Genomic DNA, 60,948 nt, shown 5'->3' with positions numbered 1-60,948 from the left:
TAACCCAAGTGTTCGAGTTCATATCCTCGAGCCCTTGGGATGGCTGTGTGGTGCCTGATTATACGATAATTTGCCGTGTGTGCCATGACGAGAACAGCACTGCTGTTGCAATTGTTTGTGGATTTCTCACGTCCCTGCATATCTTGGGAGAGCTCTTGTCCCTTGTCTCTGACCCAGTGGTAGTCTTATATCTTCTCTGGTTTCTGTGAAACTGCGGCAGGCTACCTTGTTACTTGCAAGTAGAGGAAAAGTAGTTTTGGAAAAGCTGAGGCAAAAACAAAATTGAAAAAGAGAAAAGGAGGGCCTCCCTGCTGGCGCAAGGGGTTAAGTCTCAGCACAATGAAGGTATCAGCAGCCACTGCAACATGGGTTTGATCCCTGGCCAGGGAGCTAATCCACATGGTGCAGCAGACTTTTCCTGTCTCACCCTCTGCTCCCCTCAGCAGTGGATCTGCCTGTTCCACTCCCTGCTCTGTGCTCTGTTTCTGGTGAATCCTCTATCACACACCCTCCCCCCTCCACACACACACACCTCTGGCCTATACCCCAGTTCTTGGGTGCATAAATAAAATAAATATTAAAAAAAAAGAAAAGGAAAGAAAAAAGCAAGATGTTTTCCTGTCAGATCCTTTAATGAACTAAAGAGCCTGGAGTGGGGTGGAGTGTGCTAAATTCCAAGAGGTATTTGCATTGAAAACCTTTTCCCACCCCTTCCTCCTGTGTAATACCTATTGGAAAGAATAATAAAATGAGTAGAAAACCCTTTGGAAAGCCGGAGTAAGATGTAGCATGAATCGGGATGGAAATGCAGTTGAGAGGGATCGTGTCATATTCTGTGAAAACTAGAATGAGGGTATGCTGAGAGGTATGCCAACATCACCTACAAGGTCCTCTGAAGACGAGCCGAAAGCAAGTTACAGGGTCAGGCTTTAGAGCCAGCAGGTTGCTTAGAGACAATGCTAACCCATTTTACCAATGGCGCTCTGAGTCCAGCAAGAGGAAAGCACTAAGGGCCAGCCTATTTTTTGGCCACATATAATGGGAATAAAATCTAAGCATTCTCAGTCAGTCCTTAGTGTTCCTCACACAGTCTTTGTTCTTCATGTTATAGTATTGTTTTGTTTATAAGTCAATCTTAAGGTCTGTGAAGGCAAATACCACTTTGTTCCATTTGAAAGCTCCTACTTAGCTGTAACTACCTATTGCATAGGTGTGTTAATATTCGCTACAGTCACTGTTCAAGCACTGCCCAACACAACTTTCAGCCTTGATGGAAATCCTCTATGTTCACATTGACCAATGTATGCCATGAATATGTATGGCTACTTTGGCTACTGAGCACTTTATAGTGGCTGCTGTGTCTGAGGTACTGATTTCTTAATTCAGTTTAATTTTTATGAATTAGTATTTGCATTGAAACAGCCATATTTGGGCCTCCCCTGGTGGCACAGGTGGTTGAGATTTGTGCTGTGCAGCTGCCCGCAGTCTCTGCAGCACTGGTTCGATCCCTGGCCGCCGGGGTTGGTTCCACATGGTGCAGAAGCCCTCTCCTCTCTTGCGTGCTGCTCCCCTCAGCAGTGCATTTCAGTCAGTTTGCCTGTTGTGCTCCCCACTGTGTGTCTGGTGAATCCTCTCACCCTCACATCTCTGGCCTACACCCCAGTTCTTCTATGCATAAAAAAATAAATAAATCTTTTTTTACAAAAGAAAGAAATAGCCTTATTTGTGTAGTGGCTAGTGGAATGAGCACACAGAGGAGTCATTTCCGTCCTTATTCATACTACATTTTACTCTGTGGCTAAAGAGAGTGTCATAGGTGTGGATCTGAGCAGGAATTAGCACCTCAGGCGGAGATGGAAATCATGCGAGGCCTTCTGGTAGGAGGTGGCCCCATTCTCAAGCTCCTTTCACTCATCCAAAGACATGTAACCACCACTAGAAAGGCCAGGCCAGGCGTGGGGGGATTGGGGGGGGGGGGCGCAGGACACGCAGGTTACTGTTAGAAGAGGGCGGGGCCAGCACCAGCTGTCACGTGCCACTGAGGCCACTTCCGACAGCTTCGCCGCCCGGAGGCTTCTGGGATACTGCGCCAACGGACGTTGTGGCCGCGCGTCAGTGAGGAGGGAAGCTAGGGCCATGCCTTCTGAGGCAAGGCCTGTGCGGGGGAGAACCCGGCAGTTAGCCAGGGTGTTGCGGGGTGCGCGATCTAGGCAGATAAATAATGAGATGAGGAGCAAAGCGGAAAATCCGGCCATCGGTTCGCACCCAGGAGGCGGCCTCCGCGGGCGCCAGATCTTAATAGCTGCCATGCCTCTGCCTTACTGGCAGGCGTCGATGCGCGGCCACCAGGCTGAGAGGAAGAACTATCTGGCGACAATATGGGCCCACAAGCGCTTCATGCTGCTCGTGGGCCTCATCTGGGTCCTTCTACTGCTTTGCAGCTTCCTGATTGTTGGTGAGTGCCACCTCAGGGTCTCCGGGAGAGCAGGCCGTGGGAGGGCAGGCCGCGGGAGGGGAGGTCTCCAGGCGGGCAGCAGATCGCTGGGAGAGAGGCCTCAGGGAGGGGAGGGGAGGTCTGGGGGAGGCGAGACCACAGGGAGGCCGTGGCAGGGGAAGTCTGAGGGAGGGCAAACCAAATGGGGGTTGAGAGAAGGGCAGGTCTTGGGGACAGGCGGTGGGGGGTGGGCACAGGGAGACCAGGCCGCAGGGAGGCCACAAAGCCCTCAGGACGGTAGCAGGTTGTGGGGAAGGCAGGCCACCTCCGGGAGGTGTGGTGAGAGGGCAGGGTTAGTTGCTGGGAAGGCAGGTCTCGGGGAGGGAAGCAGCGGCCCGAGGATTGGGCCGAGCGTCCTTGGACCCATTTTTTACTAGACTGGGTTCTTTATACCGTCTGCATATACGATTTGTAAATATTCTCTCTCATTCCCTAAGTTGTCTTTTTACTCTCTTGATAACATTTTATGATGGATAATTTTTTTTTTTTAGTTTTCAGGAAGTCCAGTTTATTTGTTTGGTTTTTCTTGTCTCACTTCTGCCTCTGGTGTCATATCTAAGAATCCCTTTACAAATTTAAAGTCATGATGATTTATTTCGTTGTTTGCTTTTAAGAGTTTTATAATTTCAGTCCTTATATTTACATTGATCCATTTTAACTGAAGTTTTGCACATGGCTGTGTTCGCGATCCAACTTCATTCTCCGCCATCTGTATGTCCCACCTCTCCCTCCCAAATGTTTTTATAGTTTACTTTTTATGAAAAACTTTTTGTTTGTTCTTTATTATTTATTTACCAACATTTTTGAAATTTATTTTACTTTAATTTTTTGTTTTATTTTCCTTTTTATCTTTTATTTTTGTTTTCTTTTATTTAGTTATTTATTTTTAATTGTTCAATTTATACTTTGTCTGCTTTCTCTTTTTATTGATATTCCCCCCCAAAAAAAATGTTTTGCTATTTTTACGTTATCCCATTTGAGACTCAAAAGGGCGAAAGAGTCTAAAATGCATCTGAATAATTTCTGCTTGGTGGGATTTACTTGCCACTGAAAAATTCTAATCATTCAACATTTAACACCTACTTTACTCCTGGCACTATATGATGAGTTGGATTTACATATATCAAGATATGGTTCTGTCTTTAAAAATAAATGTAATGCAGATATAAGCACAAAGTAAATACATTGCAAAATAATTGGCCTAACTGCCAGCTAATGAAAATATTCAAAATAAAATAACGTAGAATAATGTCCAGGAAGTGAAAGTCAGCCTTGGTTTAACTAAGTATATTTTTGTAAACAGTCTTTGCAAAGTCAAGTGTGAGTGGAAGTTTTGTGCAGTGGAAACAGAAACTGGGGTCCTAGGTTCTACTTAGGACTGTTTCACAAAGATACCACTGAGCTGTCTTTAAGGATCACATTTGCTTGGCATATTAGTGAGAGGCATTTTGGTCAGGAGAACAATGTTTAAAGCAGGAAGGAGACCGTGTTTTAAGGAAGAACAAGGCATGTTCAGTGATCTACTACTTGTTTCGTTGCAGTTTAACAATGTGATATGTTCTGAGAAGTGCGAATGTCATCACATGTGTTTACACAAATCTAGAAGGCATAGCCTACTGCCTATGTGGACAGTCACGGAGATCACTTTTGTATGTGTGGGCCATTGTTGCTGAGATGCCATGTGGCGCATGACTGTATTGTTTTTCAATCAATGAACCTGGGTTATCTTTCCATTTGTTTATATCTTCATTTTAGCAATGTTTTATAGTTTTCAGGGTGCGAGTCTTTTGTTTCCTTGGTTAATTTGTTCCTAGTTTATTCTTTTGGATGCGATAGTAAATGAAATTGTTCTATGAATTTTGTCTTAAGCCCCAATCTAAAAGACTGGGTGGATCATTTGCCCTCTAGGGAAAGAATTCACCAGAGAGCGTTAGGTGTAGTTGAACCAGGTAAAGCTTTATTAGAGACTTACGCATGTGGGAACCAGTGCTGGAAAGGAGAATTCAGCCTAGTTCCCTGAAGGGAATTAGAAGGAGATACTAAAAATGTTAGGTCTGAAAGGTGGGGTGGAAGAAAGCAGCATGTTAGCTTTTTGTAAGTTGGGCTATGCCCAGGCATGTGCTGGCAGGTTATACTCTGACTACACATGTAGACTCTTGACCTTCTCCCTCCAGGAGATTGTGACACAATCACTAATCAGGATCTAATGCTTATGGTAATGCATGGTCCCTCATGGGCAGTGTGGTGGGTCAGGTTGTTTGGACAGGGCTCTCCAGCCCATCATGTAGTCTACCTGTTCAAACAGGGCTTGAGGCAACTCATTGTACCAGCTAGCAATTTCTTGTACCTAGGCGGTCTCAATTTTAGTTTTGGATTGTTCATTGCTGATGTTTTTATATATTGATCTTACAATTTTGCTAAATTTGTTTATTAGCTCTAGTAGCTTTGCTTGTGGATTTTTTTTTGGGTGGGGGAATATAATATGTATAGAATCATGCTGTCTTTGAAAAGAGATAGTCTTCCTTCTTCCTTTCCAAGTTGAATCCCTTTTATTTTGTTTTATGGCCCAATTGTTCTGGCTAGAGCTTCCGGTACAATCTTGTTGAATAGCAGTGGTAAAAGTGGACATCCTTGTCAACTTCCTGATCTTAGGAGGAAAGCTTTTCATTTTTCACTTTTCATTTTTCACTATGATTTTAGCTGTTGGTTTTTCATAAATGCTCTTTATCATGTTGAGGGAAATCCTTTCTATTCATAGCTTACTGCATGTCTTTATCATGAAAGCTTTGAATTTTGTCAACTGCTTTTTCTGCATCAAGTTTCCCTCTCCCCCCCTTTCATTTTATTGATGTGGTGTTTTACATTGATTTTTTTTTTTTTTATGTTGAACCACCGTTGTATTCCTGGAATAAACCCCACTTGGTCATTGCATATACTCCATTTAATATGCTGTTGCATTTCAACCGCCAGTATTTTGTTGAGACATTTTGCATCTGGGTTCATATGTGATGTTGGCCTGATGTTTTCTTTTCTTGTGGTGTCTTTGGCTTTGGTATCAGGTTAATACTGGCCTCATAGAATGAGTTAAGAAGTGTTCCCTCTTCTACTTTTACAGGAGTTTGCGAAGTACTGATGTAAATTCTAATGTAAATTAAATTACTAATGCAAATTCTGCAAATAGTTGGTAGAAATCACCAATGAAGCCATCTGCTCCTGAACTTGTCTATGTTGGGAAGTTTTTGATTAATGTTTTAGTCTCTTTAGTTGTTATAGGTCTTTTCTGAAAGGCCGTCCTTCCCTCACCTTCTTTCACAAAATACTAAATACCCTCATTCTCTCTACTCGCATGTTTTCCTTCCGTTGCCTCCCAAAGGTACTCTCTCCTTCTTCTCCCAGGTTTCTTTTCCTCTTTCTACTCCATGGTCTTACTGTCTCACTTTGCTTACTCAGTCTTTTCTGCCTCCTACTCCAAATCATTCTTATCCCCCACTCAAATACTTTTCCTTTCCCCACAGCCTTTTCTCCTTAGTTCCATGATGGTCTTTTGGAAAGGGTCTTCTAGAGACCCTTCTAGAGAAGACCCTTACCTCTCATGGCTTACTCTTCCCCCCAACCACTGGTCTTCTGTCTTTTCTTTGGCACAAAAGTCTCCCATTTCTGTAGTCTTCCCCCTCCCTTAAGCACCAGCCTTGAGCCTAAATACCTTCCACCACGCCTACCTCTAATCTCAATGACTTCTGTCTTCCTGCCCTTTCCATGGGCCTTCCATGCCCACGACCAAGATCCTCCCACAATCAAGGAGGGAAGAGACAAAGATTGGGCAGAGGTATTGTGAGTAAAAGTAATAGAGCCCTCCAGATGCTATCTCAAAACTGAATAGATTTATAACTTTTTGTGAAGGACAGAATGCAAAGTTAATATACTGTACATTCTTTATATTAATTAATTTAAATGAATTAGAAAAATGTGATTTCTTTTTTTTAAAGATTTATTTGTTTGTTTGTTTGTTTGTTTGTTTATTTATTTATTTATATAAGCACTGGGTACAGTCAGAAGTGGGGGAGCGTGAGAGAATTCACCAGAGCCAGAGCGAGCAGGGAACAAAACAGGTAGAATGACAAAGAAATACACTGCTGAGGGAAGCAGCAGGCGCGGCAGGAGAGGTCTGTCGCACCATGTGGGACCCTCACCAGCGGCCGGGATCGAACCAGTGCTGCAGAGGCTGCAGGCAGCTTCGCAGCCCAGCACTTAACCACTGCACCACCAGGGGAGGCCCTAGAAAAATGTGATTTCTGCTGCTTGAAAAATATTAAGACAAATGTGAGTGATCATTTACAAATCATATTACTCCAAGTTATTCATATTTGCTTTCCCTGCTATTCATTTAAAATACCAAAATAGTTCTGAATTACTTTTACTGTATTTGTAAACATTGGTTACAAATACAACTGAGAACCTTACAAACTGAGAGCTTTTTCATTCTCTGAAAAAGCAAGTTATAAAACAAAACTATAAATTGTACAGTATTATTTCTTAGTCTGTGAGTTCTTCATTTTCTATTTCTATTTTGAGTAGAGATCTTACAAAAAAGAATACTGTTATTCAGTGTGATTTCTTTATTTCCATGAGGACTTTTTCCAATATAGGTTTAACATGTTTTCTCCTAAAATAATCTATGATTCATTCTTTATATTGTCAGATTTCCCAGATTCTCAGGAGATAATATGTGACTGGATGAATTAAATATCATTTTGCATTTTAAATGAGTTTACTTAATTAGTGTAACTAAATGCACTGTGCCGTGGGTTGAACTGTGTCTTCCCCTCCCAAAAAAGTTGGAATTTTAATTAATCCCAGTGCCTCAGGATGTGATATTATTTGGAGATTTGGTCTTTATAGAGATAGTAGGTATAATGAAGTCTTCTAGAGTGGGTCCTAACCCAAGGCGACTGGTGTCCTTATAGAAAGGGGAAATTTGGACAGAGAGAGAGAGAGACATGCAAAGAGGAAAGACTACTTATGATAACCATCTACAAACCAAAAGGTCTTCCCTCACAATCCTCCAAAGGAACCAACCCTGATTATATCTTGATTTTTAACTTTTAGCCCCCATAACCATGAGACAATGACTTCCTGTTGTTTTAAGTCATACAGTTTATGATGCTTTGGTACAATGACTCTAGCAAACTAATACATACTGAGAGACAAAATACTTTGGCCATGGCCCTGGAGTATTATGGTAAAAGCAGGTCCTTGGTGCTTGAGCTAAAATTCTTCTTCTCCTTCCTGCACAGACACTTTTGGGTTCTCTTGGCCTTAACGCCACTCAGGGAATTTGAGGTTGCGGGACCTGGGATAACTCTGGGATACCTCTAATTTGTATTGACATTTGGATCCCCAACCCACCTTGATTTTCAGGTTATTTTTATGTAGAAGGCATATGGACTAGTGGCATAAAAATGAGGAGACTGGCAGATTGGGGACTGGGAATTCGATCCCATTTCCTCCACCAGTTCTCTGTAAACTGTTGGGTCTGTCCTTAATACACATCCTTTTCAAGGGAGATAAAAAAAAAATGACAAAGATTGAGTAATGGGTAATATTTTCAGAATGCTTTAGCTTCATGAACAAAACCACACGACTAGTTTCTGTATCATTAGGATGTTTCCTTCATCTGCCATCCTTGGGGAGTGAATGAGGCAGTGCACATAGATAGGTCTGGCTGCCCGCCAGGTACCTCATTAAGCACTGAGCTCGTGCTTGCTTTAACCATTTGTGCATGTAGTATGGTTGGGGAGCCCTGAACTAGGAGCTAGAAGGTCCGCGTTATCTTGAGTCTACCACCAATTTGCTATGTGACCTTTGAGGAGTCACTTTACCTCTTTTTTTTTTTTTTAAGATTTATTATTTATACAAGCTCTGTGGTACAGGACAGAGGCGCAGGAGGGTGAGAAAATTCATCAGAGTCAGAGCTGGGAGCAGAACAGGCAGAAGGCACAAAGTACACTGCTGAGGGGAGCAGCGGGCAAGACAGGAGAGATCTGCCTCGCCATGTGGGACTCTCCCTGGCCGGCCGGGAATCAAACCGGCGCTGCAGAGGCTGCAGACAGCTTCACAGAGCTGCACTCAACCTGCTGCACCACCAGGGAGGCCCTACTTTACCTCTTTAAGCTAATCTAAACAATGAGTTTTCCCTAGACGGGTGTTTCTCTTGCCACAGTCATTTTGTATGACACCTTCACAACTTTCAGTTATCTTAATGCTACCAGTTTTTCGTTTTTTCCTTTCAAGTGTCTCACTTTTTTATGGAAATATATTTACTTCGAAAGGAAACTGTAGTGTAGCACAGTTACACATGGAAAACTGGTCCTATTTGCTATTAAAAATTATTTATAGGGGCCTCCCTGGTGGCGCAGGCGGTTGAGCGTGGCTCTGTGAAGATGTCCGCAGCCTCTGCAGTGCTGGTTCCATCCCTGCTGGCCTTGGAACAACCCACATGGCGGGCGGACCTCTTCTGTCTCGCCCGCTGCTCCCCTCAGCAGTGTGTTTCGTCAGTCTGCCTGTTCTGTTCCCCGCTCTGTCTCTGGTGGATCCTCATACCCTCCCGTGCCTCTGGCCTTACCCCAGCTCTTGTATAAATAAGATAAATCTTTAAAAAAAATTAAAAAATTTTTTTTATATAAATAAGTATACTACAAACCAAGTAATGCTATTAAAATTTACGAACGGTAAAAATGAACAATGAAAGAGACAATACAAAATATTTACTCATTTCACATTGTACTAAACATTTCAAATATGACTTCATTTAATCATCCCAATCCTTTAAAATGACTTCCCCAATTTGTAGATGAGGAAACTGAGGCAGAGAAGTTTATTGACTTGCCCAGGTTCACTGAGTAGTACGTGGCAGAGCCAGGATGCAAAATCAGGTCTACTTGAGGCCGTGGCCCAGGAACACCGCAGCTCGGGTAAGCCTCTTCCCAAGGCCTGGTCATTCTTTGCAGATGGATACCACTCGCCACTGCTCCCATTCCATCTCCTCAATCCTATTTCCACTTCCTCACACGAGAGACGTAGCTGCAGAGCAAGAGTGGCCACATAATTTGCAAAATGAAAATGCAGGGTCCCTTGAGCAGAAATTATTACGAATTTCAAGATGATAACAGAACTTTAAACCAAATATGGGGCCCTCTAAAAGCTGGACTCTGTACGATTGTACAGATCACGGGCCCATGAACCCCTCTGCTTTGAGTCTCATTTTTTTCCTTTTCAAAATGTATTTAGATTTTCAGTCTGTTTTTTTTGTAACAGGGAAATTAAAAATTCTTTGTGACAGGGAAACATAATTGGTTCTTTACTATTTCTTGATGCCATTTAAGGAAGCTGGCTCCTAATCTTTTGTTTGCTGAGCATATTAATGAGTGTACAGATGCAAATTAGAGGCCTAGAGGATGGAATTATTCTGCATATGAAATGTGATGGGGGAGGGGAAAGAGGCCAGAGCCTACCCTGGCTTAGAGGAAGATCAGGGAAGACCTGGGTACAGCCCAGGGGAGCCCAGGTATAGGGAGAGAGGACTTAGGGGCCAGTTTTCCCAGGGAGGAAGGAACAGGGATGACTAGAGGAAGCTTATGAAGCTTTCCCATAAGGTGAGTGATATTAACCGTGTTTGGTGTCATGGTGGTTTTGATATGTTAGTCATATATATTTTTCTACACTTTTCAAAAAAAGATAAAATGGCAAAGATAAAAGATACCCATAATATTCAATGATGGTCCACTTAAATTTAACTCGGTAATGCTGATGATACTCACACCGAACTTTGGGAAACACTGCTCAAGTTAATTTATAAGCAGTATCTTCCAGAGGAGGGCAGAGGCAGTGGTGGAGGCCAGGGAACTGAGGCTGCCACAGATGGCGCCAATCCGAGTAAATGCGAGATCGCCTCCTCCATCTCCAATGCCCACTGAAGTCACCAAAAGATCTATAACGGGTGAAAACCTGGCGAGCCAAGTAGGAGGCCACCTGCCACTCATCTGCTGGAAATTTCTGAAAGGTAGAAGGAAGCCAGGGCAGACGCTGCTGAGAGAAGTAGCAGCAACCCATGTCTCACCTCAGGCCAAGGCCAAGACTGTCTGCGAGGGCGTGCATACTCAGAGTTGGGGATCAGGCTCTGTCCTGGAAGGACTCCAGAGAGCACCCCACCTGTACAGAACCTGGTGGGGCCATTGAGACTGCAGCATGCCACCGCCAGTCAGCACTGCCTTCGAGGGTTTGCTCACTCCAGTGGCCGCCAGGACAGTCAGGTGGGGCGGAGGCGGGGCCCTGGGCGAGCAATGGTAGTGGAGAGGCTAGTGCTTGCACCTTCTCTCCTGTCTCTGTGGTGCAGCAGGCTTGCTGCCCACTGCTCAGGTGTGCCTGGCAGTATTCATCTCATGGAGTGCCCATGTGCTGGGAGCTCTCTTCCGTGGCTGGCTTCTTCCAATCGCCTTTTTTTGGTTGTTGTTGCTGTTGTTTTTTTTATTTGTATTTATTTATTTATTTTAAAGATTTATTTATTTATACAAGAACTGGGGTACAGGTCAGAGGTGCTGGAGGGTGGGAGAATTCACCAGAGAGAGCAGGGAGCAGAACAGGTGTAGCTTAAATGTCCTATCATCTCAGAGTCCACCTAATGTAGGGCAGGTCCCCGGCCTTATACTGAACTGGTTTCCCCTTTCTTCAGAACTCTCGTTACAATTTATAATTACTTGATTTGTGAGTTTACTTCTTTCTTATCCGTCTTCTCTGCTGTATTGTGAGCTCCATAAGAACAGGGGTTTTATCTGATCTGTTCACTGATATATTCCCCAAAGCTAGAATACAGTAGACATTATTTATTTATTGAGTGAGTAGGAATTAGGAGAAAACAACAGGACAATGTTTTTTAAAAATATTGTCAAGATATCTAACATACAGTAAAGATAAAACTGCCGTGAATGAACATTTATTCATACAGTTGAAATATATAAAACAACTGGTTTTAGAAAAACCACAATCATGGTGTGAGACTGTAACACATAGCTTTCAGTCCTTCCTTGACAGAAAAAATAAAGATATTGCACATTTGAATCATATAACTCAGCATGATTTAACTTCCTGAATTGTACCCTGCAGGCTGAGAATACACACCTTCCATATGTATGGAAGTTGGTCTCGTTAAAATGAGAAACATGATGTTATTATTGATACAAAGGAAATTTAAAAGTGTTAAGTGAGTACCCTTATGATTATATCCTAATTGTTATTTTGTGAATGTTTTCCTAGAAAATAAAAATGATCAAAATGACCAGGAAGAAGTAGAAAGTTGTTAAGGAATTAACTCTTCCACAAAAAGACAAACTCAGACTACTTGTAAATGAGTTTTCCCAAACTTTTAATAATCAGATATTTCTTATGCTGCTTAAACTGCTTCAAGATAGAAAAAAAGATGTGATGCTTCCCAGATTATTGTATGAAACAGATAAAATACTCGTGCCCAAACCTAGAGTGTTACCACATAAGAAAACTACAGGCACACTTCACTTAGGACTATTTCTCCACGAATCACTTAAAGCATTAGCACTTCTGGTCTTTTAGGAATGCAAGAATATTTAATATTTCAAAATATATTAATTTTTAACAATGGATAGGCAGGGAGAGCAAATCATCGCAATAAATACAAAACCATTTGATTAAATCCCACTTCCCTTCTTGATTAAAAACGAGACAAAATAACAACAGAAAATTTGTAGTTAATTGGACTAGAGGAATACATCCTTAATTTAATAAAAGTAAAAAAAAAATCTCATCTTAAACCAGAAGCTAATGTTACATGTAATGATATAAGTGCATTCCTGTTAAAGTCAGAATCGACTCTAGAATGCCCATTATCATAGCTAATATCCAATATAGGTCCAGAAATTCTAGGCAATGCAATGAGAGAAGAAAAAGAAGCAGCCTGTTAAGATTGGGGACAAAGGAAACAAAACCATCTATGTTTACTGACAATATGATTATCTAGATTTGAAATGAAAGGGAAGAACAATGAGAGTTAAGGAGACAACTAAGGTTGTAAGTTAGAAAATACTTGAAGCAGAATCTAACAGCTTTCTTATACACCAGCAATGTTCAGCTAGAAAATGTGGTATATATGCTATACCATAGACACACACACACACACACACACACACACACACACGGTAATAAGCATAAGAAAGGTGCACGACCTATCTGAACGCAGCTACAAACCTTACTCATGGGCATGAAAAGAGAAGTAAATGAGTGGAGAAACAAACCCAATGTTGAATGAGAAGATTTTGTACAGTTATCAGTTCTCTTCAAATGAGTCTACATTTAACTGAATTCAGGCCCAGCATATGAAGCACGCAATTCCTGTTTTTTTTGAATGAATGTAAAATAAGTGAACATGATTACCATAAAAATATTATTAGGATTTTCTTTTTACTTGACAGAATGAGTCTAATGTTCATTTTCAAGTTCTTCAGAGTTGAGAATGAAGTTTTGATAGTGAAGACTAATGAAGAATTATCACATCAGTTATAATATATAACATGCAACAATAGAAGATAGCTGTAGCAGTGGCATTGGTGCAATAATAGACAGATTAGTGGAATAGAATAGAAAGTCCAGAAACAGACCTAGGATTATCTGAGGACTTAGAATATGATGATGATGTCACAAGTGGGAAAGACTGGACTGAATAAATGGGATTAGGACATTGAAAAAAATCTGTTTCTACTTCATAACATATTACAAAATATGTTTCAGGTGATTAAAGAGTTACACTTAAAAAGTGGCACTCTAAGAGTATTAGAAGGAAATGCTACAGTGTAGAATCATTAGCAAAAATCAGTAACTGAAAGGCAGAAATAGTAAATAAACTAATAGGTTTTGTTACATAAAACATTTTTAACTTTGGAACTCCCAAAACATCATACAAACTTAAAGGTAGCTGACAACCTTGAAAAATACTTGCAAATTATATGACAGATTAAAGTCTAAGTTTTCTATTATGCAGCAAGTATATGAAAGATATAAGCTTGCTGATCACTAGAAGTACAAATGCAAGCCAAAGAGATACCATTACTTTGGCCATCAAATTGGCAAACAACAACAAAAATGTGAGGATGCAAGAAAACTGGCACTTCCCTGCACTGCTGGTAGACGTGTACCTGGGTACAGCCTTTCTGGAGGATAACATGGCCATGGCCAAGAGCCATTCCTTAAGAATTTATCCTCAAAATTTCTTCATGATTATCTGCAAAAATGTAGCTCCAATGATAATCATTACAGCGTTCTTTATATTATCAATAAATTATGAACAACCCAAATATCTTTGTATGGGGTAATAGTTAACTCAGTTGCTACAGAGCTGTATCATGGTGTGCTGGGAAGTTGTTAAGGATAGTGTTGGAAAATATTCAATAGTGTGGATGAACCCATGCTCCGGGGAGAGCCTCATACAAATAAATTTAAAAACAAGTTGTTTGAAGTAGTGAAGAAGAAGGGTCAAGAAGGTTTTATTGTGTCTAAGGCCTTGATTTTTATCGGTAAATAAAGAAGCCAACATACTTGCCAAGAGTTTCTGATTTAGTTGGAATCCATATTGTTTCCAAGTTGATAATAGATTGGGCTTTTGAATGTCGATGCTGTTTTTCAGGGGCAAGTTAACTACTGTAAATCAGTTTACAGCACAACAGAGGGATGTGTCGGCCTCTAGCTTAAGAATTTTTAAATTTTAGACTCAGTCTTTCAGTTTCACAGCAGAATTACATTCTGATTATTAATAGTACCAAAGCTGTTATGAGATGAAAGTACAATGTCTGTTAGCTCTTAGATTTTTCCATAATTAACTTAAGCAAAGAAAATTACAATTAAGGAGTCACAGAAAATGATAAATACTTTATATGTTGAATTATTTTACTTTCTCTTAAGGTTTTCCATATTCTTTGGCCCCAAGTGAGTATCTTCTCTGGAGCAACGAAAATGCTGATGGACAATCTCTGGAACAAGACTCTACCTGGGAAACTATGCTACCTTTTTTCTTCCCAACCAGTAAGTTGATTTTTTTCCTCCAGATAATCCTCTTTTTGAAAACAGTATTTAAATGTTGAAGAGGCAGTGTGGTCTATTAGCACTGGGGTGGGACAGACCTGATTTTTCATCGTGACTCTGCCCTTCCCTTAAGCAAGACAACCTCTCTGAACTTAAGTGTCTGCATCTTTAAAATGAAGAGACTGACCACAAAGAATTGTAAGGATGAGCTGCTATGATATTTTTAAGGCATTCCATACATAAACATTTGTTGCTGTTTTTAAAATATCTTTTCTTTATAAATCTCTAAACCGTTCACAACTATCTTAATGGCATCGTTTGAAGCATAGTCACTGACTCAGTGTTATGAAATGTATGTCCTCTGTGGCATTAATCGGGTATTGTGGGACTGGTATACCAGATGTTTTCCCATCTGTTTTAATGATAAAAAGTTCAGGTTTCAAGTCACATCGTCTTTTTGTGAGTCTGTATATGTCTGTATATGTTTATCCAGCGCATGATGACTCCTGAGAATTATTAACCACAAATAAACACCAGCCTGTGGTGCCCTTTCAAGGAGATGCTTCAAATAAATTGACATATGTGAATTACAAAGGTGAAACTTTTATTAAAAATCATGCAGAATTTATTCTAACAAAATGCGATGTACATCTATAAACACACAATTATTTCCATTGTTTAATTCCAGACTCTACCACTGAGTTCTTCTGTGACCTTGCATAAATCTCTTCCTGTTTCTCTGAGCTGGTTTCATCAAATACAAAACAGGCATTATAACACCTACTACCAATGAGAATAGCAAAATAAACAAGCTCTTGCAGTAAATTAAAAAACTGCTGTGCTCCCAATGAGTGGAGAAAGTGATGTGTTACAACGCTGAAAGAAGGACTTAGTGAAGCCAAACTTGGTCATAAACAGCAAATGATGATTTAAATTTTAGAGTTTATGAAGGCAGCAGATGTAAACTGTCCCCAAATTACCTAGATAACTACGTTGTACTTACACGGAAGCCACCTTTAAAACGAGTCTGAGTCAAAATTAACTGTATGAGATTTTGCCCAAAATTCAAACTGTTCCATTTTTAAGAGAAACATCTGAGTTAGTAAGTTGATTAAAAGCTTTCAAAACTGTGATTAAATATTTATAATATGTATATATATGACCTCCTTTGAAAAGAATACCTGCAAGTTCATAAAATGTGAAACAGTTTTAACCAACTTATTTCCTCCTCTGTACAAGTGAAAATGAGCACTGCTTGCATGTAAGCACTAAAAAGAAGTGTATTTTTTCATTAGGCTTTTGTTGGTCTAAGGTTCGTCTCTTGCAGATTAAAATGATAACCTCGAGACCAGCATCAAGGACGCTTGGGCGGGCACGTGATGCTTCTCCCTTTGGACAAAATTAGCTACTTAAACCTGATTAAAATTGTTCTACCCTTTTTAGTCTTCAAAATTACAAGTATGTCTCAGTAATTTGAGTCTGAAAGTTAATTTTAGTATCTAGCATCAAGCCCATCAGATGAAGTTTTAAGTAGAAAATAACAGAAGCTGGGCATCACAAGGGACTTTTGAGGTCATCTTGTCCAGTTTTTCCTATGATTTAAGATCTTTTCTATGATTTTCCTTTCTGGAAAGTGGTCTTTGAACAATGCCTACTGTGACATACCCAAAATACAGGAAATTCATCCCATTTTTCACCAGGCCCTGATTACTGTCACCCTTTTCTGGGTATGTGAGGCCCACTGCTGAACGTGGTAATCCAGATGCAGGTCGACCTGTGGAGAGTCACTCTGGGCCTGGCAAAATGCAAAACAGATTTCTTAGCGTACGTAACTCCAGACTAGGCTAAACTCTCACATGTTTGGGGAGTGAATATCCAGGCCATCTGGTAATGCCTTCATTTGTGACCTTGCACAAGTGTCTTTGGATCTTTATTTCTTTCCTTTTTAAATGGAGGATGAAAAACTCATTTCGAGACTTGTTGTGAAGATTGGTAATAATGTATGTAAAGCAGGATGCCTGGCCCCAGGAGGTAGCTGTTACAGCTTTCACCTTTGCTTTAGAAATTGCCAATCTTTAGAGAGGGGGGAGATAATTAAATATACCGCAAAAAAATACTTCTAATCATTGTATTATTCTTTGCTGAAGTTGAAGTGCTGAACAGTGATCATAAGACATCAGTTATTACTTTTCTAAATCTGCAGTTGACGTGTTGGAAATTGAACTGAATCTATGCTCGCCTTTAGCCATACCGTGGAGATTTTCTTTTTGAATGAAAATCTGTTATCTTCCTTTTCAGTTGTCATTTGTTTCTCTTACGAAGCAGGATGTTTAAAAAGATCAGCTATTCAAGCATGTGAGTCTTAGAGATTTAAATATGTATGAATGTATTGGAGTTCTATGATTCTTGGTGTTTATGCCTATTTAAAATTACAGAATCATAACTGAAAGCCAAAAGGAAGAATCTTAAAGCATATCGTGATGCCAATGTGATTGGTGTTCACAGGAAGTAGGTCAATACCAATAGTATCATTTAGCCTCACTCTCTAGCAGTTGACTGTGTGAATTTGCCTTGCATTCATTGGCATGGATGCAGTCAGTGAGTAGCTTGGTAAAATCGAGTGAGGAGCTATCTGTGGTATTATTTCAACAAGGTGTTAGTTTTAATGGCATTTGTTCTACCTCCTTCTCTGTTGTATTTGCGGCACCACCACTCAACTGATGATTTATTGCCCTTTAAAAATTACCTTACCATTGATCTGTTAACAATTTATGTTTTTCTCCAGTTCATCTACAACTGAAAATATGCTGTTAAAATAACTTTGTGGTAATTGTTGGTTTAACTCATTTTTTCCACATTCATCATTATTTATGTCATTCAATTTCTTCTTCAAATGTGCCGGCTTAAATGTTTATGTTTTGAATTGTTTTTGTCTTGCAGTAATGACTTAACCAGGGAAGTTGCTTATTAACCATGCTGAATTATCTTTCTTGGATTTTGTTTCTAAAAGCGTGCATTCCAAAGGAAGACCAGGTGGTGGAAGCTTGCACTGGACTGAGAAATCTTAACCGGAGTGAATGTTTGAAACTCAAATGCTGTTATTCATCACTCGGGATCAATAACCTCAACTGTTTTACCCCGTTAGAAGATAGTAAGTTCATCCTCTTACATTTGTTTTTTTTTTTTTTAAATTGAATTAACAGGTCACATGGCATAAGTTTAAATTCTCATCTTTCAGCTTACCACTTAAAGGGGGCTCCAGCCTGGAGCAATAGTGTCCTTTAAAAGTCCTGGGGGGTCAGGCCTCTTTTCACGAGCAACGTCTGCTTAGCTTTTAGATGTGAGAGACAGTTAAATTTCGTCTCTCCTGGTCTTTTGCTTTAGTACATCCTGTCTTGTACCCTCAGCCCCATCTGACACAGCTTAACTTTTCTCCTGTGACCCTCTCTTTCTCAGTAGAGTTCTTCCCATTTATCTTGTGGACATCTCAGTATATAACAGAATGTTTCCCGTTAAGCTCTGTTTATGAGTTTCTTTTTATTCTGTTGTTTTGAATTAGGTTCTTCTCTTAAGAGGATTTTTTTTTTTTTCTTTACAAAATTTTGAGTACCAGACCATCTGTTTTTGTGCTTTCACGGATACTGGAGACTTATTAGAGACTTATTACTTGTTGGTCCCATGATAGATATATTTGATATGATGAAGCACTAACAAATACTACAAAAAGGATGCATGCAAAAATAATGTCTTAGGTTAACATAGTCGCTATGCAGTTCATAGCTCTTTGCTGAACATCTAGTATTAATAACGGCAACTGAAACCTGATCATGAATATACTATTACAATTTTAACACTGTCACATGCTGTTTATAATTCATTCATCAGTTTAGTCTTCATATTATGTATAAAGAGACATTTGCTTTTTTGTAGAGGAAAAAATTGAACCGTGACTTACAATTCCCCAATCACATTAGAATGCATTTCCGAATGAGTATAAGAATAAAATATGCTTATTCACCTGCAAATTCTTGATTTCCTGTTTAATTTAATGTTTTACAATTTGGAAGTAAACATTTAAGGAACCATTTCTTTATCAATTTAACTATTCGTAGATTAATTCACTCCTCAAGTGCTCTAGGATGTAACGTATGGCCAAGGAAAAAACACACTTAAGCTGTAGGAAGAAATATACAGTAGGAAACATAAAAACCCACTATCAAAAACAGTAGTATCATTTTGGTAAGGCCTCCGTGGGGGGCAGGTATTTAAAGTGTAGCCTTTAGTTGTATTTTAAGAACATTTCATAAACTTCTGCTACTTAGAGAATAGCAAGGATATTTACCTGTTATATAAGAATACCTCTTTATTTTACTCAATTATTAGCTGATAGTTTTTTTATAAAGACTTTATGAAAGAGCTCAGATTTGCTTCTCTTGCTTAAATCATAAAAGTAACAGGATCTTATGAAACCCACAGAGCCTTCACAGATGTTCCGGATATTTGTGCTTGGTCTGATCACCATGATCATCCTGGCATGCCTGCCCCTTTGCTGCTGCGCTCTCTGGCGGAAGAGGTAGGCACACATGTCAGCTTTGATTTGCTTACCGCTGGGTGTACTCGGAGATTTCTGTGTTGACACACTTACCCACATGCGCCAGAACCACAGCGGTAATGCTTGGGTCCTTTTAATGTAAAAAAAAAGGTAGCTTGAGAAAAACCTAAAGATCTACCAAAATAGTTTTTAAATGGCCTGTTTTTTTTTTTTTTTTCTTTCCACCCATCTAAGATGTCTTTTTGCATAGTTTGTCCATTCCCACAGCAAATGAAATCCCAACTGGAAGGAAAAGGAAAAACAAATCCTGGTGCTGGGGCAGTGTGAAATGGAAGTGGGCCTAATGCTTTGGTGTGTCGTCAAGCCAGTTCATATCAGATTCCATCTCAGTATTGTACAGAAAATCCCCGTGGACCACTGACATACTTTTAAATTTGTTTATTTTCAAGACTGCCCCCCACCCCCACCCCGCTGGGCCAGGACTAGGGAGAAGTGAGTGAGGCACTTGAGCACAAAATCGAAGTAGATGCTCACACTCAGGTTTGTACAAATGCAGGGTCAGCGCCAGCACTGTCCTGAGAGTACCGCCTTACATTCTCTGGCAGAAAGAAGGTCCCTGTGGGCGACTGAGCCCTTTAATCTTCCAGGTTGTGTGTGGCCATGGACTCTTCTTTGGCCCCCCAGTTAGACACATGCACCGATATTTTTCTCAATGTTTTCTCTATTGCTATTATGATTTGTATTATTTTTTCAATACAGTTTTGTTGATTAACCATTATTTTGCAAAACCATAGAATTTCAGGAGTGCAGCTTCACGCCTTGCACATGCACACGCTCCCGGGCCGCTCTGGCACATGGGTCCCCAAGTCTTTCAGTTTCCACTTAACTCCTTGGACTGAGTGGGTAACCTCTAGTCCTAGACCTTCTCACATTTGTTCCCCCAGGATTGGGGGTAGAAGTGGAATTTTTGACCTTTCCTTTTCCCTTGATTTCATATAAAACTCATGAATAAAAGTGAAATAACACTTGGTGGCAGTTGGTGGCTAGGATGGTGCTGTTCCATTTAGCGAGTGCCTGCGAGACTTGTCCTGGTAGAATCATTTCATCACGGCCCTTCTGTCATGCCTCTGCCGAGGAGTTTTTTGGGGATGTGCCAGTACACTGCGTTTTCCTCTAAAATCTCTTCCAAAGGGCTACCCCCCGATAAAGTGTTTTTTTCTTCCTTCTACATAATACAGTTGCTTGGGAGACTTGAACCTTGTGACCATCACATGCTGGAACGCCATACAACTTGGTTTATTATGATTATTTCTTAACTTATTTCACTCTTGTGGTAGAGTGATATGTCCCTTTGCCGTCCCGAGTGGCTAGTCACACCCCAGAGCCGCTGTCGGCCTCCTGCTCAGCTGGATTTCCCTGAACGATGTCTGAGGGTGGCTCGGGCACTGTCAGCTTTTCCTGGTGAAGCTGATTTTACAGGCCAGGGAACAATTGTTTGGGAATGAAGATCCACCCTCGATACCGCACAAGGGGCTTAAGCACAGGCCGACTCCGGCGATACCCCCTTGTGTGTGTGTGTGTGTGGTGGGAGGGACAAGTACCCTTTAAAAAACCGTCTCCTTCACTTGCCTCCTTTTATTCATTTCAAACAATAGAGATAAAATATTACAATAGGTAAAAATAAATGAACCCATCAAAGGGAAAGATGCAGCAGTAAAATCAATGTGCAGTGACTTGACAAAGAAAAGCCCAAACACTGTATTCTGTCTACGTCTGAGGGGCTCAAAGCCAGTTGCAGACACAGGAGCATACCTGGGCCTCCTGGTTGGAAGGCCTCTGCCTGAAGCGTTGGGAGTCATCCTTTCGCTCCCTCCTGTGCATTAAGTATGAGTTCCTCCCGGAGAAAGCTGTTCTTGCTCTCCTCTGGCCTTCAGTCTAAGCCAAAACAAATGATGTTTTGACATTCTGTGGCTCCTGCATTTTGGACAGTGCTTTTTCTGCAGATCACCTAAGGAGCTAGCGACAGACAAGAATTGGAGGGAGGAAAGGTGAGAAGTAATCGGAGCAGATGGGGGCAATGAAAGCCCTTTGGGTGAAGAGAATAATCGCTCTCCAGAGTCGAATGGTGCCTGGCTCATATTTTCCACAACTGACCGTATTCGGTCATCATTTGCTTGTGGTAGCTATTATGGAGGATTTGGAAACGTCGAAGTCATATGTCCTACTTCTGAGGAGCTTAAGTCTCCCTTAAAATAAATCCCAAGCGTGGCACACTAAGTAACAACATAAAATGGATTATAATTAAGGGTAGAAGTGAGAGATGGGCAGAACTTGTAAAAGTTCTGAGGCAGTGGAGGATCAGGGTGAGTGGGAGAGGGCAGGGTTGGCTCCACAGCAGAGGTGCTACTTGAGCTGTGTCTGAAGGGAGGGGAAGATTTGGATTAGATGGAGGGGATCCTCCCACAGAACTCGTCACACCCCATGGTGTCTCCCCACCGTAGACGCCTTCACTGTCACTTCTCAGCAGAGGCGGTTGAACTTTGTCCCCGAGCCTCTATTTTACTTCCACTTGACTTGAGTTCAGGTGTAATGTGAACCAGGCACACAGAGCTCAGGCCGGCTCCAACTGGTTGCACATACACAGAAGGGGCAGAGAACATTAGGGAAAAGCTTTCTAAGAATTTGCTACTAATAGCCTTATTAAACTCGCATGTAAGGTGTGTTTTGAAATCCATTACGTTGTCAAGGTTATGTAAGATCTATTTTTATTCTCATTAATAGGGATCAGACTCCTCATTAGGTTTAAGTGTCACTGGTAGGCTTAAGACTTATGTAGAGATGAAGGAAGGAAAAGATCAGGTGGATGGGGACAAAAGGAAGGAGGGGACAAGGTGAGGAGAGGGGAACTGGCCTGTTACAGTCGGAGAGCACCAGTGACAGAAGTGTCAAGTGCCAAGTTCAGTTTCTAGTCTGTGGATAAAGTGGCATCTGTCTGCATCCTCCAGTGACACATCTGTGAGCTGCATGAGATGCCACTTGAGTGTCACTAGCTGCGCTAAGGTGGAGAATCGAGACATTCTAACACCACCCCTTGAAGTCGCTCCATTGTCACGTTCCTTTTCTTCCTATCGGATTGCATTTGTAACTTTGAATTAAGAATTCAGAACTCAGTCTGCAAAAGACAAAGCTATGCTTGCTTTCAACTAATAAAAAAGCCATTTTTTAAAGAAGACTGTGGCTCATCTGATACCCAGGTGATGGAAATAGTGCGTCCTCCATACACTCCGTGCTGCTGCTCGCCAGATGGCTGCCCTGTGCCTCTCTCCATTTAGACAAATCCCGCTGCGTGGATCTCTGTATTATAATCTACTTTTCATTATGCAGATAGTCTTCCTACCACTGACTTTCTTAGAATGGGAGGTAAATAATCGGGAGTAAGTGTGTCAAAAATTGCCTAAAAATCATCACCCATTGAGTTTTTAAAATACTCGTTTGCATTTTCCAATCCCTGCATGTGTGTTTCATAATACTGTACAACATAGTTAGTGCTGTTATTTTGAAAAGCTTTATGCAGTCATTAGACAACTGCTGAAAGGTTCGAGGTTCCTAGCATTACGTACAGTGAATTCAGAGAATGAAAATGCAGTCTGTACATTTTCAAAGTCTGGCTGGGCGCTTGGAACTCTGATAACATATGAGCAGGTGCGGGTGTGCGCACCTGGGACCCTGCTCCAGCTTGAGTCATCGTAGACTTGGATTCGCATAAAGCCAGTTCTCCTTGGACCCTGTTCAAGGTAATTGAGTTACTGAAATAATGAGAGAACCTCATTATATGCGGATTATATGTCTGAGGTGTTTCACTGCAAGGACACCAACTGCGGCATTTTAGAGAATTCTGGACACTTAGGTTCTGTTGAATAGAGCCGTTTGTTGCCAAGTAACTAATAACCTCATTGCCACCCTCACTGCCAAATTGCCAGTTGACCTTTTGGTCACAGAATACTGTTGATCGCTCCCTTCTCGAAACCTTTCCTTCCTTGGGTTTCGTTGCGTCCCTTGTTGTTCTGGTGCTCGGTGGCTGTTCTTCGTTCCCCATGGTTGTCTGCCCACGCCTTCCTCGCGTCGACTCTTAAACCGAATCCTGAGAGCCTCGCCTCCACCTGTTCCTTGTTTCCAACTGCCCTCCTGAATTAGATGTTGGGATAGCGCCTAAAAGCCACACATGCACAACTGGACTTACCTTCTTTCTCTCCCAAATCATCTCTCCTTGACACCAGTCATGTCTGTCACTGATTTCTTTAGTCTCCCGGGCGAGAAGCCTGGGAGTGACCAATGACTGTTTCCTTTATCACCGCCATGGGTCTCTCTGCCAGGTTGGTTCCCCTTGGCGTGAGTCAGGGACGCCCCTCCTCCCATTTTATTGTCATGTCTTAGTCCAGGCCTTATCTTGGGCAGGTGGTTGCAGGAGAGGAGCACAGGGTACCAAGGTGTGTCAGTCCGTCTTCTGGGGCTGCTGTCATGGAACCCAGCGCGGGGAGGGCTGGGTAAACAACAGGCATGTATTTTCTCAGAGTTCTCAGGGTGGCTGTCTGTGATCCAGGTGCCAGTTTGGTGTCTGGCAAGATCTCTCCTGCTGGCTTGCAGGTGGCCACTTTCTCACCATGCTCCCATTGCCTTTCCTTGGCGCGTGCAGGGGTGGGGAGAGAGGGACAGAACACACTCTCTGGGGTGTCCTTTTATAATAACAGAAATTTGGCCAGATCAGGGCCCCGCTCTCATGACCTTATTTGACCATAATTACTTCCTTAGAGTAGAGACCCCATTTCCAGTTACAGCCAAACTGGGAGTTAAGGCTTCAGCCTGTGGATTTGAGGGACATAAGCATCCACTCCATGACACCAGGCTAGCTGGCAGCCAAGGGCAAAGGCACGACTGGGGGCTGGGGGGGCATTGTGGTGAGATGTCCAGCCTGAGGAGTTCTTGCAGGAGAGACAATGACTGGGATGCGCTGCAAGTGGCATTTAGAAGATGGCAGGGGGGGGGGTCCTGGAGAAGTTCCCTGGCACTCTAGTAGGAATATATGGCTGTGCCCTCGGGTAAGGAGAGAGTGAATAAGGATGCTTGCAAGCCAATTTAGACACGTGCCTTGACTTCCAATCTATTTTCCTTCCTTTCATCCTGTCGTGTCCTGCCAGACTTATCTTCCTAAAATAGCACTATTTCATTCCGCGGTAGCCTTCAAGAACTTCTAATGCATTCAAGAATATCTGGATTCTAGGCCTTGTGTTAGGTGCCATGAGAGACAAAAAGTTGAATCAGATCGTGCCCTGTGTTCTGAAGGCGCGCATCCTCTAGCAGGGGCTGGGCGCAGACATCAGGGTAGGAAGTCACATCCCATTAGGAAAGTGCACATCAAACCACTCGGCGTGACTGGCCTTGTCCAGTGCATGTAGCATTTTCACACACATTGTCAATTTGTTTGACCTTCAAAACAGATGTAGGGAGGTTTGGTTTCTTGCTCAAAATCATATCCTGATAGAGCAAGGATTTCAATCTTTCTTCTAAGTTCCTTGTTTTTTGTACTATAGGAAACAGGGAGAAAAGAAATGTGGATAAAACGACAATGCATTTTGTTGCTTAAGTTCACTCTTAGGGCTGCACTCTCCAGGTCACCTATATTGGACTCCTGTAACTCCAACAGTGTTTTTTTTTTTTTTTTGTTTTTGTTTTTGTTTTTTTAAATAACACTCCATGTATCTTTTGCTTTAGCCAGAGAGATAGCTTGACTTTTCATATCCTAGAGTTTATTTGCATCTGTTATTTTGCCCATGATGCTCCCGGGCCTTGGAGTTTCTCTATCCGCTTCACCTTGAATTCTTTCTCTACTTCAACTCTTCCATCAAGCACTTTACAAGCGCTGCAAATCCCACCGTTTTCTCTGTTCTCAGAAATTCTTTCTGCACTTGTGTTCTTTTTTTTTTTTTTAAAAAAAAGATTTATTTATTTATTTGTTTGTTTGTTTATTTATTTATTTATACAAGCACTGGGTACAGTCAGAAGCGCGGGAGAGTGAGAGAATTCACCAGAGCCAGAGCGGGGAACAGAACAGGCAGACTGACAAAATACACTGCTGAGGGGAGCAGCGGGCGGCAGGAGAGGTCTGCGCGCCATGTGGGACCCAAGCCAACAGCCGGGGATGGAACCGGCACTGCAGAGGCCGCAGGCAGCTTCGCAACCCAGCGCTCAACCGCTGTGCCACCGGGGAGGCCCTAGTTTTCCTTTTTTTAAGATTTATTTATTTATTTATACAAGAACTGGGGTACAGGTCAGAGGCACAGGAAGGTAAGAGAATTCACCAGAGACAGAGTGGGGAGCAGAACAGGCAGATGGACTGAAGATACCGCTGAGGGGAGCAGCAGGAGAGACAGGAGAGGTCTGCCGTGCCATGTGATTTCTCCCTGGCCGGCCGGGAATCGAACCTGTACGCAGTGTCAAGCTTCCCTGCCTCTCTGAACATTCCACACGGCACACTTGCCTGTTGATCGAAATGCTCTTCCTCGGCTCTTACCTCCACTCTCCTCTGTCTGCACCACTCCACTCAGGTGCAGGCCTCAGCTTAGCTCTCATCTCCTCTAGGAAACTTACCCCAGACCTTCTGCCCAGAGTGGGTCAGACTTCTTCCTGTTCTTCTACCAATCTCTGCTCACCTCTTCTTGTAGCATCTAAATGCAATACAGCTATATTTGCCTTTCTATCTGCCTTCCCTTCTAAATTGTAAGCTCCTTGAGGGAAGGTCCCATGTCTTATTCATCTTTATGTCTCTAGTATGTAGAAGAGTCTTTCTGCCATAAATATGCTGTCAGTATTGAATGTGTGTGGGAAGAGTTGACCTGAACTTTTCAAGGATGAGTATGCTGGCCAAAATATGTAACATTTTATATGAAAAGAAGAAACTCGCCTCTAGGACACTAAACAGATCATTTTCTCCCTTCATCCCCCCTTAGACATCCACATTGGGTAGAATATCTAGCTTGGGATCACGGCACTGTTGGCATGCTAGAAGGCTGAACCTAAAACCGAGTCCTCTGTCACCTAGACCAGTGCAATGGCCTTTTAAGTACTAAGACTGCGCTGCATTCTCCTTTATTAATTAATGTGAAATGTACACACTACTAGATTTAAAATGAAACCTGTGGGACCTCCCCAGTGGCGCAGCGCCGAGCGCTAGGTTGCGAAGCTGCCCACAGCAGCCTCTGCAGCACCGGTTCAATCTCCAGCCATCGGGTGAGGGTCCCACATGGCGCACAGACCTGTCCTGCTGCCCACTGTTCCCCTCAGCAGTGTACCTCATCAGTCTGCCTGTTCTACTCTCCACTCTGTCTCTGGTGAATTCTCTCACCTTCCCGCGCTTCTGACTATACCCAGTGCTTATATAAATAAATAAATAAATAAAATCTTTAAAAAAAATAAAATGAAACCTGTGGATTAAGCAAATATAGTAATTGAAGTTATGCAAAGTAAGATGTATTGAAGTCACAGCGTTAGGGAAAAAGCATGTCCTCAATTTCTTATGTAAAATTCTGAAATTCAAAAAATGTTTCAAACCTAAAGCTATTTTTTTCTGAACTTATTTGGCAGCAAAACTTGATCTGACCTTACCTGAGACATTTTCTAGTCGTGATTTAATGCTTAGAGTGAATATTCATGCATTTTGCTGCAGAAATATTACTGTGTTTGATCATGAGATGCTCCCCCAGGGTCCCATGGGAGTGTCGTGTACTATCTTGCCATATTATCTTTCTAAACCCAAAATATTCCACATTCTGAAGCACATCTGGCCCCAAGGAACTGAGAATTATATAGTTCTTTCAGTTATTATTATTATTTTTGAGACTGTAGTTAATAGCACTGCAGTGTAAAGCAACCATAGGTAAATCATAGAAATATATTTGTGACCTTCACCCACTATTTCATTTATACCCGGAGACTTTTTTATGATTAATTGAGAAAAAGGCATTTATTTACTACACATCTGTCTTACCTAGTGGAACTCAGTGACAACCCAGTAATGCGGTTTTAGGGGAGAATAGTGAGTGTTACCTTCAGAGTCATCATTTCAAAGACAGGCTTATCTATCTCTGGGCTCCAGAAGCTCAGAACCCGGCTGCTCCGCGCAGCTGAGAGCACTGGCAGGGGCCACTGTTCCTTCTGGGAATTGCTTGGCTGAGGATGGGACTGTGTACCTGTTGTTACCTCTTCATAGTTTTGTATGCGAATCTTCGCTCTCTTTTGGGTTTCCAGCCCTACCTCCACCTGGAATATTCCTCCTTTTTCTCATTGGTTTGTGTTTAGGTCTTTAGAACATGAAACATAAACATAAAAATCAACTGTGTTTTGTGAAGCCCCATTGGGTCCCAGGTTCTCGGGGTTATATAGTTGCAGAGTAAGGTTGTAGCCTGACGTTATGTCCAAGCTCGGAGGGCAGTGGGAGACAGGGAATGTGTACAGTCATGTGGGAAGATAGCCTTTTCCTTGTAATCCCTCCCATCGTTAGTGTCCTATCACTGCTGAGAAACAAGATTTCACTTTGAACTTCTAATATTCCAGCAAATGGGCCAATCCTTTACGAAGGAAAGTCAACAGAATAGTAAAGAGTTTGAAGAAACAAAGAATCAAACAGAAAAAGGATGCTGAGATGTTGAGGCCAGCGATGGAAGGCGAGGAGGCATTTGGTGATGAGAAGGAGGAAGAGAGGAGAGGTAATTCGCAATAGGATGTAACGTTGAGGATTTCATATCTGACTCTGTCTTATATCATCTTGGTGCAATTGATGCTTATTTCTTGCCCCACAAATATTTGGATCTCCCTAGTATCAGCTTTTGAAATGATATTATCACTTTGGATGGTAGGACAGTGGACAAGAAATGCGCCAGGTTGCTTGGGTGCCTCATTACTTGGCTGGTATACATGGTTTTGCCCTTCGGGGGAGCAAAGAAATGGAACTTCCATTTCCAAGTCTGATGCTAGGCAGTAATGGCCATAATCCCCCGAGCGTGTTGCTCATACCACCTGTCCAGGGTAAGAATCAGGGCTCAGGAGTCTGACAGTCCTGGGATTGAATCCTGGGCCCTGGCCACTAGTTTTAGCCTCCTGCTCTCCAGACTTACACAATGCAGTATTAGAAGAGGCTGAGAGAGGGGATCCTGAATCATACGTCACAGACTGACTATGTGAGCATCACTCACGCAGACTTACACATCCCCCAGGGTTGGCCTAGGCCTCCTCCCCAAATAATTGTGAAGGGCCAAATAGGAATAAAATGGTTGGTGAGAAAAGAGGTATACATGTCTGGGAACAGAGTCCTTACTGGACTGGGAGTCTGGAGACTCGGTATTTCCATGGAAAGACAAGTAGCTTAATACATCTCCTTAATACAGTCATCTGAGATGTGTGTGTGTGTGTGTGTGTGTAGCTTAAACAATATGATGTATGAAAAAAGTGCTTTGAAAATTGCCATGTGTTACTTAAATTTAAGGTGTTAAGTGACTTAATAGAAACAAAAGAAAATCCTTATACAGAAGGTTATACATGCATATATTACTTTGTATAAGTTGGTCGTGATTTGTGTGTGCTTATGTACACACATACGACAGTATAACTAGACTAACAAAACTTCATTTCTGTGGCCATCCTCCGGGGCATGGCAGTTAACTTTGTTATTCAGAGGTGTCAATGTAATGGTATTTGCTGTAGTGCATTTTGTGTGTATGCCTCACACACATAGTAATTAAGATAATACACGTTAAAATACGTAAGTCACTGAATACACAATACCTGGAAAATATGGAGCTCAATGCCACATTCAGTGTAGAGGGTATATCTACCTCATTCAGTGTAGAGGGTATATCTCTGCAGTGTAGAGGTTGCAGTCATTTCCCTTTATCACCAAGCATGACGCACAGGCATTCATCCTTTCAAGCTGCTTAACCCTACTTTGCTTTTGTCTGTAGCGTTATTTCATCACTAAGATGAACACCAGCCAGAGGAGAATGTCCCTGTCAAATACATCTGATGGAACATTTTAGAAGAACAAAAGCTGGTTCTTATTCTCATTACATTTGCCTCCAAATACAAAATAAAGTTGATACTTCTGTTTTTCTGCATCAAATCAGAGTCCGGATTTTTCTTTTTAAAAATAATTTCTATGGAATTTTAAAATTCAGGTGAAAAGCACTGCTGACATTTCAGGTGCTAAATGGTGATGTGATTTTTGCAGCTGGGGTTACATTGTTGACATTCACGTCTGTTGGTGCTACAGAAGGCAGATATTTCATGTTGTTCTTCACCCTCCAACAAAGTGGGGGAAAATTCCAGTGATCATATTTCAGTAAATGTGATAGTTTGTTTATTTTGAGGCAAGAGTAAAAATATTTTATAGTCAAGTTCTTTAATTTTATAGTTGATCACATTTTTTTCCACCATAAAATTCAGGATACATTCATTATAGAAAATCCGGAGACTAAGGATGTGTAGAACAGCAACAAAAAAATCAGCCATATCCCACTACTCAGAGCTGAGCACTTGTTATATTATTTTCTTTAAAATGTAAAGCTGGTTATGTGTTCTGTGACATATACAAGTTAGTTACGCTGATTGTTTTTTTTTTTTTTTTTAGAAAAAGTGTCTATCTTTTTTTATGATTCACATTCCTTTTTGAAATGTGGGAGCTCAAGTTTACCTGGGCTGCTTGCTCATTCATTCAACAAGCGTTGATGGAACCACATAGTCTGCTTACTGGGGTCACGGTCATGAACAAGGTAGACTTGCCCTTTCTTTGTGGGGCTCGCAGTGTAGCTGGGGAGGAAAGAGGTAAGAGGTGATGACAGGGGAGGGGGCCAGTGGACTGTGGGTGGATTGTGGGGGCTTTGGTGGTAGGTGGGGTGTGGTGGCACATCTGCAGTGGTGTGAAGCTGTACCCCTAAATCATATAACTGCTGTGAACGTTAAAAAAAAAAAAACAATTCAAAAAAGAAGTGTTGACAGGACTATGACAGGAGTGCTAAGTTCTGTGGGAGCAGATACCAGGGGCACCCAGCTCAGACTTCAGAAAGTGACATATTTTGAAAGGTAAGAAAGATTAGCAGGCAGGTGCCACGCCGTCACAGTGCAGCAGGAGGAGCGTTGCAGGAACGGAGGCCCAAGCGCGTGGGGTGTTTGGAGTGCTGCACGTAGCTCAAACACCGACGTAGTTGTTAGATCAGAAGAACTTTGGAGCCCGCTTTAAGGAGTGGGGTGGAGAGACTCTTCTATCCTGCAGATAGAAAGGAACTTAGCACTTTTCAGCAAAGGGATGGATGACGTGGGTGGATCTGTGTCCTTGGAGATCACTCTGATTAGTGCGTGAATTGGAAGGGAGCAATACCAGTTAGGGAACCAGTTATGAGGCTGTTTGTTGTATTAATGTGGGTGAAAAAATGTGGTGTTCTGGACTAAGGTCACGGCACCGGGGATACAAGTAAATAGATTTGAGAACCCTGTAGCATGCAGCATCGGTAGGACTTAGTGATTAATGTGGATGTGGGAAGAAATGGGGAAGTGAAGGGAGAACTTAAAGGCCAGGCTGGGTAGGGGAAGGTGAGTCACTCTGGATAGGAATGCCTGAGGTGCCTGTGGGCCATCCAGGTATGATGACTTGTAGTCAGTTGGATAAATGAGTCTGGAGCCCAGGAGAACGGTCTGCTGGATATAAAGGTTTTGGACTCATCAATATGTAGCATTTAATTGAAGTCACGGTGAATGATTATTTCAACCAGAAAAAGGGACTAATATAGAATCCAGAAGAACACAAGACTTTAAAGGATGATCAGAAACTGTCGGTGCAGGTGGCGAAGCATGAAGATAAGCAGGAAGAACAGTAAAGCAGGTTCTTGAATAACACCATTTTATTATAATGTTTTTTTAAAGATTTATTTATTTTTATACAAGAACCGGGGTACAGGCCAGATGCATGGAAGGGTGAGAGGATTCACCAGAGACAGACCAGGGAGCAGAACAGGCAGAAGGACCGAAATACACTGCTGAGGGGAGCAGCGGGTGCAACCATGTGGGATTCTTGCCGGCCAGCAGGGAATTGAACCCACACTGTGGACAGCTTCACAGCGCTCAACCCGCTGTGCCACCAGGGAGGCCCCATTTTATTATAATGTTAATGAGGTTAAAAGCCATCCTGGCTGGAGTTGGATGAATTGACTCAACAATGTTAATTGGAGGACAGGCTTTTACTATACGACCTTCCTCTTAAAGTTGTGAGAACCTGTGGGTGACATTGAGGACTTAACGTAAAGGAAATGCAAACCCGGTGGCTTGTTTCAAGGAAGAGGGAGTTTCAAAATTCTAGTTAATTTCCACCGGATTTGGTAACAGGGAAGTCATCAGGGATTTTGGTTTGGCTATAGCTGTTTCAGTGAAGAGGTAGGAGCAAAAACTAGACACCTTTGATTGCAGAGGGGCTGGGAGGTGAGAAAGTGAAAGCAGAGAGTGGGGACAACTGGTTGAAGAAGTTTGGTCTCAAAGGCCATCAGAGGACAGACCGAGCCGTGACTGGCAGTATGGGTGGGGAGAAGAGTTGTTTTGAGATAGGTGAGTAGAGGGAACCTTGAGTGGAAAGGCTGGGGATGGAGGGAATTGACAGCTGGCCCCGGGCCCCCACTAGCCCTGCTCTGTTTTTTTTTTTTTTCCATAGCTTTCATCACCTGTGAACGTACTATCATTTGGTTATTTATTTGGCTTATTATTTATTATTTGCCTTCCCCTGTCAGGATATAAACTCTCCTAAGGCAGGGATTTTTATGTATTTTTTCACTAGTGCCTAGGACAGTGTGGCACATAGTATTTGTTCAACCAATAAATTATCTATTGGATGACTGAATTAGAAACACAGATGTTTTTGTGGTGTTTTCACTTGTGCTGTGATGAGCAGACACTTCTAAGGTGAAATGAATCTTAGAAAGCAAGTCACACCAAGCACAGGGGCCTCTAAGACCAGGCCCTGTAGGGCTGCACAGGCTGTGCACCCCTGAAACCAGCTTGCAGAGACAGTCACACATGACATGTATGGCAAACCAAGTTATCACATACTAATCTCTCCCCCACCTCCACCTCTGCCCATCCCAGAAGAGAGAGAGGGAAGCTAAAGGAAATTGGTGTCAATCTTAACAACTGAAAAATCTACCAGACCTTTGCACGGTGTCAGCACACGGAGGGAGATGTAGGAGAAGACCAGGATCCACAATTGGCCCAATGGTCGGGGTAAAGACTTCTAGTCACACTCCTTGCTTTCCCCCATTGTGCCTAGGGTCAGAACCCACTTTTTTCCAGGTGGATATGACTGAAATTTTAAGAACAGATAACTTATAATACATCTTACAGAAATCATGTAAATTGTTCCAGAAAATAGAATAAGAGGAAAAAGTGCCCACCATTTTTATGAAGTTAGTATGCTGTAGATCTGCAATGAGATTGTGCAAGAAAATAATATTAGAGGCCAATTTAACTTAAGGACATAGATTCAAAAATCCCATGTGTGTGTATGTGTGTGTGTTTACTGATCCAACAGTGTACTGAGTTGGAATATAGGGATGTTTAGTCCTGGAAGGCATACAAATATAATCCTATTCATGGGATGAAGAAGAAAAGGTGCAGATGAAAGCAATTAATAAATATCAACATAGTCAATATAGAGAAATTTAGCAAACTAGAAATAGAAGAAAACTCCCATAAACTTATAAAAGTAAACTAAAATAAACATACCCAGTGGAGAAAATTTAGAAGACTTCCTTTAAGGGCTATAACAAGGCAATGGTGCTGGACTTCACAGCTGCAGTCGAACACATTACTAGAGGATCTTGTCAAAGAGAAAGAAATTACTTGTAAAGATTAAAAGAGGCAAACTCTGTTATTTGCATACAGTATCATTTATATAGGGAATCTAAGAAAATCAATAAATAAACAATTGGGACAAATAATAATTGTTAGTTCTGGCCTCTAGAGCCTTTATCTGACCTGCAGCTTCCCCTTATTCCTCTGTCAGGATGGCCACTGTCCTGGGTGCTCAGGACTGAGGGGTTTCCCTGGAGGCAGGTCTTTCCGTGTTAAACCTTCAACAATCACCCTAACTCTGGCCCTGATTGTTTCTTCCCTTATGACCCTTGGAAACTTCCTTCCTGTCAAGCTAGGTTGTATATTAAAATTTGTTTGGGTATTGTATTTTATTTAGCATTCCTAGATATTTTTATTTTATTAAAGATTCATATTTATTTATTTATGCATACAAGAACTGGGTTGTAGACCAGTGATGCAGGGGGTCAGAGAATTCACCAGAGACAGTGGGGAGCAGAACAGGCAGATCTACTTAGATACACTGCTGAGGGGAGCAGCAGGGCAATAGGAGAGGTCTGCTGCACCTTGTGGGTCAACTCCCTGGCTGGGGATGAAACTCATGCTGCAGTGGCTGCTGATAGCTTCATTGTGCTGAGACTTAACCCCTTGCGCCACCAGGGAGGGCTCTTAGATATTTTTAGCAATAAGGTATTGATCCACATCAGTCTGCTCAGTCTGCTTTTTTGCCAGAATTCTCCTCATTCAGCCTTTAAGAATAATGAAAGTCTTTATGACATGGGACAATTTCATGTGTAGAGTGAAAAATGCAGATCACCAACTCGAGAGTTGGGCATTGTTTTTATTGTAAAAACACATCACGTGCTCATGTCTCTGAAAATGTTGAGATAGCTAGCAGAACTTCTATAGATAGAATTTGACTTCAAATTCTATAGTCTTTGGGGGGATTATGGGTGGGGGGAAGAAATACAGGAAAGGGCAGAGTAGAAAAAGAAAAATGAATATTGGGAAGGGTAACAAAGGAAATATTTCTTTTCTTCAAAGACTTATTTATTTATACAAGCACTGGGGTACAGGCCAGAGGCATGGGAGAGTGAGAGAATCCACCAAAGACAGAGCAGGGAGCAGAACAGGCAGACGGACCAAAAGTACTACTGAGGGGAGCAGTGGGCGAGACAGGAGAGGTCTGCTGCACCATGTGGGTATTCCCTGGCCGGCCGGGAATCGAACCGGTGCCGCTGAGGCTGCAGACAGCCTCAGAGCGCTGCGCTCAACCCACTGCGCCACCAGGGAGGCCCAACAAAGGAAATATTTCTATTGCAGTGACAAGATTTGTATTTTAAACACTTATGACCTGTAGCTCTTCCTCTCCTTTGCACATTGGAGAAAGTGATCGAATATTATTCCTCAGAGCCTTGGATCCAGACTGTATTGTCTTCTTGAGCATGTAACTAGGTCATTGGAGCAAGCATTTTAAACAATCGCTTACTAAGGGGATTTTTTTTTTTTAAATCCATGCTTCAACCAGGACAAGAATAGAATAAGTTAAATAAAATATGTTTGAATGTTAAATATCCCTAGAAAGTCTTTGATATATCTCAGGGTTTTTTATGGCAGTAAAGCGAACCTATAGCTGTGAGCCCAGGCTCAAAACAGAGCTCTGATGAGTTGTCAGCGATTTCTTGGTCATAAAAATGATGGAGGTCTGTTCTCGGAATGTTTAGGTATATGTGTTTCAAGATAGGAAAATCCCATCTGAGGCAATAGCTTCCTTTAAATAATTAGAAATAGGATCTGTAGATAGGAGGGGGTGAGTGTAACTGTAAAGGTGTAGCCCTGGGGAGGTCTTTGTGATGATGGGGTGGTTCTGTATTTGACCAGCAGTAACACACACTATGCACACATTGCACCAAAGTCAATTTCCTGTAATTATGGGAGGCTGTAACCTCTGGAGTAAACTGGGTGAAGACTATGTGGGACCCCTTTAACCTATCTTTGCAACTTCCCACGACTGAATAATTATTTCAAAAGAAAAGGTTAAAGAAATAGAGAAGCAACAACAAAAATGAGGTCACATGGACTGACAGCTCCCAGGAAAAGCCAACATGACCCCTAAATATTCTGTTTGCTTTGTCTGAGTTGAGCACCAGCACTGGGAGAAGAGGTTTGGACTGACTGACGTCTGTGTACCTCCCCAAATAACTCGTTCCAGCAGGAAAAGCTAACTATAGCCTTGAGCCTTGTTCCTTTTCACTTTTATGTAGGCCATAGCATCTCACTGTGGTTAGAGAAATGGCTTCCAAATTATTCTTCTACAACAGGTTTATTTAGGCAATTCAATCCAATGACTGGTTGATGCACTAGAGGGGGAACATCACCTAATAAACTGAGTGATTGATCTGTTGCAATGTCAATTCCTTCCTCCAGTAAAGACAGTTGTGGGATGCATGTTCATGATAAAATAGCTCATACAATAGTTTTTAGGTAATTACACTTACAATTGTTTAAAATAGAGGCTCCTACTTGGAATAAGCACAGTAAAAATAATTAGTACATTGCAAAATGGACCGTAACTGTTAAAGCTAAGCTTAATCAGAACACTCAGAACTAGAAAAGACCAGAGATCCTCCAATGCACAGAAGTTCACAGCTCAGCAAAGGCCACGATTCAGAAATGCGTAGGCACCCATTCTCATAGGTTTATTTATTTTACTAGCTTGGGGCCTGGTTTGGTTTGTGTCTGGCCCCTGGGGGGCTTGGGGCAGAATCTTAGTGATGGATGGGTGAGCAGAACCAGGGCAGAGTCCGAGGGAAAGAAGAACATGTTCTCCACATCTCCTTGAAACGTGGCATGTATTGAGTGCTGACAGCACTATGGAGTCTGCATGCTGAGAGCCCTTGGGGGATAGCAGTGAGCAGGGAAATTTCCCAGGAAGGATGGCACCAGCGGCAGTGACTTTTCTGGAAGAATGCAGGTAGTTTTATTCATTCTCTTGAGGAATAGGTATTAAGCACCTACTATATTCCAGGCACTGTTCTGGGTGCCTGGGACTTATGATGGGACAAGTTAAAGAGCCCCGCTCTCGAGGAGCTTGTGTTTTGGTGAGGAGAGGGGGAAGGCAGAGAAGAAACAATAGGCACGACAAGTCAGTGATGTGGAATGTTAGAATATCATAAATGCTGTGGAAAAAAGTACAAGGAGAGTGCAAGGAGAGGGCTTTGTAGTGGCATTGAGGGGAGGCCTGGGCTGCGCTATGACTAGTCGGGAGAGACTCCATTAACCAGAGATTTGAGGGAAGATCAGAAGCATGTGAAGGAGTTAACTGACTTGTAGGAGCATTCCAGCAGGGGGCGACGGGAGAGCAAGGACTCAAGGCAGGAGGGTGCCTGGCCCTGTCTGGTCTGTGGTGCAGCAAAGTGGCTGCTGGAGCTGATTCTGGGAGAACAAGGGCTTGAGGCGAGGAGGTGAGCATTCTGGTGGCGGGGTCCTAAGGCGGATGGGGCTGCTCAGACCTCGCTGAGGACTTGAGCGCTAACGCTGGGTGAGAGGGAATCCTAGAGGTATTAGATTTAGCTGACTTTTTGGAGACATTTTGCTTTAGGGGAACAAAGAAATCAAGCAGTAGTTGGTGGGTGCGGTGAGTGAGATAGAGACATCTTTTTTCAAAGACGTATCTCATAGATTTGAAGTTTATTGACAAACACACAATTAATGCAGATTGTGTTGAGTCAAGACATGATACAATATGGAGGGAGGGCATAGGGCTGCGGTTTCTCTCCCTTCCCATCCCTATGCTTCAAAAGTCTCCATTCGAAAGCGGGTCTCTGTCTCTCCCTCATGGGAGAAGCAACAGCATATTTGTATGCTGATGGCAACAGTTCAGTAGAGAAAACAGTGATGATGTTGGGAGAGGGCATGGCATTGTGGGAAGGTGGGGCCTAACTGGCCTTAGACAGGAGCAAGGAGAACATCTGTGTGGCTGGGTAAGAGGCACAGGGCCTGGCACAGAGGCTGCGGCTGGGAGTGGGTGAAGTTCTTCATGTTTCTGTTTTCTCAATTAAGTAGGAAGCAAAATCATTAGCTGAGGGCCATCCTCGTGGCGCAGCGGTTGAGTGCTGGGTTGCGAAGCTGCCCGCAGCCTCTGCAGCACCTGTTCGATCCCCGGCTGCTCCCCGGCCACCGGAGGAGGGTCCCACATGGCGCGCAGACCTCTCCTGCCGCCCGCTGCTCCCCTCAGCAGTGTACTTCGGTCCTTCTGCCTGCTCTGCTCCCCGCTCTGGCTCTGGTGAATTCTCTCACCCTCCGGCGCTTCTGACTGTACCCAGTGCTTGTATAAATAAATAAATAAAAATAAATCTTAAAAAAAAATCATTAGCTGCAAGTGAGGATGGAGAAGTTTTGGCAAGCTTGGCAGCACATTCTGTGGGCAGTGCTCTAGGAAGACAGTCACTCTCAAACATCGTTAGTGGGAGTGGAGGATATAGTGATCCCTATGGAGAGATTTGGCAGTTTTATTGTCTGATGCAGCGATCTCATATCTAGTAATTTAGCCTGGAGATTAAACCCCTGCTCCCCTAAAATGAAACATATGTACAAGAATTTTCATTGTAGCATTATTTGTAATAGCAAAATATTGGGATTGACTTAAGCGACCATTCATAGGGGACTGGCTGATGTAGAAAGAGTAAGGAAGAGCTCTAGAAGTTGACGTATTATTTATGTCATTATTAAGTAAAAAAATGCAAGGTACAAGAAAGTTTATATTGCATGTTATATTTTGTGTAAGAAAAAAAGGGAATGAAAAAATATATTTATTTTTATAAAAAGACAATGGGAATATAAATTACAAACTAAGAAAATGATTAGAGAGGGAGTACATAGGGATAGGATAGAGGGATTTAATGTTATTAATTTGAAATCATGTACACTACAGGCTCAAATTATCAATGATTCACAGCACAGAAATTAACAACATGACTAGAACAACTGGACGACCTTGACCCAAGAGGTTACAGGGTGCGTGAAATTCCAGCCGGGGAGCCCAGATCAAGGAGTAGGTTTCTGTAGGAAACAATTCCACCAAAAACCAAGACAAAAGTAGAAGTAATTTTGAGTGTCCAAGACATTAAACGCGGGCTGTGACTGCAAACGGCCACTGAGTAGCCTTATCAACAGGTTATGCAAACGACCCCACCTAGGGGACGCTCCGCTGACGCCCAGGACAACCAAAGCCCCCCCTTCCTCATTATCGCACTGTTTTCTGCTTGCACCAAAACAGAGACAACCACCAGCAAATGATTTCGAAAGAGCGCAGAGTCTGGGGGGATGTCACAGTCTGTGGGTTCTTCCCCCATGTGCAGACAGTGGTGAGAAGCCTCCGTCTCAGGGAGCAGTGACGACGGGCTTGATTTGCAAAGGGGGTTGGAGGGAAGGAAAGCGCTCCCCGGGGGGGCCGCCGGGCCCGGGGGTCCAAACCAAAGGCTGCTCCTGCCAGATGGCGCTGCCCTCCGGTGGGAGCCGTGGCCCGGGACCCGCTCCCCTGTGCCCGCTGGGCCCTCGCAGGGGCTGCCGAGGCTGCGCCGCCGCTGCTGCAGCTTCTTCCAAGCAGAGTCCAGCCTTTCTCCCGAGCAGACCCAAGCCGGCCCGAGCAGCCCCCTCGACCCCCCCAGGAAGCCTCCCCACCCCTGCCCTCTGCAGCGACCTCACAGCCCCCCGCAGGTCCCGCCTCTCCGCCCGAGGGGTCCCTTCGCCAAACCAGCCCTCCCCAGCACGTGACCGGTGCCGGCAGGAGCTTGGACCGGTTTCCCCCCCAGCTCAGGGGCCAAACGCAAGGCCCGGGCCGCGCGTCCCGCCTGCCCTGGGCCTCGTGGTGCGGGAGCCTCCTGCCCTGGGCCTCGTGGTGCGGGAGCCTCCTGCCCTGGGCCTCGTGGTGCGGGACGCCTCGCCTGCACCAGCCCCGCCGCCTCGTCCCGTCTCCGGAAGGCCCCGGCCAGCTTCGGCCCTGCCTGCGCGTCTCCTCCACCGCCCCGCGGGGTCTTGCTCTCGCCTTCCCCTTTCAAGCCCTTTCAGCCGAAGCAGCTGCGCCAGGGTGGGCCTCGGGGCTGCTGCCGCTCAGCTGAGGGCCCAGCGCCGCGGAGGCCTCCGGAGCCCCCGGGGCCAGGACAGCTGCTCTGACCACGTCCCCGCCGGTTTCCACTGAGGTAACATCGGTGTACGACTGTAAAGGGCAGGAGTGGACACGGGGCAGGTTTTCTGACCCCATGCGGACCGGGTCAAGGAGGAGTCAGAGTCCTCAGTGGGTTTTTGCAGGTCTTTTATTGGGGTTCACCAGGCACAGGGCAGGCAGGGGTGCTGGGGGGCCCGGAGGCTGGCAGGCCTCCCGGCCCCCAGCAAATCCTCACTCTAGCTGGGCTCTCTGGTGATCTCGGCTTCTCTTCGGCTTCTGCTGCTTTCTTGGCTTCTGGCGTCCCCGTGACGCCGCCCTTAGAAGCACAGTCTTAGCGCAGGTGCCCCCACTCCAGGTGCCCGCCATCAGGCATGCATTCAGGATCACAGGGTTCCCTCATCTATCCTGATGGCGGGAGGGCAGAAAAGCCTGATTTTTTACCTTACCCTACAACGACGTTGACCCTTAGAAGGGGAGATGGGGTGGGGGCCCCTCCTTAAAAGTGCTTCTTTCCAGAGCTACTAAAAATGTGTGTTCACTAACAGCTGGTAACAATCCCCCAGAGGGTGCAGGAGGGAGCCTGGGAGCCAGGCTGCGGGTGCAGGGCAGCCCAGATGGGCGTCTTCCTCGGGAGCCTCCTTCCCTGGTTAGCGGCTCCTCCGGCTGCTTGGCCTTTGCTCTGCTTTTCCCTTGTCCTCGTGTGTGATCTTCTCTGACGCTCTCTCCTTCCGCCGCCTTCTTGACTCCCTTTCCACCTTGGCAGGCGCGCCCCGCCAGAAACCTCTCTCCAGGCTCAGTCTCCTCTTGGGCTCCTCCTGCCCGTTGCACCTTCACGAAGCAGGACCCCTTGGGCCCGCCGCTGGGCTGTGCAGGGGTAGTGGAGAAGAGGTCTTTCTTCTTTCATATCGGAATCCACAGCTATAAATTTCCATCTAAACACTATTTTAACTATACCCCATAAATTTTATGTTGTGTTTGCTTTTTCATTCAGCTCAAAGTATTGCCTTTCCCCTCGGGATCCCTTCTTTGACCCTCCAGTTATTTAGGAGTGTGATGTTTCATTTTCACTCTTTTCATATAGTTTTGACTTTTGAACCACACAAGTATTTTACAGGCCTACCTTGTTTTATTGTGCTTCATTTTATCCTCCTCTGCAGATAACTGTTTTTTACCAGACTCTTCACCAGCAACAATATTGCCATGCACTGAAGGTTAGGCATTTTTTAGCAATAAAGTAAATTCCAATTAAGTGTGAACATTATTTTTCAGCCATAATACCATTGCACACTTAACAGACTACAGTATAAGTGTGAACATGGCTTTTCTAATCACTGGAACCCCAAACAATTCTCATGACTTGCTCTATTACAAAATTCACCTTATTGCTGTGACCTGGAACCAAACCCACAGTGACCTGGAACCAAGCCCCAAGGCTAAGTCAAAAGGACCTTCAGGGTGGGGGGCGGGAGGGGAAGGATTGGGGTCAGAATGGGGCGTTTGCAATTGTATGGGGGAATATAAAAATAAAATTTATTATTTAAAAAAAAAAAAAAAAGGACCTTCAGAAAAGCAAACCCTAAGCTGAATACATACAGAAAGAAATCATCTGAATTGTGTGTCAAATGGGCACACTGCAAGGAAACCATGAATTTTAATTAGTACATTTCTTGTTGATAGCAGCATTAATATTGCAATTTTGGTCACGTGTTTTGCAGATTCCTCCATCTTGTGCGCAGTTACGGTTACCACTCACTGTAGTGAGGTGTCCCCCTGTTTCTGATGGGCGTCTTAGCGTGCTTTCAATTTTCAACTGTTACAAATATTGCTGCTATGAACATTCTTATTCATCTTTGGTGAAAATAAAATCTATATGGTTTCAGTTTCTACATGACCTGAAAGTAGAATTTCTGGAACATGGAGTCTACTAAGCTGTAGTAGATACTACTCCATGGTTTTGTAACTTGGCTGTTTCAATTTACACTCCCATCAGCAGTGTATGAGTTCAAGTTGCTACCCATTCTTGTCCATTCTGGGTGGTGTCTGTTTTTACATTTTAGCCATTATGGAGGGGCTGTCTGTTACATCTTAGTCATTCAATAGTTTCTTAAAAGTGGTTTAATTTGCATATATGGGGTGATTACGTTGAGCATTATTTGGTTATCTTCTTTTGTGAAGTGCTGTTTAAGTCTGTTTTCTGCTGGGCTGTCTGCATGTTTCTTATTGATTTGTAGGCTATAAATATTCTGGATATGAGTCCTTTATCAGATAAGTGTATTACAAATATCTTCTCACATGCTATGACTTGGCCTTTCCCTAGCTGCATGGTCTGTTTTGAAGAAGAGAACATTTTAATTGCAATGCTACCCAATTGAGTATTAATTTTGATTTTAATATTTTTTCTTGAAAATCAGCATATTGTTGCCCCATTGAAGACATCTTTACCATAAAGGCCATAAAGACGTATTCCCGTGTTTTCTCTAAAAGCTTTATTGTTTTATTTTGTGCATATCAATTTATAGTCCATCTGGAGTTGAATGTTGCTTGTTATGTGAAGTACATTTTTTTTTTCCATATGGGTGTCATTTGAGCCAGATCACTTATTTATTTTTTGATTGAAATAATACTGCATTGTAATATTATGTAAACTTCAGGTATCAGGATCACTTATTAAAAAGATTCTATTCCCCCCTTGTACCTCAGTGAAGCCTTTGCCAAAAATCAATGATAATTATGGTTTGTTCCTGTACTTTCTGGTTTGCTGCACTGATCTGTTACCTACCCTTTGCCCAACAGCATGCTGTCTTAATTATCGTAACTGTGGAGTGGGTCTCCATATCTGGCTGTGTGACTCCTCCAGCTTTGTCCTTAAGGTTGCTTTCACTCTCCTTGACCTTTTGCGTTTACATATAAATTTCAGCGTTATCTTGTCTACTTTCACTGCAAATAAATCTAATGTGTAAGGTCTTCACACTGAAAACTAGGAAGCATTGCTTAGTAAATGTAGGAATTTGTTCATAGGTTAGAGTCTGAATACTGTTAACATGTCATTTTCTCCTAACTTGTTTTATGGGTCAATGAAATCCCAGTAAAAGCCACAAATTTATTTGTGGGTTATTTGATGGTGTTTGGATGGTATTGGAAATTAAAAAAAAACCCTACTTTGTACTTACTTGTTCTGTGCTATGCAAATTAAATGGAATTTTGTATTTTGACCTTCTCTGAACATTGCTAAATGCAGTTAGGAATTCACATTGTTTGTAGATTCTTTTAGATTTCTTATGTACAAAATCATGTCATCATCAAATGATAGTTTTTATTCCTTTATTTCTAATCCTATGTTTTATATATCTTTTTTCTTGCTTGATTATACTATGACCTCCAGCATAGTGCTAAATACTTGAAATGTTGCTAGCAAACAAGACATCTTTGTCTTGTTCCTGTCCTCAGGGGAAATTTAAAAAATAATGTAATGATAATAAGGATGTTTGCTGTAGGTTTTTTGTAGCTACTATTTATTCAGATTAAGGATGTTCCCTTCTCTTCCAAATTGTTTTTTTTTTTAAAAAAAAAACTGAATTAACATTGGCTAACAGCACTGTGTGTGATTTAAGGAAACACCTCTTCAGATACATGTCAGCACACCACGCCCTCCACCAAAGTGCCCTTAGTCCACTGGATTCCCACCCCTAAGGTTTTTTTTCTTTTTAAACAGAAGTGAGCATTAAACTTATCAAATGCCTTTTCTGCATCTGTCAAAATGGTCATATCACTTTATACCCTTTTTTCCTGTAAATCTGGTAAATTACATTGATTGATTTTCCCATAAATGCCACTTGGTTATAAGATGTATTATTGTTGTTAAATGTCACTGGATTAGATTTACACAAAATATAATTTCTTTTTTCCTTTTCTTTTTTTAAACCAACCACTCTATTGAGTCACAATGATTAACATGAAAAAGCTGATGTGTCTAATGTATGCAAATTAGAGAGTTTGGGGTAAATAAATACCCCCGAAGCCATCCCCACCATCCAGACCACCTCCCAAAGTGTCCTCCTGCGCCATTTATTACCCCTGTGTAATTTTTTACTTTTTGAATTGTTGTTTTCATGTTTTAATTTTGCTGATTTCATAAAAGAGTTTAGTGAATATTGTCATTTTTTTACTCTTTAGAAGTATTGGGGTAAGGTCAATGTTATTCCCTCTTATAAGTGTTTGAAAGAATTCATCCATGAAGCCAAAGTTTTCCTTTGTTGGCAGATTTTTAATAACAAGCTTCATTTCTTTTATAGATATAGGACTATTTCTTCCTGGTCAGTCTTATTGGGCTGTACTTCTCAAGGACATTGTCCATTTCCCCTGGGGCCACTTCTGACCCATTCCCTTGCTTTGCTTTTTCTGGCTTCCGCCATCGGAGCTCATGACAGACTTCCCCACCAAGTCTCATACGTGTCTTATATTCTTTTCAGGAATTTCCATCCTCTTTGCTCTCCATTCTTCTTTCAAGACGTTATCTACTGACCTCTTTTTAAGTGTGCTAACCATGTTTTCGCTTTTGCCCAATCTGATTTTAAACCCATCTGTTAAGTTCTCAGTTGTACTTATTTTCTATTCCAGACTTTCCATTTGACTTTTTCATATAGATTCCAGTTCTCTGCTGAAAATCTCTCTTTTGCCATCTGTTTTTTTTTTTTTTTTGAACCTATTCCTCACAATTATTTCAAAGTCTCTGCCTGGTAATTACCTATTCTCTCTCTCTTTCTCCTGGTCTTGTTTATTTGTAAGCCAATGAATTCTGATTGAATGCCCGCCATTGGGTGGGGGAAGTTATAAGGCTGCAGATTACATCACCTTTGTTCTGAGAGGATCACCCCTTCCCCCTGGCGGGCACAGAGGGTCAGATCCTCTTACTTCAACCAGAGACTTAGTTGACTCAAGACTTGGTGACAGACTTTGGATGTCCTAGTTTACCTCTGATTCACCCCCACTTCCAGGGTACAGCTCTCTCGGAATTCCAACCAAGAATTAGGGTTCCTTGTTAATGCTCCTTCTAGGTGGCCAGTCATACACTCCAAATTTTCTCTCCCCAGCAAGGTGAGCCTGTCACAAATATGTTTTGCTTTGCCCACATGTTCTCTCTGGCTCTTAGCCTCCTCCATACAACTTAAATTTCAAATGCCTCTAGAAGAAAACTGATCCCAAGAGGTGGGTTCCATTCTGTGTCCCTCCTATTTCTCTAGAATCTTGGTCTCTCAGAATTCAGCTGCCTGGGTGGCTCCAAACTTCATTTTTAGTTTCCCTACGCCCACGAAGTAACCCAAAGCTATTCTGCTGGCTTCTCTGTCTCATGCTCTATGCCAGAAGTATCCTGTGACAAAAGTAGCTTTCCTTCTTCCTGCCGCTGGTGTCTCACGTCCTGGCCACCTCAGCAGTCCTCTGATTTCTTCACAAAAGAATTTTTTAAAAACCTGCCTTGTCTGATTTTTCTGGTTAGACCATTGGTCTCTATAAAACTGTGCCATCTTAGCTAGAAGTCTGAACTCATCATTCAAATGTGTGTGTGTGTGTGTGTGTGTATGCGTGCGCGCCTGTGTGCCCTCTTATTTCTGTCCATTGATTAAAAAGGATATAGGAGCAATAACTCTCTACTAGCACCGATCCCACCTAGCAGCCAGGCCTTTGCTTCCCACTAAGATGAATTAGGTTTCCTTGGAGAAATGGCTGATTGCAGGAAAAGTACAAGATGAGCCTGGGCGTCTTGCTGTGCCAGAAAGTAACACAATAATCGGAGAGTGACGGGAGCATGTCACAAGGACATGGGAGCCAACTTGAACGGACACCCACTGGCTAAGTCTGCGATCATTTGAACATCATAAAAAAGCAAGGGTGGTAACAGTTTATGATACGTTAAGAAAAATCCATGGTGATGCCTGAAATAAAAGAATATAAAAATAAAAGAAGAGACAAAGGGAAGAAAGCTCTGCCTTCAGTTTTGTTTTTATGCAAGAGTATCAACTACTAAATGGAGAGGGAATGAAACATTTAAAAAACTGCTGCGTTAAAATCCCCAAGGTAATCATTGGTTCAGAAAAGGCTCATCAGTTAATGCAAATGTGTCTAGGTGAAGTGTCACTGGGAACAAGCATTAAGCCATCCCTCCAGATAGATGTTTGATAAAGGGAAACTTGCTCTTACAATGGGAACACCCAACAGTGTCCCCTTCACCAGTGGGCAAACCTGGCGATGCCGACTGCAGCCTGAGCCGACACTGCACCTCGCGTATGAACCAACAAGACGCGCAGCAGGTCACGCACCATGTGATCTTCTTGCTCCGAATGTTTGCCCCGAATCTCCTCATGAGGAAACAGACAATTCTGCGGTGCAGGGCACGAAGCCAGACAACTGCCCTGGACACTTCAGAAGATTCGATGGCATGGAGGACAGAGGGCATCGGGAAGATTGTTCTGGATGGCAGGAGACCATAGAGAGACAACCACCAAACACTCTTACTGAAGAACCCCGAGTGAATCCTGATCGGAAAACAGAAGACACGAAGGATGTTTTGGGGACAATAGGGCAAATTTTGGTATGTACTGGGTGCTGGATGATATTGAATTTGTGCTGATTTTTTTTTTAGTGCTGTTGATATTATACTTAAATAGGGAGGTTTTGTTGGGAAATGCAGTGTCGTGATGAAAATAGCCTACTTTTCTATGATTTGAAAGAAAGGCAAGTGCGGGCGTGACTGTGGCAAGATGGGGTGGGTGAAGTGCATGCTAACAGTTGGCAGACTGAGTGTTGAAAATGAGGAGAAAAAAGCCTTTTACTATTTTTCAACAAAATAGCCACAAGATGGCAGTAGAGGAACACTCAGAATGTGTATCCTGGCTGTCTTTTATAAGGTGACCTTATTTTCTGATTTGAAAAGCAGAATGTGAGATTCAACAAAGGCTCTTTTCTTGGTTTGTGAATATATTTATATGAAAATTTATGCAGAAGTTTGAACACAAAATGCCATTTGGCGGTATCATTCTATGAATTGCTTTTCTTGAAATTAATGCCATTTTGTTAGATTTGGGCCACAGAACTCCTGAAATGTATGTAAAATGGTGTGTGTGCACATGCATTTTCCTGGTGAGCAGGTCCACAATGTCCACCATGTCCCAAAGGGGTCGGTTATCACGCCTTAACCTGAGAAGCTGGAGGGCTTCCACATCAGACTGGGAGGCGTGCAAGCCATTGCCCTTGAGTACATAGGTGGGAACGAACGAAGGGGCAATGAACATTTGTTACCTGCATTGACGTAGGCACCGTGGGATACGGAGTGCAAAGACCTGACTGTGAATGTGACTCTTGTGCCTCCCTCCCGCCCACCCTCCTCCCCAACCCGCACACCCAGGGCAGCTGTAGTTATCAAAATATGTGTGGTCGCATAAAACCAAACAGAATCAGTCATTTGCCTCTGTTTATTTTCTTACTCTGCAGAGAAAAATGGCTGGCCACATAGAACTTTCTCTTGATAAACATTTATCAAAAGAGTTCTTTTTTTCAGGGTAACATGAAACAAGCTTCTTGTGATTGCAGAAGCTTCCAACCTCCTGGCAGTGTCAACTCTGCTTGTAGTTTTGTTCCAAGAGTTCCTGGTTTGCATCTGGCCAGCGTTCCCACAAATCGCAGCGTGAGCGGCTGGGTGAGGCCTCGGAGCCAAGCACACCCAGTCACTGACCAGAGAGCGAGCTTGCTTTTCTGTAAACTGGAAACTCGGCAGAGAGTGGTCTGGAAAATGTGCGTATTGACTTGGTTAAAAGAAAAACCTTGTTAACTGAGCACCTTGATCTGCCTGGCTGGGTGGTATAGATTTGAGAGGGGGAGAAAAGGGGGTCACGTATTTGCATCAACAGAGGGAAAACAGCGTGACAGGCGTTGTCCGGATGCAGCTGGTTTAAGGATCATTCACTGAGTTCTTCCCGTTCTTTCGTTCTTTCCCTCTGAACTTTGTTATGGAGGCACATGAGTCACCAGTAGCTAGCAGCGGCCCTGGGAGTGAGCAGCTAAATAGTGAGGTGGGCACGGCTTTACACTTGATCTTAGCCAAAAGGCCGAGAAGCAATGGGGCACAACTTTAGAAAAGAACTTTTTTTTTTTCCTAGTGTAGGTAGTTTATTTATTTGTTTGTTTGTTTTTTATAGAATTATTTTTTACATTTTTTCAGATTTATTTATTTATTTATACAAGAACCGGGTTACAGGCCAGATGCGCGGGAGGGTGAGAGGATTCATCAGAGACAGAGCGGGAAACAGAACAGGCAGACTGACGAAACACACTGCTGAGGGGAGCAGTGGGCATGACAGGAGAGGTCTGCTGCACCATGTGGGACCCTTGCCAGCTGGCGGGAATCGAACCGGCGCTGCAGAGGCTGCTGACAGCTTCACAGCGCTGTGCTCAATTGCCTGCGCAACCAGGGGAGGCCCCATTTGTTTATTTTTAAAAAAACAGAGAAGAACTTTGAACTTCTTTCTCCCTGTGTTCCGCATAGAAACAGTGTGCTGAGCCACGATGTTGGCTAGAAGAGCTTAAGTGTGGAGAACCGGTGAAATAAATTGTAACACGTGCATGCAATGGATTGCATTCGTAAATATTGACACAGAGAGGTATCCAAACTGAATTTGTAAGAGAAACAGCTGGTTGTGGAACAACATATAAATATATCATAGTTTGAAATAGATATTTGCTGTCATAGTTCCAGAAAAGAACACGCGGGGACCATAGTCTAATTGGTTTGAGTCCTTTCATTACGCTGTGAGGACTTCGTATTGCCAGAGAAAGGGACTTACATTTTCTCCTTGATGTATTTTTCCTGTTGTCTGGATTTTGAAATGAGCACATTATCTGAATAAATAATATAAAGGAAGTATAGGTTGGCACTCTCCCCTGAGACCTTCCTTTGCTGAATGTAATTGTTGCTTGGTGTAATCAATTCTGTCGTTCATCTTGAACACACCAAAGCCAAAGAAAGGCAATTAATTAACTTATAAATGATATCTCTTCTACATTGAAAGCTGTTTACAATATTAAAAGAGCTGAAATGAAACAACAAAAATAAAAGTATGAGCTAAAAAGGACCAATTGTTGAGCAAGAAGGAGATAATCCCTTAACAGCCATGAGATAACTGTACCAGGAATATGGACTAGAACAGCATTTAACTCTGAGCTTTCTGGTTCGCAAGCAGAAGAGATAACCAGGGTCTGCTATTGCTTGTAGTTCTGTCTGTACTTACACTGAAGGAAGAGCATCACCAGGGATGTCTTCTATGGCATCTTCTATAAGCAACAATGAGCGAGACATTGGAATTGCAAAAAATGATGTTTACGAAATTCACAAAAAACTTCGACTGACTATTTACCTTCTATTAAAAACACAGGCCAAACTTCAAGTTACCACTCAATCACAGAAAAAAATGTCTTTGGGAACACTGAGGAATATAATCCGGGTGCATCATTTTTGAATCTGGCATCCTACCCTCAGTGACCACTGGGGGACTTTCAGAAATTCAGGTTCTGTGTCCAGACTTCAGACATTCTCATTCCCAAAGTCTGGAGCTGGGCTGGAAAACCTGCAGTTATTGATACTCTCTGCACATTCTGATACAGATTCTGGTTTGGGAACATTGGTGTATATACACAAGCACAGCGCGGCGTCCTCCAGCCTGTTGGAAGGTAAATAAATGAAAAACGCTTTTCCCTATTAAAGTCAACAGATGAATTATCGAGCTGAATTCAAATGTTGTGCTAATTTCTAAAATAAAATATGAGCCTCAGACATCGAATGCGTATGAGGACTCATTTGAGGCTATACCCCCAGGCCCGCAAGAGGTGGAGTTCATGCATCACTTCTGTTAATGTCTTTTGATGGCAAGGTTTTTAAAGCACCAAGGGAATTGTATCCGCCAGGGTTCAGTGCTTATAAAATCCTTGCAAGGACTAGAGATAGGGGATCGGGGGGCAGGGGGGATACCACTGAAAGTGAGAGTAGCTGCTGCTTCAGCCCATGTCACCACTGCTGCTGCCCCTACAACTGCTCAGCCCCACAGAGCTCAGGGCTGACCAGTGACACGTGACCAGCAGTGACAGCTGTGGCAGAAAGGTGGCCTTTGCCTCACTCCTGCCTTTCAAATCTCGGCCCAGTGCAGCTCTGTGGTTGGATGGAATTCATGTCCAGAATCCTGGCTTGCAAGAGAGCCAGGGCAAGAGGTTTTAGCGTTTCCAGCCCGGGTGTGGGGAAGAGGGTTACGCGTGTCCAAAGAGGCTGTCAAGCATGATCAGGAATCACTAGTGCTACGCAGCTGCATCTAACTGGCTGGGGAAGGCCCTGCGATCCACAGGAGGTGGAGCTGCTGCTATCCACTTGCAGCAGTGAGTGATGCTCTTTCCAGATGCAGGTAAAATGGAAGTTAATTCTCCCTCCCATAGAAGATGTCATCTGCGTGGCCCTGTCTCCAAAATGGCACTGACATCTGAGCCGAATACCTTCAGGTGAGAGTGTGATTCTCATTTTTCCCCAAAGAATTAGTTGCTTACAACAAATCTTTTCTCTGAGTATGAAGGTGACTGAATCTGAGTTATAGGTGAACTATTCTCCAGTGATTTTGCTTGGTGTGTGTGTGTGTGTGTGTGTGTGTGTATACACTTGCCTGTCTGGGTTGCCCATGTTTCTTTGCAGGCTTTACTGAACTAGGAGATAGGCTGGCCTCTCCCTTGATTGCACACACAAAGCTAACATTAGGCTGCCCGTGGCCACGTTGGAGGTATCAGAGGAGACACGTGTCTGAAAGGATGACAGAGCTAGCAGGTCTTATCGAGCACCTGTTTCCCAGCAGCAGTGTACTAAGTGCCTCACACAGACTGTTTCCCTAGTCCTTGCGGTAACTCTTTGAGGCGTATGTTTCTACTGCCTTTCATAGATGAGGAAACAAGTACAAAGAGGTTAAATAGCTTTCAAGGTGACAGAGTTCAGAAGTGGTATAGCCAAAATTCGGGCCCAGGTGTCTGATGCCAAAGATTCCACTATTTCACAAGACATTGAAGAGCACCTCAGAAAATTACTGAAGCAACTGTTGACACCTCTTTCTCTTTTGTTGTTATTAACCCCTTAGTCCCTCTGCTTTTGTCAAGTGTCTGAGCAGACTCGGGCTGAAATAATGAGGGGCATAGTACATTCCAGAATGGAAGAGAACATTTTTTAGTCAGCTAAGATACCCACTCCAGGAAGCAGACTGACCACAAGTGCCGTGATAGAATAATCAGCTGTTTCAGAGTAGAAGAAGTTGTCTCTCTTCACACGTGATTTTCAGGATTACATTGTGGAGTGAGGCTGTAGTCCCTTCTGAGAATTCTCACAATGTTTGGGGTTTAGATAGCAAGGTTTATTAGACAAAATAATAAATGGCAGATTCTCCATTGTTCTCTCTGAACAAATTCTGTGTTAAAGAGGAAGTTTCTTTCAGAAAACCACCAGGATTGAATGATGGAATTTGTTGCTTGTCTCGAGAGTGACACCCACGGAACTGGAGTGATTTCCCTCACTCTTTAACTTGCTGTGCTGTAATTTCATCAGTTTCATGTGTGACACGGGATGGTCCATGGTCAAAGGAGGGGGAGAGAATTTCCATGCGGTACAAAATGCCCACCTCGATAATAAAATAAACATACGCCGCTGGCACAGTGGTTCTCAAATAAGGTACCACGAGTGATTTTGGGGGGGCTTGTCCCTCACTGGGAAGGGGCATCCTAAGGAGGTCTCTCTCTTTGGGGCTCTGTGTCTAGTAACCCCAACTGTGCCTCCTGGAGAGGCAGGAGAGGCCAGGGCTCTGCTTCCTCCATGCTGTGACTCTGAATAGGGCATACTTTTCCCTGTGGACCATTTCTCCAGGGAAAACTCTGCAAACACAGATCAGTAGTTTGCTCACTGAAATGTTTGTTTCAGGTAAAGAGTGACTATTTTTTATATAAACATGTCCACCGCTCTTCCCATTCAACTGGGTAGCCTGGATTCTTACTTGCTAAATCTGGAAAATAATAGACAACCAGAACCCAAGGCCTGTTGCAGATCCATGCCTCAGTTAGTAAGTCTGGGGCGAGAAGCTAGTCCTGTGTACTGTGACTTCAGGGTCTGCTTGCTCGCTTCCCACTGCTTTCCGCATGTGTTGAGCCTACTATGTGATGAAAGCCACCTTAGTTTCTATTCTAGAGCAATTTAACAAGTTTAAAGAAGGAACTTGGCATGCTTTCCTCTGGGGAGTCTTGTGCAAAGGTTCAGACTGTTTTATAGAGCAGGCATCTGTGGAGATCCTCCTGGCGTCACTTCTTTAGTTCAACAGGTAGCTGATTAGGCGTCTTGACCACCATCAGAGGCTTCTGCTAACTTATGGGCTCCACATATTGGGCAGGATGAGCCTCCAGATAAGAATACAGCTCATCCAAATAGCTTTGTCAAGCTAGCAAGGTCTTTGATGAAAATCCTCAGGCCTCTGAAAGTGAAGAATCACGTTGTAACATTTGGACTTTACCACCCTTTTGCCTTTGTTATTGAGATTGTGTACATGGAAGTGCTTTGCACACGGAAAAAGATATTTAAAGGAAGTAACTGTAAAGGGCTATTTTGCGATCTGTTTTAAATGTGAGAAGACAGACATTTATATGGGCAGATAAATGTAGATGTAGCCTAGTTATTTGAAATGCAATCTCATGTCCACTGTATGAATAAAGCACTGCTTGTTTATCCATTCTTCAAGTATTAAAGATGATATAACATATTTGCTGCAATGCACATGCCTCCTTATGCACATGCATGAGCACTTCCTAGGACAGAAACCTAGACCTGTCAGTCTGATGCTCTGCAAATTAAAAGTCACCTAGGACAGTAGGACGTATTGCTTATGAATACATACATGTAGAGACCAGAGAAGCTTCATGGGCGAGATGGACACCAATGTTAGGATGGTGGTTACTCTGGGAAGGCAAAAGGAAGGAAGATATAGGAGCCGTTTGGAGCTGGAGGTGAAACATTCTATTTCAAAAAATGGAGACTGTGCAGAGGCACATGCTGCCAAATGTTAACTTCTGGTACATCTGGGAGGTCAGTATCTGGGCGATTTGTTTTTCTGTACAACATAAATATCTCAAATGATCATGAAAACTATTATATGATCAAAAGGATAATTCAAAGGCGTTCAGGACAGAAGCCCCACTTTCTGACCGGCAGTTCACACTCAGACAGAAGTTGAAGAGCGTACAATTCTCCGTCCCTTTAGTCTAGGTCAGTCACGCCCTAAGGGACAGATCCCCATAAACAAGGGTCATGCTTGTTCAAACCAAAGCAAATAATATGCTTGTTCAAAGCGAAATGTACTCGTTTCACTCATCTGTGGAACATAAATAACAAAAATCTAAATACTGGCAAAGCACAGCAAAGACCCATCTTAGGCTTAGTGGAAAATGAAGACTACACTGGTTTCCAGAAGGAACGGGCTGGCCAGAGGAGAGTGGGGGAGGAGCGGGGAGAGGCACTGGCATGGGAGGTTTGGTGGAGGGGCAGTGAAGCGTGGGCACAAACAGAGGAGTAAACATGAGTCCCAGATTATATAGACATGGAAACGACTGACACAGTTTAAGAAGCACAACAAAGAGATGTGCCGTCCCCCTAAGATTGCCGTCCTGTGCAATCAGATTTCGTGCTCCCTGATTGGGGGGGCTTGGGGTAAAGATCTCATGAGGTGAGGGGTTACCACAGACGCCCGGCTGGGCTACCCTTCAAGAGCTGCCAGTCTCCTCTGGTAGTTTCTCGAGGGTGGCCGTGGCCATCACACAACAGAGCTACAGGCAGAGGGAGGCGGAAGTGGAAGAGGGTGCTGGGGAAGCCCCTTCTGCCGGGGCGCAGGGGCGAGTCCTGTCCGAAAGCCCAATCTAACTAGCTTCTTAGGCCACGGGGTATTTCAGCAAGGGTGAGTGTGCCCCGCAGCCACAGCCAAACCTGGAGATACAAAAGCAACTGCTCTCCAGCCCCCAATCCAAACCAGAGCCAACCAGCAGCTAACCAGAGCGCAGGTGCTAGATTTTGAGAAAAGATGTTTCCTTCCTCAATAAATACACAGCTATTTCACTAGTGGATGCTACTGGCCAGGATTTAAAAGATGAATGACTGAATTTTGAAACATAGCTATTTGATTAACCAACATAATAAAGTTAAAAGATGGGACTAGAAACCCGAAGACTCTATAAGCAGGCAACCAAAATCACCTTTGTGCCTAATCAAAAGCTTATTTAATATTAATCGGCTCTTTATAGTTTGCAAGTATCACTCAATCATTAATTAATTAATGTAATCTGGCAAACTGGCTAGTAGTTTATTATGCTTTGCTGACCAGAGCTAATCAAAGCAGAAGCCATTTTACTTTAGATAAAACCACACTCATGTGGAAATTTTCTGCTTTCTATTTTACTGCCACATAAATTCATCCCCCATTGCATTTCACAGATTAGATTAATCTACCAATATTAATAACAGAAGTGAAATTAAAAAAGAGATCGCAGCCAGTCATCCAAACTAATTAACCAGCAAAGAATTAAAAAGGAGCTCAGTGTTTTCCTGTCCCCAGGACCCGTGCACAGCAGAGGCTCGTCCTGATCACACATTGACCACGTAGGAGAAATTTGCTAAAATGGCTTTTGCACAGGCAGCGGCGTCATCAGGTCTGGCCACTGCGGTGCTTCTTTGCCAACAACTGCTATTGAGCATTTGCCACCCTCTCTGCTGCGGCGAGCCTCGGGATTAGGTGTGCGTAGGCCAGCGGCCTCCCAACCTCGTCTGCTGGCCCGGCAGGCAGGTGGGCGCCAAGCGGCATGGCTGAGGGAGATGCCTTTGAAATCATCCATTTGAAGACCTTGCCTCAAATTGGCAAGTCTGAAGGGGTAGGGAGTGGATGGGACTTTAAATCACAGAGCGAGAGAGGGAGGGGGGACAGGGAAAGAGAGAAGATAGAACAACAAGTGTCCTTTTGTAACAGGTTAGAGCAGGAGCGATGCTCTCCTGATGGGGGCAATGTGGGAAGCAGAAGCGCGAGGTTTTGCCACTTGGTCTCATATGGGCACCTGGGGCTGGACACTTGTTTGTTGTAGTTTCTGGCCCGGGCACTGCAGGGTGTTTAGCAATATCCCTGGCCCTTACACATTAGGCGCCAGCAGCATCTTCCCCTCCTTCTGCCACATACAACAACAAAAATGTCTCCAGACATTGCCAGGTGTCCCCAGAGGGAACTGTACGAAAAACCATGATTGACAACCACGTGTCGACACACTAGCCCTGCCAGCGGACCACATTTGGGATCCTGGTGCAGCATCGTTGCCTAATTCACCTTCTGATGAGTTGAATTGTATGTCTCCATGCCCCCTCTGCAAAAAAAGTTGCAATCCTGCCCCTCAGTACCTCAGCCCATGAGCTTATTTGAAAATAGGGTTGCTGCAGAGGTAATTAGTTAAGATAAAGTCACAGTGGCGTGGGGTGGGTCCTAATCCAATGTGATTGAGGTCCTGATAAGAAAATAGCCACTGTTCACAATAGCCAAGAACTGGAAGCAATCTCAGTGTCCACCAGCTTAGGGATGGACAAAGATGTGGTAGATACACTCAGTGGAATACTACTCAGCTATAAACAAGATGGAATGCTGCCATTTACAACAGCATGGATGGACTTGGAGGAAATTCGGCTTAGTGACATAAACCGGATGGAGAAACAAACAAACACTACATACATGTGCTGTGTAAAGAGAACAAACAGATGAACTAAAAAAAAAAAAAACAACAACAAACAAACCAAACCAAACCAAAATAAACCTCTGGACCCTAAGACCAATGGCTGGTTACCAGGACAGGACAGAGAGGGAGAGTAAAGTGGGACACAGGACACAATGGCAGGTGAAGGACAGCCCTGGGCTTTAGCTGTGAGCTTTATGTTGGTCTCAGTGCTGCACACCTCCAACTTAAGTAATGTTACAAAGCGGTGTTACTTCACTAAAACAAGCAAGCAAGCAAACAGAAGCCATTGAAGACAGACACGCAGGGAGGCCAGGTGAAGATGGAGGACTCACAGCAATAGCAGAAGCTCTGAGAACAGGACCTGCCACACGTTGACCGGTGTAGGTCACCTGCTATGTGGCAGCTCCAGCAAACACATGCAGGGTGTGTGGGCGTGCCGGCATGCCCGGGGCCATCTGTGATGGACTTGTACCTGCAGTGGGTGGAGGACTGTTCACCAGGAGCCTCAGATTGAAGACAAATGACAAACACAGCCGATCCCTGTGGTGTGTCCTTTCCGAGCCTTCATCGTTCTTCTGCATCGTCCTCTCTTGATTATTTCACTGAAGATCAAATCTCAGGGGCAGTGTAAAAATCACTCCCACCGCCCTGGCACCCCGCCTTAACCTGCGAGAAACTCAAAGCCACCCAGTCATCCAGACTTAAGGTCCTGCAGTGGCAGAGTCAGTTAGGATCTGGAGTTTCTTCTTTTCCTTCTCCTTCCTAATAAATGGGGCTCTGACCCAATCCCGCTTTCCAAAGTTGCTGTGCACTCTCAAGAGAACCAGGCCACGACGGAAGGGGTTGAGTAAGGCTCCTAACAGTATAGGTTTTCTTTCTGTTACAGAGTCTGGGGACTTTGGTATATTCAGAGCTACTCTAGCCCTTGGGTTCTGGGTCTGCCCAGGGGTGGAAGTCTCCTCAGCTGTGAAACCCAAGTCTGGGGAAAGTGAATGCAGAAAAGGGCATGTTGGGAAGGGAGGAAGTGAGCCCTGGTAGTGGTCCCTGCCCCATCCCTACCTGGCCTGCCACCTCTTAATTGAGCTCATCTGCTTTGTGAGGACCCACTGGGCTCGTGGACAAATTTGCTGTTTCCAAGTGGAATAGAAGTGGAGGTGAAAATCCCTCCATTGAACTAAAGTTTTGCTTTATTTTTCTTAGAAATTGGGGTGTGGGAGCACAGGATCCCTGCCACTGTTTCATATGTGCTTTTGATGTGCCTCATGGAACTCTGACAACTACCCCTGGGAGATGGAGATTCTTAGAGCATTTCAGATGATGGAACTGAGTCTCCCAAAGCAAAAGGGTTTGAGCTTTGCACAACCACAAGGAACAGAGGTTCATTTGAATCCAGATATTGCAGAAGACAAGGGGTAAACTTCCTCTAGCTCTTGCCTGTCCAGTGAGGCCTAGATTTTCCATGGTGTGGGTGAGTGAAATACTATTTGGAAAACCTAGAAGCAGTAGACAGAAGAAACGCCCCACCCCGACAATGAACACGATATCCATGCCTACCCCCCCAGAATCTCTGACTATGTCACCTTATATGGTGTTAGGGGTGGTGTTGCATCTTCCCAGAGTACCTCAGAATGTGACCTTACTTGGAAATCAGGTCATTGCAGATGTGGTTACTTAAGTTACCATGAAGACATCCTGCAGCAGGATGAACACTTAGCCCAGTATGTCTGGCATCTGTGCAAGAACAGGGAATGCTGGATACAGGGACATAGAGCAAAGGAGTGAGCCCTGCCCACACCTTGATTTCTGGTTTCCAGCCACTGGAATGTACAAGAATAAATTTCTGTTGCTTTAAGTCACCCTATTTGTGGTACTTTGTTATAACAGCCCCAGGCAATTCGTATACATAGCAAAATTCATATACATTGCTGATGTGATGAAAACAAAAACCTTGAGATGGGGTGACTGTCCTGGTTTATCAGGTGGGCCCAGTGTCATCACAAGGGTTTTTATAAGAGGGAGGCAGGCTATCTGAGAGAGTTGAAACTGCACTGCTATTGGCTTTGAAGATGGAAGAAGGGGCCACAAGCCAAGGAATGCGGGTGGTCTGTAGCAGCTGGAAAGGCAAGGAAATGAATTCTCCTCTGGAACCTCCAGAAAGAACACAGTCCTGCCAAATACTTGATTTGAATCCATTGAGACACATTTTGGACTTTTGGCCTCCAGAATTATGTGATAATTAATATGCATTGCCTCAAACCACTAAGCTTGCAGTAATTTGTTACCACAGCACAATGATGAATACACTGGAGTACCTGGCAGCCTTGCCTCTGGCTATTGTCCAGCATTCAGCATCCAGCTGCGCTCTTGGACACCAAGGTGAGTATGAGCAGTGTTTCACTCACATGTCTTTATCTAGGAAAAAGAACACACCATTTATACAAAGTAGATATTTCTTCAGTCATTAACAAATAATATGCAAAAATATTATCAGCACAAAATGAATGCGAAGAAATGTGTAGTTGATAATAGCATCTAATCCACTTTGCCAAAGGCTTTCTCCTGTATGATTTCATTTTCACAATGACACTGAGACAAAGATGAGATATGGATTCCATCTCACAGAGCAGAAGACTGAGTTTCCGAGAGGTTACAGGACTTGCTCAAGGTCAAAAGTCTCGTAAGTTGAAGGCACTTGAAGACAGGGGGCCTGATTCTAAGTAGAAGCCCTTTCCACTGATTTGTTCCTTCTCCTGCCAATGTTTTTGGTGCAAGGGGTTAAGCACCACACTATGAAGTAATCCACAGCCTCTGCAGCACAAGTTCGATCCCCGGATGGCCAGAGAGAAACCCACATGGTGAAGCAGACCTCTCCTGTCTCGCCTGCTGCTCCCCTCAGCAGTGTGTTTCAGTCTGCCTGTTCTGTTCCCCACTCTGTCTCTGGTGAATCCTCTCACCCCTCGCATCTCTGGCATGTACCCCAGCTCTTGTATGCATAAATAAATAAATCTTAAAAAATAAATAAAAATAAAAATAATCTTATACTGGGTACAAATGTCATAGCTCACACACTCAGTTTCAAAACTCAGATCACTAGTTGTGTAAGCAAACTTAGCTTCTTTCTTATCTCATGAATCTGTCAGATGGCACTTTAGGTCTTAGCTCACATTAAAATTCTGCCACCCAATCTCTTCCCTCACTGCCTCCACATTATAGGAGTTTATCCAACTTTATGGCATGGCAGAAAAGAGCCTCATGCTAGCTGCTGCTATAATGTCCCCATCCCCTGTGGTTATTGTCCACTGTCCATGAACTATCCTCTGAGATAGTTGCATCCTCACCCAGTCCCCCACGATGTGGTCCATGCCACTTTATCCATCCTTGTCCCCACCCCACAACCGCATGACTCTTTTGGGTCCATCAGCTCAAGATTAAGAGGAAATCCTCCTATTCTTTCTCTGCCCCCCACACCATTTGGGGTTATCTTAGGCTCTAGTATTGCCCCTGGCATCTCCAGCAGTTATCTGTTCTACTTCCACACTCTGGTGGTGAAGCCATGTGCTTCAGAAGCTGAAATTCAAGAGCACATTGATGTGTTTCTCTTCTCTGCATCTCGGTAGTGACTGTCCTAATGGGAAGGCAGTCTGTGGAATGTTCTAGCTGTTCGGACTTTGGTGGTACAAGGACACGTTAGTGTGAGAAAACATTGATGAATTATTTCAGAATATTCTACCACTGAGTCAGTCATCTTAACTCCATCATTAACTACATAGAAAGGCATTAGAATTAGGGAAATTTTGCCGTGCAGCTATGAAAAAAACTGACCTCAAAATAATTAAGTAGGACATGTTGTATCCACATAGTCTAGTGGCCCTTGAATCTTGGAGAAGTTACTTGATGTCACTTATCCTCAGTTGCTGTCTATAAAATGGGGGTTAACGAGCTAACATCCAAGTTTTATAGAGTCCCAAGCTGATACTCTTCGGGGAGCCTCTTACAGAAAAGTAATAAAGTCGAACAACAAAATTAGGTGTAAGAAAGGATATTTGACTGATTCATTTCAAGTTAATCCACCTCTGAGTGATAACAATCCCTAGTTATCCAGCTGAGGACTTCTCCGGTGCCCAGAGGTACTGGTGTGAGAATGCTTTGTAAAATGTGAGGGGTGGTATGGCCACAAGCTTGGAATGAACTTTAGAAGGGTTCATTTGACATGTTACCTACACTTTTCAGTTTAAGTAATGGCATGCAGGGAAATTTAACTGATCTCCTTTCTGAGGTACATTCCATGTTACCTTGGAAAGATAATTTGAATGTAAAGAGGAAATTGGGTAAAGGGTTCCTTTGAATTTGGGGATTAAAAGAGATTGAACTGACACTAGGAGAAATTAGACTATTCTAAAATAAGTATAGAGAAAAGAAAAAGAAAGATGTGCAGATTCTGGGAAGTGTAATTAATGTGAGTGTTGTTTCAGAATTAACATGATGAGTGAACCTGGATCATTCATCGAGGGTCATAGGTACTGGATCAAGTCCGGCTTTATGATCTTGACATGTCTTATCAGATCCAGGTGACATTCTCTTATTTTCTTACATATAAATGGAGTGATTATACTAGATAGTCCCCAAAGCGACTTCCTCATTTATTTAGAATTAAAAAAAAATAACTTGGATCGTTTTAGATTAAGTGACAAATTCTAACAATAAATAATTTAAGGAATATTAAAATACAAAAAGAAAGTTCGGAAAATTACCTTAAAAGTACAATATTTCAAAATATTTCAAAATAATGTGGATTTTATTTATTTATTTATTTTATTTTTTTGTAGGAACTTATGTATCATTGGAGATTTTATTTTTTTATTTTTTAATTTCCTTTTTATTTATTTATTTTTACATCGTTGTTCATTTTTATTTTTTATTTAAATATTTTATTTTATATAATTCTTACATCTTTTTTTAAATACAGAACCCATGGTTCCTTTTTTTTTTTTTAAAGATCTATTTATTTATTTATACAAGCACTGGGTGCAGTCAGAAGTGCGGGAGGGTGAGAGAATTCACCAGAGCCAGACCAGGGAGCAGAGAAGGCAGACTGACGAAATACATTGCTGAGGGGAACAGCAGGCACGGCAAGAGAGGTTTGCACTCCATGTAGGACCCTCACCTGGTGGCCGGGGATCAAAGTGGCGCTGCAGAGGCTGCGGGCAGCTCTGCAACCCAGCGCTTAACCACTGCGCCACTGGGGAGGCCCCAAAATAATGTGGATTTTAGATGAAAATCATTGGCGACAGATCTACGTATTGAAGGATGGAGAAATAGATTGAAATCCCTTATAAAATGGGCTTATATGCTACATGTTACTTTTCAACCAAAGCTGTTACCCAGGCGTACCTTGGTTTATTGCACTGCGCTCATCCTGCTTCACAGATACTGCATTTTTTGCAAATGGAAGACTGGTGACCCCTGCCCCCCCACATTGAGGCTTGTCTGTCAATGCCATTTTTTCCAACAGCAAGCACTCACTTGTCTCTGTGTCACATTTAATTAAGGTATATATTTATAGTTTTTTAAAGACATAATACTATTGCACACTTAATAGAGTGCAGTGTAGTGTAAACATGGCTTTTATGTGCACTGGAACACCGAACAATCTGTGTGACTCGCATTTTGTGCTGGTCACCTTATTGTGGTGGGTGGTCAGGAACTGGACCTGCAATATCTCCTTGGACACCTGCCTACTTTCTGTGCTCTCGTGGTTACCTGCATGGAAGACTGTAGTTTCCTTGTCTATCTGTAACCCAGTACCCTGTGCCAGGCATAAGGATGACTTTAGTAAATATGATGGAGTGGAAGAATGAATAAAGGAATGAATGAATGAATGAGTAGATGATAATCAATTTTTCTAAGGGGTTGTAGGAGAAAATATTTGCA

At 43.1% G+C, this 60,948-nt stretch overlaps 1 protein-coding gene across 1 annotated transcript; it reads left to right on the top strand.

Moving 5' to 3' along the window:
* The first annotated feature begins 2,073 nt into the window (after nt 1–2,073).
* FMR1NB (FMR1 neighbor) lies at nt 2,074–29,307 on the top strand. The gene is made up of 6 exons (XM_037512867.2): nt 2,074–2,455; nt 14,474–14,593; nt 17,604–17,744; nt 19,070–19,166; nt 27,753–27,904; nt 29,156–29,307. The coding sequence occupies exons 1-6, from the start codon at nt 2,137–2,139 to the stop codon at nt 29,170–29,172; spliced, it is 846 nt and encodes a 281-aa protein (XP_037368764.1). The 5' UTR covers nt 2,074–2,136; the 3' UTR covers nt 29,173–29,307.
* Nucleotides 29,308–60,948: the final 31,641 nt, after the last annotated feature.

Source organism: Talpa occidentalis, unplaced genomic scaffold, assembly GCF_014898055.3.
Source record: "Talpa occidentalis isolate TD23 unplaced genomic scaffold, MPIMG_talOcc4v2.1 talOcc4.15, whole genome shotgun sequence".
NCBI classification, from domain to species: Eukaryota; Metazoa; Chordata; class Mammalia; order Eulipotyphla; family Talpidae; genus Talpa; species Talpa occidentalis.
Note: the sequence above shows the minus strand (reverse complement) of the source record. Positions and strands in the feature narration are given on the sequence as shown.

Excerpts from the sequence above, each read along its gene's own strand:
- FMR1NB (XM_037512867.2), top strand. The coding sequence starts at position 2,137 with ATGCCTTCTGAGGCAAGGCCTGTGCGGGGGAGAACCCGGCAGTTAGCC. Across the intron at positions 2,456-14,473 it reads TTGCAGCTTCCTGATTGTTG|GTTTTCCATATTCTTTGGCC; the intron begins GTGAGTGCCACC and ends CTTTCTCTTAAG. Across the intron at positions 14,594-17,603 it reads ACCTTTTTTCTTCCCAACCA|CGTGCATTCCAAAGGAAGAC; the intron begins GTAAGTTGATTT and ends TGTTTCTAAAAG.